This window comes from Monodon monoceros, unplaced genomic scaffold, assembly GCF_005190385.1.
Source record: "Monodon monoceros isolate NGI ecotype Baffin Bay Population unplaced genomic scaffold, NGI_Narwhal_1 Super_Scaffold_19, whole genome shotgun sequence".
NCBI classification, from domain to species: domain Eukaryota; kingdom Metazoa; phylum Chordata; class Mammalia; order Artiodactyla; family Monodontidae; genus Monodon; species Monodon monoceros.
The window spans coordinates 79,094,148-79,166,236 of record NW_021703775.1 but is presented as its reverse complement, the minus strand read 5'-3'; the positions used below and the strand labels follow the sequence as shown (position 1 = coordinate 79,166,236).

At 45.1% G+C, this 72,089-nt stretch overlaps 1 protein-coding gene across 1 annotated transcript; it reads left to right on the top strand.

Moving 5' to 3' along the window:
* The first annotated feature begins 28,736 nt into the window (after nucleotides 1-28,736).
* TRIB2 (tribbles pseudokinase 2) lies at nucleotides 28,737-53,499 on the top strand. Its single transcript, XM_029232549.1, has 3 exons — nucleotides 28,737-30,387; nucleotides 35,261-35,553; nucleotides 52,394-53,499. Exons 1-3 carry the CDS (start codon nucleotides 30,118-30,120, stop codon nucleotides 52,860-52,862), a joined length of 1,032 nt encoding a protein of 343 aa, XP_029088382.1. The 5' UTR covers nucleotides 28,737-30,117; the 3' UTR covers nucleotides 52,863-53,499.
* The last annotated feature ends 18,590 nt before the right edge of the window (nucleotides 53,500-72,089 follow it).

Here is a 72,089-nt window from a genome sequence, read left to right as displayed (position 1 = left end):
ATCTTGGACTTCCCGCCTCTAGAACCATGAGGTGATGAATTTCCATTGTTCAAGCAGCCAGTCTGTGGTAGTTTACCTGTGCCAAAACTGAGAACAGAGAGGTTAGACCACTGCCTGGAACGATAGCACAGCGGGGGAGGCAGAGCCAGGACGATGTTGCAGTCCTGTGCAGTGTCTTTCTGGAATGAAAGGGCTCGTTTCTGTCCCCGGGAAAGGTGTTGGTTGCCACAGTCTCTATCCACACCCCTCACATGCACCTCCTCCAGCCCACCCTCCCGAGGCCTCTCCTCTGCACGCTCAGGACACGTCACCTCCTTTTCCTAGTAACCTTTGGCACATTCTCATCTCCTACCTTGCGCTTCAGTTAGGACTACATCCTTCCCAGGAGAGATTCTCATTTAAATGATCTAGGGTGGGGCTCACAAAATTACATTTTTTAAAAAGCTCCCCAGATGATGCTCATATGCGGCAGGGTGAAGATGCTGCATTAGACCACAGGCCCTCGGAGCGGGTCCACGGCGGCCTCACCTGGTATCCACTGCGTGCCATCCAGTGGGTGCTCCACTGGGTGGGAGACGAGTGAATTGAGTCCTAGGTAACAGATAAATACACAACCGCAATGCTCCAGAGCCCATGGTACCCATTCATCTGTCGTGTGCACTTGAACCATCAGGGAAGCGGCCTCACTGCTCACTGCCGGTCTCCTGTCCCTCTCACCCATATTTGGTGCCGCTCCAGGGGACTCCTTGTTCAGATCAGAAATCACTTAGCTCCACACACTGGGGTCAGACCCACCACAGCTCCAGTGGTACCCAGCCGAGTGCATTTAAAACAATTCCACAGTTCATTCTCATACCTCTCCAGAATGAGAACCCTCTGGTGTGGACCGAGTATCTTTTCTGAAATAACAAAAACAGTGCTACTAAAGCAATCGAGTCAAACAAACAAACAAAACCTCTCCCTGTTGAAAACAATTGAGTATCTTTCCATCACCTATTTTTAAAAGCTCAGACTCGTTCTGTGCCCCATCACGGCCTTTGCCATCCTCACCAGCAAACAAGCTAACCCTTTTCCTTCTTCCTGTTCTGCATGTGCTGACAAAGCGGGAGAGCTCTTTCTCCTACAGCAGGCTTTCTCCTGCCTCAGGGCTTTTGCTCCTGTTTGTTCCTTCTTCCTGGACTGTGTCCTGCCCCGTGGTCCAACTTGGACCACTTTTTCAACACTTAGTTCACGAATCTCCTTCCCTGAACCCTCCCCGCCTTAAAACTCTCCATCCCCACCTGACACCCGCAGGGGCCGGGGGCCTCAGGGCTCCCGTTAGCACTCCTGGTTTGCTTTGACAGACCCTGCTTGTGACAATGTCTTTACATTCTCACCCACCCTCCACAGCTCTCTGTGGCCCTGAGGACACTGCCTGTCTTATTCACGTCTGCAGGGCCAGCACTTAGCCCAGCATCTGGTACACATTAGATGCCCCGCAAATATTTGCTGAATGAATGAGTAAATTGCATTCATTGATACTTATGAGTGCTTTACAGTTTACAAAGTGTTTCAAATGGCAAATGGTATGAATAAAAGCGCGAGAAAGTGCATGCGGATCTAGTGGCCTTTCCAGCGAGGGTTCCTGCCAACCCTGACTCAGTGCTCAACTCTTCTCCAAAGTCTGCAATGGAAATATGGTTGTTAGTGGAGGGTGTTGGGTTTTGAACTTGGGCAACGGAGGGTAAGTTCACACACGCTGGGGCAGAGAGGGCCAGGCTTTATCCCGCTTCAGTGTGATTGACAACATGACCCCCCGCTACTCCCTATTCCAAGCAAAAATCCTGAATTCTGCCATTTACAAAGAAAGATGAGCATGATTAGCAGATGTGCCTCTGGCCATGCAGAGGACAGGTGTTTCCATCTGTGAGCACAGGCTCCTCTCCCAGATCAGTCACATCCTGAACACAAAAGGCTGTTTCTTTCCAGTTTGTTCAACCCCAGAGCACTCAGGGAGTTTCAGTGTCCATCTTGAGTGTCAAGCCCCTCGCCAAGACCTCTAGTGAAGCCACATGGAAGAGGTGAGGGACAGGGAATTAGGGTCACATAGAAGAAGAACTGGCTTTGAGGCAGCTCCTGGGCAGGGCCTCCTTGCCCGGGGCCCCAGAGATACTCTTGGACTGATAGACAGTGGGCCCAGCCCCAGACCTGTCCATTGCCCACCTACTCCAGCTCCTGAAATATACCCCGTATGGCCCCCTCCCTTCAAGCCCATGTGGTGACGGCATTAAGACACTCCTGTCACCCACATTCTTCCTCTGGAATTGTTCCAGGACATCCCCAGTCTGCTTCACTCTTGCTCGGATCCTGCTTTCTTTCCGGGTCTCACAACCCCCTTCTGGGTCCAGTCCTTCATCACCTTGCATGGATCAACAGCTCGATTCCAGATGAGCCTTCTCGGCTTTAGCAGCCGCCACCCCACCCTCTGCCCTCTCCAGCCTTGCCTCCCTCCTGTCCCTCCAACAGACCCAAGGGCACCCGTGTCCACCAGACTCTGCCTTGTGGCTTCATGTGCTGAAACCATGGTAAGGGGCCGCCCAAGCTCCACTGAACCCTGGTCTTGTCTTTTCTAGTTTATCACAGCCCAATGAGGCCTCAGTCCAGCTGGGAGATGGGTCTGTCTCTGAAGTTGTCATCAGCCCAAGAGGTGGCATCCAGTCCAGGCCCACTGCCTAGCTCCAGTCAAAGCTGAGTTGCAACCTTGTCTATGAAATTGGGTGGCTCCCACTGAGTCCTTCTTTTGTCTCTTAGAAAAACTGATCACTAAGAAGCTCACAGCCAGAGATGGAATCCACCCCCTTCACAAAGGAGGTAAGCCTTCGTGTGTCTGGATTACTTACTGATTTTACCCTGGTCTCATTTTACTTGGTTTGCCTTACTCTGTTCTTTTTTGCTTCTCTCTAATTTTGAAATTCTCAAATCCTTAGGAAGGAGGGTTAAAAAATGAGCAAATCAATTAAACGAAATGATTAAACTCAATAAAATAGAGATTAGCCATAACATGCTCATTCTCTATGTTCTCTAGGAGGCCTCTGAGATGAGAATTAGTTGGGGGACCTTGAAATGAATCAGATAACCAGACACTTAAATGTATCCTGGAATCACAGATAGGCAGCAGTGGAAGGGAATTCAGAGGTTTCCTAATCTAATATTTGCATTTTAAAGATGGGAATATAAAAACTAAAGATGGCAAAAAACTCACCCAAAAGTCAGGAATGACTGTGTGTCAAAGCTAACATCCTTTATTCAATAATCCATTTGTTTATTGAGCACCTACTAATAACCAAAGGACGGTGCAGCAAAGTGGTTGAGAGAATGGCTTTTGGATTTAGACAGCCCTGACCTAAGACATAGTTTCCTCTCCCTGAAATGTAGACTGTTGTACTTATTTCAGAGGGTTGTCCTGATGACAAAATAAGACCTTACCTGTGAAGCCTTCAATGGCATCTAGCTAAGATGAAGAAGTGTCAGTTACACTTTCCCAGTTTCCAGGCTCTCAGTATGATGTTCTTTCCCCACGTGGTGGAGCAGTAGAATGTGACGTAACGGCCATCAAGATATTGGGATTACAAGATCCAAACTGTTGCCCTCACTCCATCAGCTTCAAATCACAAAGGGAGGTCTTGAGTGAATCACTGATTGGAAAACTCTTTCCGTTCCATATAATAGTGATTAACAAAGGACAAAGTTATTTCAAAAAAACAACAGAAAGCTGGGACACACAACTCAACTCCGTGCTAGAGAATCAGTGATTCCATTACAGAGAAAAGCCACACAGCAGACTGGGCCCAGTAGGATCCCACTGGTGCCAGCGTAATGGATCAACATAGATGGCTAAATGTCCTGTTTGCCACAGTGATAGCTACATACATTCCAGACAGAGTCACCAGACTGTTAAAATGTTGTACAGGTAGCCTAGAATTTGATTCAATTTTTTCTCACTATCTTCAGATAACCCCCCGTGTTAACTTAACCTACCAAAGAAGCAAATGGTGCAAATGTAAGGAAAAGAGACAGTTTTTTCAGTCATTGTCAGCAAGAACCTTGGGTTCCGCCAGACTGTCTTCATCACCATGCCATGGGGATTTCACAAGCTCTGAGCCAGAGAAGCTCCACCTCTTCCCCGCCATGCCAGTTTAGGCCAGTCTTTAAACGTCAGCGTCCTCACGTTGACGCGGGGAAAATAATAGCCACATTGCTGGGATGCTTGCGAGGTAAGCGAGACAAAACCTACAGTTTCCAGTACACAGTAGAAGCTTAATAGTGGCTCATCTGTGTCTTTGCCTGTACAGTTCGCTCTTCTAGAACGCGTTCATGCCTATTCTCTATCTAAATCCCATCTATCTTTCAAGACCAGATTAAGGCAAAAACTCCTCCAGGAAACTTCCCTACCCTTCTCAGTCCACACAGACCTGGCACTTCTAATTCATTGCACGTTTTATTAGAACCCCCCATTTATAAGATTAGAGACAGATGGTAGTATCTGATATCCAAAGGCAGCAGGCTGATACCTAATGTGTTGTCCCCACCTCCCACCATTCTACAGTGGTGCTAAACCAGCCCACAGCCATATTACTTATACTACTTATAAATACAATGATTAGTGTAAAATACATTTTTCTGAGAGGCAGGACCATGTCTTATTCTTTGTAGCCCTAGAGTCTAGCACTGTTCCAGAATCATGGCAGAATTCCAAACTGAAGGGCTCAAAACAACAGAAGTTTATTCTTTCACGGTTCTAGGGGCTAGAAGTTCAAGTAAGGCAGGCCATGCTCTTTCCAAAGCCTCTCAAGGAGGACCTTTCTTTGTTTCTTCCAGCTTCTAGTAGTCCTAGGAATTCCTTGGCATATAGCAGCATCACTGCCATCTCTGCCTCTGTTACCATATGGCATTCTCTATGTACGTACCTCTGAGTCCTCAGCAGAATCACCTTTAACATCCTTATTTCTACAAATAGTTTCTAAGGCAACCCAGGATTTTTCTAGCATGAATCTCAAAAGTCTTCTAGCTTCAACCCATTATCTATTCCAAAGCTACTTCCACATTTTTAGGTATTTGTTACAGAGCACCCCACTCTTGATACCAAACTCTGTATCAGTCAGGATTCTTGAGAGAAAGAGAACAAATAGGATGTATGTGTGTTTGTGTCTATAGATAGATAGATAAACAGATATATAGATAGACAAGGATTTATTTTAAGGAATTGGTTCATGCAATTGTGGGGTTAGCAAGTCTGAAGTTTGTAGCACAGGCCAGCAGGCTGCAAACTCAGGCAGGTTTTCTATGCTGCGGTCTTGAGGCAGAATTTCTACTCCTCCAAGAAACCTCAGTGTTTGCTCCTAAGTTCTCCACCTGATTAGATGAGGCCCACCCACATTATCAAGGGGGGCTTTCTTACTTAAAGTCCACTGATTGCAGATGTTAATCACATCTTCAAAATACCTTCATAGCAACATCTAGACTAGTTCTTGATCAAACAACTGGCACCAAGATCTAATCAAGTAGTCACATGAAATTAACCATTACATAGGGCTAGGAGTTGTGGTTAAGTTTTGCCTTTGCTGTTAACTTACTTGGACTCATTGCTAATTCACACTGCCTTTCATTTCCTCAACCATAAAAAGGAAAAGTTTGGAGTGACTCCAAAGTATCGCAGCAAGCTCCAAAATCTGTAGTTTATAATATGCAGATTCTAGGTTGTCCTGAATTGTCCTCCTCTTCCTTCAGGGCCACCTCTGTCCATCAGCCATCGATTTCACTACCACTCCTGTCCAAATTTCCTTCCCTGAGCCCACTTCTTAGCTAACCCCATTGATCTCAGAGGCATGAGGTGGGGAGACTTGACGCAGATTATAATAAACAAGCTACTGTCAATGGAAAGAAAATTTATCTTGGGAAGGTATTTATTCAGTTGGCTGAGAGGAGAAATGCTGTCTCCTTGAATGATACAAAATAAAAGAATAAACCACTTTGTTAAGCCTAAGCTGGAAGCAAACAGAACACCATCGGCACAACACAGTTCCAACCCCATGAGCTGTCTGAGTTACCTGGTGAACAAATTGAGCAGATAGAGAGTGACAGGCTGTAATGAGCACACACAGATGCCACTTGAATCCTGTACATATGGCACCTTTTTTGCAGACATCTTATTTTCTTTAGCCCCAAAGTCTTCCTAATATTTCAGATTCATGCTGTGATTTTTAGCGGGATGAAATGACAGCAGCTCAAAATTATATCAATAATAATATTCTGCTCAGATGAGAATGATTCCAAGAGAATGTGTTCCAAGCTGCTAGTGGGACCTCTAGCAACCATCAGGAAAAGAATTTCTTTGTGCCAAGTAATTAGGTAGAGCATTTTAGCAAAGAAGTTAAGAAAGAAGGTTGTGAGGTCACTCAGACCTGAGGAATTTTGTCCCTGTCATCCATGAGCTAAAGGTTAAGTCCCTGAAATTTCAGCTTTCTTATTTTTAAATTAGAAATAATAATATATCCACCTTATATAATTTTGATGATTGAATGAGAAATATATCATGTATATTGTAAAGAATATCACAAAAACGATGGTGCATAAGAAATACTCACAAAATGAAAACACTTAATTTAGGTTCCCAGGAGAGTCTCTAGGTGGGAGATTAGGTTACTATTCAAACATATTACCTTTTTTTTCCTTCTTTCAAGAACACACCACCTCTCCATCCCTTGACCTGACATTGGCCATGTGGCTTGCTTTGGCCAATGAGATATTAATTGACGTGACTAAAGGCTTGAGAAGCAGTTGGTCTTCCTTCCCTCTGACTTGAGCAAAACTCACTCAGGCTGGCTGGCCTGTCCCAGGTGAGGGCAGGAGAAATAAAGATCAGAGAAGCCACAGTGAGCTGATTCCAGTTGACACTTAGAAGTGTGTGGACGCCCAGAAGAAATCACACCCTCAGCGGACCCACAGAGCCATGAGAACAAAGGTTGTTGTCGTAGGCTACTGAGTTTGAGGTTGGTTTGTTAGACAGTAATTTTGTGACATTAACTAACTTATTGTCTCTCTTCATAGGATGATCTTATATCTTAGTTTACCCAGAAGTGGCTTGGTTTACACCTGTTTTTCAGTGTCTCATCTGTTTACCATTTTCTAGATTTTTCTTTTTCTTCCTTCTTTCCTTTCTTCCTTTCTCCTTCTTTTCCTTCCTTCCTTCCTTCCTTCTCTCTTTCTTCACTCTTTCCTCCTTTTAAACACAGCATTATATTTATTCATTGAACTGAAATGAGCTCAGATGGGTTTGGCAGACCTTCACTTTGCACTTGAAGCCTCAGCCATGATCCATCTACTGGCATTGAATGTACTCAAAAGAGACCCGCGGTAACATGATTAAATCTGAAGGATGGCAGAGAAAAAACACCACGCCTCTCTTCTCTTGACCCTTTCCAGACAGAATGTAACCAACCTCTCTTTCAACGACAACATGAAGAGGACTTGCAAATAAGACAAAGTGCGCTCAGACACTAGGAGCTGAGGACAGCTAACTCCTTCCATCCTTGAGTGGCAGTGAGAGAAAGACCTGAAGCTGCCGCCCATCACCTGGTGGACCACACAGCTGCACCAGGGCCACGGTGAAGCCTGCAAGCTTCACCGTGCTCCTAGGCCAACTCAGAGGGCTATAGAGGAAACCAGTAAAATATAGGTTAGATATATATGAAGTATGTGCAGGAAATAGTCTGAGAATCCTGCTTTACAGAGTTTAAAGAGAAGAGGGTATCATTTATTATTTAATTTAAACTTACAACTATTTTAATGATTTTACTTGATAGTAATATTGGCATCAGAGAACCCAAAATAGTGCACGTGCACGGTTAATGAAATATAAAGTAGAAATCTCTGTTTCTGAAGAAAGTTAATTACGACGTGTCACAAAATGCTAGTAAACATTTATCTTCCACCATAGAGGTTGTTGTGATATCACTAACCACACAAAAACGAAAAGACCAATTGTACTGAAGAAGCATCAGTACCAATTTCAAAATTATTTTAAGAAGACAGTGGCCTGACAACCTTGATTTAACACACAAAGTGGCAGAAGGTGTGTTTGTAATTATTTTACGGAGCATGACTTTGAATTTAGATCAAATCACAGTTCAAATTAAGCTGGCTCTTGTTGGATTCTGAGTTTTCTCGCTCACACACCAAATGTGAAACTATGATTTTTAACACGTTAGCTCTATTGAATGAAGTTCACAAAGAGTTAAATGATTCCTATTTTACATAGAAAAGATACTTCACATGGAAAGTCAGATTATTTCAATAATGAATCTTCTTTAAATTCATGAAATCAAAGTAGAGCTATTTAAATGTTACTGCAAATTCAGCTTAAAAGTTCCACATTAAATGGTACAGATGAACCGGTTTGCAGGGCAGAAATAGAGACAGAGATGCAGAGAAAAAACGTATGGACACCAAGGGGGGAAAGCAGCGGGGGCGGGGGGTAGGGGTGGTGGTGGGATGAATTGGGAGATTGGGATTGACATATATACACCGATGTGTATAAAACGGATAACTAATAAGAACCTGCTGTATAAACAATAATAAAAAAAGTTCCACATTAAAGATTAAAAAAATTTGTTTTCACAATGCCATACAAAAATAAAATTTAAAAACCTGTGGAACAGAACTGGAATTGGTTGTGAGGCAAGCATAATTAACAATGCCATTTACCCCTGAAACGAATATAACATTGTATGGCAATTATACCTCGATAATTTAAAAACAAAAGCCATTCAGGCGAGCTGCAGTAATCTACCAATCAAAATAAAAGCTGTAGTCGTCAAAAGATAAACATAAATACACACATGCAAATAAACATCCCAAGTAACTAAACTACAAAACCGTTAACAAATGTTAAATACTAAAAGAAAAAAATCAGCATACGAGTGTCGACAGTCTCTATTCTCTTTCTTTAATCAGATTTTACAAATGTTTGTTTGATTTTTGCAGAACTACTGAGCCTAAATACTCTGCAATGCCATTACACTTTTTGTAAACAGGCCTCTAAGTTTTGGTTATATTCTGTTCAAAACCAAATGGGACACACACACACCCAAAATAAACAACGAAATAACTCCTGCAGCTTTTGAAGCTTTAAACAAATTCCAATTAATAAAACAAAGCTTAGGCTCTGTTAGTTTAAAGAGCTGTGATGGTGACAGCAGTCATGTCTGATAATGTCACTACAGGCCCCGGAGGACGTAGGTGCCATTTATTGTCCCTGCTTGATGAAAGGAAAACACGTACAGAGGCGAGAAGTGCCCACGGATCCAGGAGTAAGGCAGGAGAGGTCACGGCCTCGGTTTACACATGTGTAAAATGGGGGTGATGTCAGTACTGCCGCCCTCACAGAGCTGCTTTGAGGATTGAACAAGGTCATTGATGGGAATTGCCAGGCTCAATAAATCTAAGTGACTGTTGTCAAAAAACAAAAACAAATAGAAAAACAAAGCTTACAAATAAGAAGACATTAAACTTTTCTCCAAGAAAAGCAAGAGTAGAAATGAACAAGGATGAAGGTGTAAATGATGTACAGGCTTGAGTTCTGAACTTCCTTAATACGTTTGACAGAATATTCTAAATAATTGTGAAGAGAAATAACTTATTGGAAGAGTCTTGTCTAACTACACATTGGAGGAAGAAAGGTACTCGAATGAGGCAAGAATAGGACCTGGGACAATATTTGGAGTGAAATACTTATACTCTTGAGTATGAAGGAAATGTTTAAGGATATCCTTCAAATACAGAATTTGTCTGGTCCTACCAAATACTTCAGCATCCATAGAGCGTGTTTTCACAATTAAAAACAGGGTCTAGATAAATGAGTCAGTTCAAAGTGTCAAATTTCAAATTTTTTGGATTTTAAAATGAAACTTTGAGGTGGATTGGAGACAATTCATTAAAATTAAAAGCACTAAGACTATTGACAAAATTCAGGAAAATATTGACATAATTTTGGAGACATAAATAGCTTAAAAACTGTTTAAATGTAGGAATATACTCTAAAGCTTTTTATTCAGCTTAGACTATTTTTTGTTTCAGATAATCCATATTAAGATGTTTTGACATTTGCTTTAACGTACACGGACAAATATTGGTTTTCAGGGGTGTGTTATTTTTAGTTTAAAAAGAATTTTATTTTTGAAAATAGTTTTGAATAGAACTACATTATAGACCATCAATGTTAAAAATTAATTTGTCAGCCAATAAATAAATTTTTAAAGAATATCAAATTTCAATGATTTGGGCCTCAAAATACACCCTGGGTTGAACAGTAAACTTGAAAGTAACTCCTATTTTAAGTTCCTTTCCAGTGCAATGTTGTTTTTCATTCTAAGCAATAGCAATTGATGAGTGCTTCAAAATTCCCATTTGAATTGCACAGAAATACATAGAACAGAGTTTGGGTGTCCAGTCATCCTGGGTCCAGTAACGCCAAATGACAGATGCTCCTGGACAAGGAAGCAGAGGTCTGCTCCTAGCAGCTTCTAATTTCTCTCTCTCTCTTTCTTTTTTATTTTTGGACTTTTTGTCTCACCCCAGCTCCCCCATACTGAAATTTGCCCTTAATCTGCAACTCTTCAAAGTCCAGGATTTGGGTTAAGAAAGTTCTGTGTAAATCTTTTTAATGGCGGTTTGTGATGGTGCAGGGTTTTGATGTTCTCATGAGGTACTACTTGCATTCTTTTAAACGTCTTTAAACATCGCGATTCACATTTACTTAAAAGAATCTCTACTAAGTAGTGAGAAATGTCAACAATGTGAGTTAAAAACAAGATACTCTTTTGTGGTCACAAGCCAAAAAATGTTTTTAAAAAACTTACTTTAAGGCCATATCATTACCTATGTGCTAGCTACCAGCTAAGTGGAAAGCGTTAAAATCCTGGCTCAAGTGACAACTCATGTGTCATGCCTGTTCTTAATTACATGACATTGGTCTAGAGGAAACGTGGTTTCAGGGTCTTTGCTGCATTACAGAATGCAGCCGTAGAAAGTCAGAGTGACGTGGTCACCAAGAGTTTTAGAGAAAGTTATGATTAGCTTCTGGCACAAAGACCAAGGTTTTTTCATCGTTCAAAGTGAATCTGATGGCTCACAGCAAACAAACCTGTTACAAAGTGTTTTCTATAAACCATGAATCATGTGTGGTGCAAGAGTGCGCTTCTCTGCTGCATCCTTCTATTAGTCATTTCTATCTTTATTGGAGGTTTAACCCTTAATGCTTCAGGGTTAATACCTTTTGAAAATAACTCAGACGAGAATGCTGAGGTCAATTTAACGTGACAATGCATGAGTTGCCACGTATGGGTCTTTGCATGCTAGGATCTATTTCTTAGTATAAAACACACATGTTCCAAAGGTCATAGATACTCCCAAGGACTTGAAGCTAAAATGAAGGCAATTTGAAGACCCAATATCCAATAGCAATCATTCATGCAATTCTCAGGACATGACTTTCCAGATACAACTTTGACACATGTGAGCAGTGCAATCACCATTCTCACATGGCTGTGATCCTTTTCATTTTAGATGACACTTCTCTATATGTCATTTCATTGGATTTACAAAGTCACCTGTGAGGAGGATAGACCAATGTTACAATTCTCCCTAGATTTATATATCAAATAGAAAACCTGAAAAAGAGCCAATTCTCCTTTTTCAAGTTTTACATGGCTTCATTTGATCCCGAATACAATCTAATAGGAAAAACAGCGTAACCATTAGATTCCTTCTCTGCCCAAGGCTGTTGAAGTTGAAAGGAACATGAAATTGTGCAAACTTGGTCAAGTAAAAAGAAAATTTACTGTAAGGATCACCTGTCCAACCTAGATGTACAAGTAACACCATCCTGCCAGACTTCATAGGAACTGAGATGGAAACTAAGGCTGTCTTCTCTCCCCACCAAGGTCACCTTGAATTTCTTATTTCTGCTTTTCTTCATCTCCTGTTTGGCTCAATTGATTTCCTCCAGGACCTGCCACTGCAGGCAGCCCCTAGCTTCCCAGACACAACTGCATAGCTACAGCTCCACCATCATTGGGTAAGTAGTTTCAGGGCCTCATAAAAACACAGAAAATCTGGATGACTCAACCCTTCCCATGAGCTGGTTCCCTTGGGGTAGAGTGTCAGCTGTGGATAGGGGTACGCGAAGTTCTAGAACAATGCTGGGAAACGAAACACCTAATTAACCTCTGTTAATACTCTCTATGTGCCAGATAAGTATAGATAGTATTATTATGCTCATTTTACCAATGAAGAAACTGATGCACTGACTTGTCAAAGGCTGCAGGTCAGAGACTTGTGAAGCCATTCTTCTCGTTCTGGGCAATTTATTCCAAAACTGCTTTTATCCACTCTGCCATATTGCATCTCACAGTCTCTAAATTTAATACTCTCTCAGCCTTAAGGAATCATTTTGAGATGTTTATGGAGCTTAACGTTTGAAGCCAAAGTTTATCTGGTTCCTTAAATATCTAAGAATTATTGAAGAACATTGGAAATAAAAGGAAGACAAAAGTGGGACACTCACATCACACAAAACAGTGAGACAAAAACAGGGAGACACTGTTGTAAGGTGCAAGGTAATAAAATAAAGATGACAGGAAACAACCGATTTCATCTATGGGTACTCAGCGTGTGATGAAGCTAATCATTCAAATCATCAGAGAAAGCCTAAACTATGCCCCAGATGAGACAGAGACATTGGCCACGAGGACAGTGTCATATTTCACAACAGGCAACATTTTAGATTTTAAATTCTGGACTCATTAAAGGTATACGTTATTTATTGAATACATATTTATGAAACATCACTATTACCTAATGCTACACAAGGCAGCATTGACGCATATCCAAAATGATTCTTTTGTCAGTTTTGTCATTTCAATGAAATTGATCCTCTTTGAGTCTAATTCTTTCACTCACCAAACACTGACTGAGCACATTCTCTGGGTCATGCACTAGGATTGCAGTCAATTAGCACAATCTCTGCCCTTAATTACCAAGTATGTTATGCTTCTGTATTTCCCAAGGTACCCAGTTTAATTCTTGTCTATAAAGAGTTTTGAAATATTCATTGATGGCCAAGAACTTTACTGTGCTATACCTTGAGCATATAGAAGAGGAACAAAAGAGGAAAGGGAGAAAGAGGAGATGGAAGGGAAGCAGGAGGAGAAAAGGAAAAAAGAAAGAAAAAAAGGAAGGAAGGAAGAAAGGGAGGGAGAGAGAGGAAGGAAGGAAAGACGGAAAGAAGGAAGGAAGGAAGGAAGACTATTGACCAGTCCCTGCATTTATGAGAAAACGTATATTCTAGTTGGACAGATATACAAACAAATTATTTCAATATAATATGATAGATGCCAAAAAGGATATAATGACTGACTGCTAGAATGCACAAAGGAAGAGCACTTACCTGAATGTAGGGATCCCAGGAAGATTTTCTCAAGGTCATGATGCTGGAGCAAGGTTCTAAAGGCCAACAGAAGTCAACCACTGGAATAAAGAATAGGTACAGATTGAATAAGTACATACTGAATTGATTGAATAAATAATGAATGATTGATTGAATGGATCAATAAGGAAGGGGATGGAAGAATCAAAAATGTGTAACGTGATTCTGACCTCTAGGCTTTTAATTAGCCACTGGAGAAAAGAGATAGGAACACAGGGACTCAGTTATTTTCCCAGAACAAATCTAAAGAGAGCTACTCTGGTAGAATGCTTTCGGCTGCATGTAAGAGAATACATGACAAAACAAGGCATAAACAGTGTTTTGTACAAATGCTTGTACATGAATCTCTAAGGATGCAAATGCTTAAGACAGGAATTTGGTTATTTCACAGCTCAATTTCACAGGCCTCTGGGCAATGTCTCTCCAGTTCTCTTGTATAAAAACAACATTCCAGGTGTATGTTTCCTTCACTCTCACACTACTCCACTACAACGCTACTCACTTCCAGTGTGTGGTTTGGAAAACCCACACAGCAAACAATTCTGCGACACCTGGATGTCATATTATTTAACTTAATTCTGACACTTTCTACCTGGAGATACTGGAGATAGTGTCAGACCCTACAGGTTAAGGGCTCCATCCCACAAGACTACACCCCTCACACACACACACACACACACACACACACACACACACACACACACACTTCAGATGCCAATTGCAAGTCCAGGTGGTTACCTGTGCTTCTGACCAATAGTCTATAAACTAGAGGCTCCCACAACCCCCTCTTAGGGTTTGATTAATTTGTTAGTGACTCACAGAACTCAGGAAACCAGTCTACTTACTAGATTACCATTTTATTACAAATGATATTAAAGGATACTAAAAAACAAATAAACAGCCAGGTGAAGAGATATGTAGGGCGGGGTCCAAAAGGGTCCTGAGCACATGAGCTTCTGTCCTCGTAAAGTTCAGGGTACTTCAATTTCCAGGTACATGGGTGCCTCCTGGTTCAACCTGGAAGCTCTCTGAAACCGTTCTTTTGGGTTTTTATGGTGGCTTCATTACATAGACATGACTGATGCAATCATTGGCCATTGGTGATTGAAATCAATCTCCAGCCCCTCTCCCCTCCCTGGAGGTTAGGGGGTGAGGCTGGAATTTCCAATCCTCTAATCAAGGTTGGTTCCCTTGGCAACCAGCCCCCATCCTTAGGGACTTTCCAAAAGTCACCTCATTATCATGAACTCAGGTGTAATTGAAAGAGGCTGGTTACACCAGACAAAAGACATCCATTTCACATTTATTACTCAGTTTCAGGAACTGAGGACCAAAAGAAATATTCTAACAAAAAATGCCCTTTGTTCCATTAGTCATGATTTTATCACATGACCCTGCTTAGATTCAAAGAAGGCTTAAGAAAAAAAGCATCTTCCATTTCAGCCTCTTTAGAAGGAATTGGATTTGACCATCATAGAAGGAATTGGATTTGACCATCATAGAAGGAATTGGATTTGACCATCATAGAAGGAATTGGATTTGACCATCATAGAAGTGCGGGAGAGCAGTATCAACACATGAGCTAGGTGAATACTAAAGAGAAGACCTGCCAACACGTACCTGTGATGACCCTCTATATCCTAAGATGACACATGTGAATGTCAGTTCCTAAATACGAACAGTAAGGGATAGTCATTTAGATGTGTTCTGTAACTTGTCGTATGTCTTATGCTTCTCTTATGCATAGGATTGTCCCCATAATAAAAGAAGTGACTTTCTGTTAAAGATGATTTAGATAGCAACGCAGAAAACATCTCTTCTCATTGCTGGTCTTACACCTTATGTCAACTCTAAGGAAATCAATGCCTCCACTAGAAAGATGGAGCTGAGAGCAAGGGAACATCGATTCCATGCCCGGCTTTCTACCAGGAACTTGACACCCATCCTCTCATTCAGTTTTTACACTGATCCTAAGAGGCAGCGTTAAACCGGAGCTGAGGTTCGCTGGGTCAAGTTTTTGTCTCAAGTCAGAGAGCTGAGTAATGGTAGAGCTGGGTGTCCATCCATGGCTCGTTAAAGAGCATCCCTCTGTTAGAACATGTACATGTCAGGAGGTGATGCCACGTGTATTGAAATACGATAAACATTCTACTTTTGTAGATTCTCCTGCTGGGAATCTCAGCACTGAGGAAAGCAGGAGATGTCTCTTTTAAGCCCCTCTTGCTTATTCATTTAATATATCATTGGGTCTCACAATGTAGGGTCCATTTTCCTAGTCCAGGACATTTACACAGCTTGTGCAATGATAACCATCAATCACATTCGAAACAGCTACGGGAATGCCAGTGGTTTGGACTCTTTGCTTTCACTTCTGAGGGCCAGAGTTCAATCCCTGGTCGGGGAATTAAGATCGCACAAGCCACACAGCATGGCCGGAAAAAAAAAAGAAAAGAAACAACTACAAGAACAAAAATACCAAGGGTTTGCCTGAGCTTTGCAGAACCTATTATCCTAAAGATTATGTAATTTGTTTTGAACCTACACATTCATTATTCACTCAACAGATATTAACAGACCATCATGCCTTGGACACCTGTAGATGTTTATAAATGTGGATTTGTGATCAGCCTTTAATTCACCAAATATTTCCTGATTATCTCCTAGGTGCCAGGCATTGTGATAGATTCTGATGGGTTAAAGAAATCAGCAAAACCTGGTCCCTGCCCTCAGGAACTCTGTTCCTTGAGAATTATTCTTCAATCTCTCCAGAAAAAAAAAAAAGATGTGTTCTGCCCTTTTCCCTAATGTAGGAGCATAATCACATGTATAAAGTCGTAGATTATGTGCTGGCTTTTGTGTTCTCGCCCACTCTAGATGCATTCTCTAGCCTTCTCCACACTGTTCCAGTCCCTGTGGGCTGCTTCACCTGGCTTCCCTTGCCTCATGGCATCCAGTTGGGTTTGCCAATGAGAGGCACCAGTGGGAAACTGGAGGGGGGAGGGGATAAGATGCAGTTTAAGTTATTTCTTTTCTGCTCCCTCTTTGTGTCATCATGGTGTGTGTGGGAGGGACTATGTCCCCCCGGGGACTATGGCTCCCACTGGGTGCCCTCCTCCAGAGTCCTGGGTGGGTTTCTCCAGAGTTCCAACTCTCACTGGGCTCCAATAACACTGTTTTCCTTTCATTCTTTTGGCCGTGGGAGTGACAATGGCTTGTTGCCTTTACTGGTCTCTGGGTGCCTTACTCTCTCTTATTTGTTCTCTTAACCTGGCACAGACATCTATAAAAAGTCCCTGTGTTAAAATCTCCTCATTTGAACCATCTGGGGCAAATGCTGTTTCTTAACTGGGACCCTAGCTAATCAGAATATCGAAGTTGACAACATTGGAAAAAATCATCAGATCTCTCCTTTTCATTTTACAGGGACAGAAATCAGGTCCAGAGAGCACGGCACTTGAATGAGGTTGCTTCATCCACGGGAAGAAGTAATACCAGCTCACCTGCCTCTCCAGCCCCTGCTCCTGTGACACGCACCCCAGACCACCTCCCAGCCTGAGACGTGTTTCCTTTGTGGGGTCTGTTCTTCCAAGCTTTGGACAATGTCCGCTTCTGCCAGCGTTTAAGCCTGCAAGCTAAGGACATGAATGAACTGAGTCATCCCCACAGAGCTTCATTAATTTCAAGGCAATTTAAGATTTCTGAGTCATAGGTTTCAGCCACTTAGACTTTCCCAGCTGGTACTGCACTTGCCCACACACATTTTTCTTTCAAGATTGCATCTGGGTCTAGCTGCGTGGCTTGCCCACACTTCATCAGTTTGGGAAGAGATATCGACCTCCTCGAGTGATCTGTGCCGGGCTATGCCTTCTCCATTTGCTGTGTGCATTACAGTCTTTGCATGAGGACTTAATGGAATTAGCTGTCTGCAGCTCGATCCAGACTCAAACCACAGGAGACATGCACATTTCCACATTCTATATCCAACACGATATTTCACCCAGCCTCCCAAGGAAACTCAGTTATACCATATGGTGACTCCACTCTCTGAATAATATTTAGCAACTTGATGAACAAAGACTGAATCATATCTTAACTATCTTGGCCAAATATTGTTTTATATAGCCACCGTATTAGTAATATATATGTTTTATTTTTTACACTAGTACTTCCTGCGACGCCCACTGGAAATGAAGAGCTAGACCTCACTGGAAGGAGCCTGCACGGTCAAGGCATTCTTGCTTATTAGCGATCTTCTATTCAATATTGCATTGTATGTATGATACATTCAGAACCTCTGCTTTTTCTTTTCCTCCAGAACAGCTGCTGGATTGAGCAACAGTCTCCCTGAGTAACACAGCAGGGAATCCTGGGGCATTTCCCAGACACAGAAAACAAAAGATGTGTATCCATGGGGAGGATAGGGCTGGAGCTGTCGCCCTCCCACCAGGGAGAAGTCCTATAGTCTCAGGATATGGGGAGGAATCTTAGCAAGCCTCTGTGATGGGTCCCTGTGGTTAGGTGATCTTAAGAAAGTCACTTTCCTTTCTTAGCCACAATTATACAAGGATAATAATGAACACCTTTGATAAACTGGTGGACAGTAGGCAAGGCCTACGTCAGTCATTTATAATGTGCAGGCACTGTTGAAGCCTTCTATGTGCTAAAATAGATAACCAACAGGGACCTACTGTATAGCACAGAGAACTATATTCAATATTTTGTAATAACCTATAAGGGAAAAGAATAAGAAAAAGAATATATATATATGTATATATATATGTGTGTGTGTGTGTATATATATATATATATATATATATAACTGAATCACTTTGCTGTACACCTGAAACTAACACAACATTGTAAATCAACTATACTTCAATAAAAAAATGTAATCAGAAAGAGCAGCAAACAAAATGTCTTATATGTACAACCATAGGTAAGATGCAATCTATACTTTCAATGAACTAACCAGTTGAAAATAGGAATATGCAGGGATCATTTCGGTGAAATATGGCTTGGCTAAGATAGAGCTCTGCACAGTGGAGACTCTTAGCTCAACCTGAGAATTCCTGAAAAAGCTGGTGCTCAACGTGGATCTTGTCAAAATTTATGGAAGTGAGAAAGGTTTTCCAGACAGTCAAGAGTTTGAATCTCAATTACTGGAGAATAGGATGCATTGCACAGAGTAGCGGGAATAAGGCCACATTTATAGTTATTAAGAAATATTTTTTATAATTATTAGAGCATTGGTGGTTTTTGAAAATCAAGAAAGGGATTTCTGGGGGAGTCCTCAAGGTATGATAATACTCTCCCCATATCCATGGCAACTCTTGGGCCCGTCTTCATGGGAAATTGTTTGCTGTAAAGTGCTGACCTTCTGAGAATTAGGAGACAGCAAGCAGCCTAATCCATTGTTTTCTGAATGGAATTGCATTTTCTCAGCGTGCATATGTACCCAGCACTGTGACAAGTACAGAACAGAGGAGAAGGGAGAAGATGTGGCCCTTTCCCTCAGGGAGCTCCTGATCTATTGAGACAGCCACGTTCACGTCATATAATTACCGCAGATTAATCAGAATTCAGTATATAGTCACTGCCCAATGACGCCATGCCCATCAGGAAAGAGGATATTCTCTAAGCCAGACACATCAGAAGAAGGAGGGCTTGGGAGTCATCCAACCTGTGTTTATGAAGTATCATCTTACAATAGGAATTCTTTTTATTCCTCTGGGTAAGACTTCATAGAGGAACTGCCTAGCAGACCCAGAAGGGTGACTATACTACCTTGTTCCAGTTTTCTATTACTGAGTGGAAAACTGACCTGATACTTAATGGTGGAAAACAACCACCATGGTATTATACAGCGATTTTGGGCAGCAGGTATTTGGGCAGTGGTGTTCTGTTGGGGGCTGGTCTGGTCTGGGAGGACCGAGATGGCTTTCATTCTCCTGCCTGGAGCTTTGTCAAGGTTTGGCCAGAAGGCTTGGCTCCCCTGGGCCCCTCTCCCTCTCCACGTCATCTTTTGGGCCTTTCTGTGAGGTTTCTCCAGGAGGGTAGTTGATTGGATTTATTTGGAGCCTCAGGCCTCCAAGAGACTAAGGAAGAAGCTTCCAGTCTTCTCGAAGGCAAGACCTAGAACTGGCCATGCATCATATCCACCATTTTTTATTGGTCCAAACAATCTCACACGAGTTTATATTCAAGGTCAGGGCATGGGACCCCGCCTCTTAATGGGAGGAGTGTCAAAACTCTGTGGCCATCTTTAACCTGGCACATTTATCCCTCGACTTTGGTCACTTCATGTGTGTAAGACAATCTTGGTGATTTATGGCTCAAGAAAAAATGTGATAGGAAAAGGAAAAAAAAAGAAAAAAATCTCAGATGAGGAAATAGGGTAGTGCACAAGAGGCGTCTTTCATGATACTGTGAGTTCCTATACGGTCCACTGTGCTTTGCCCAGAACCTAGTTTGGTGCTTGACACACAGAAAGTGATCCATCAACAGAACTGAGCTAACTGACAGGCATTTATTACTATATTTCTAGTTGTGTGAGTGAATTTCTCACACTAAATCTCCCAGGAAATGTGCCAGGGGAATCTTATTGCAAAACTAGCAGTTTATTGGGTTGACAAAGAGAACATTCAATTAAGGAGATTTTCAGAACACAATGGAATCATTTCAGTTGTGAAATGTGGACTTAAAAAGTAATCATTTAGAAACATCCAAGAAGCATTTGAAGACTGGATGAAAAGATGCAGCCCCTTTTCATTCAAGCACAGACTGAGGGTCCTGGGCGGGCACGGAAGGGCAGAGGCCCAGGCAGATGTGGGTCAATCCCAGGTCTCTCTGCTGCACTCCCACATCCAGGCTCATTCTACAACACCAGGCTTCTAAGAAACTGATTTACCCGGAAAACAGTGATAACAACCACCACGCATCCATCACTGTCCTAGCACTGTGGGTATAGAGGGAAATTAAAACATGGTGCTAGGTCTCCAGGGCCTCCAAGTCTCTAGATTGGGGCACTCTCTGCCCATTCCTAGATTCCAGGGAAATGCTTGGGCATCTCAAGGTAGATCAAGATGGCAGGAGGTTGGGCTTCCCTGGTGGCGCAGCGGTTGAGAGTCCGCCTGCCGATGCAGGGGACGCGGGTTCGTGCCCCGGTCCGGGAGGATCCCACATGCCGTGGAGCGGCTGGGCCCGTGAGCCATGGCCGCTGAGCCTGCGCGTCCGAAGCCTGTGCTCCGCAACGGAAGAGGCCACAGCAGTGAGAGGCCCGTGTACCGCAAAAAAAAAAAAAAGATGGCAGGCGGTAGAGAGGCTGAGATAGCCCATTGCCCAGCCACAGAGCCACCATGCCAGAGGGAAGAATTCTTGAAGAATATCAGAAGTGTACAAATTCCCTCAGTGTAGGCCAGCAGCTCTTAGCTTCCACTGCTTCCTGTTAAACGTAATCATATTCACCCCAAGATTCTGACATGCCACCCGAGAGAATGCCGAGGCAGGCAACTTCTGAAAAGGCTCCTCATGGCCCCTGGTATTCGCACCTTGTGTAATCCTCTCCTGCTGTGTTTGCGACGGCCTTGGTGGCTTGCTTCTGACAAGCAGACTATGGCAAAATGATGTAGGATGTCACTTCTGGGATTAGGCTATAAAAGACTTTGACTTCTCTCTGGCTCTTCTGGGGTATTTGCTCTAATCAAGCAAGATGCCATGCTGTCAGCTGCCATTTGGAGAGGCTCATGTGACTCAGAACTGAGGGTGGTTTCCAGTCAACAGCCAGGGAGGAAATGAGACCCTCAGTCCAACAATGTTCAAGGCCTTGAAACCTGCCAATACCTAAATGAGTGACCTTGGAAGCTGAAGCTTTGGGGGGCAACTTGTAATGCAGTAACAGATAACTAATACAAGCATATAAAAGAAGAAGAAAATTTAACTAACTCAGCTCTTGGTCTAGTGCCTCTTTCTACTACACCATGTGATTTCTGGCTAATAAGGATCTTTCATCCGGAGGACAGGGAACATCTGGTCAGTGGCATGAAGTCCTAGTATTTTAACTCAGCAGTCATATTCCCCCATGGTCTGACAGTGACCTTGTCTCCCAGTTGTCCTCAGTACCCATAGGGGATTGGTTCCAGGACCCCTCCCCCACTCCCCCTCAGAAACCAAAATCCACAGATGCTCATGTCCCTTATATAAATTTTTAAAATTTGCATATAACCTATGCACATCTTCCTGTATACTCTAAATAGTCTCTTGATTACTTATAATACCTAACACAACGTAAATGCTATGGAAATAGTTGCTGATACAGGCAAATTCAAGTTTTGCTTATTGGAACTTTCTGGAATTATTTTTCTCAAATATTTTTGATCTGCAGTTGATTGAATCCATGGATGTGGAACCTGCAGTTAAGAAGGGCTGACTGTACTTTGTACAGGAGCCCTGTAGTCAGGGCTAACCCACACTACTTCCAGGCCCTAAACAGAGCTTCACCCACCTGTCCACAGTCCTCATGACACCCTGCAAGGTCTGTGCTATGATGGTGCCATTTTAAAGAAGCAGAAACTAAGGTTTAGGGATATTCTATAATTGACATAAGGTCAGAGAGCTACTGAACTTCAGAATAAGTGCTCAGTAACAGCTTCCTGATCTCTTGAATGACAATTGGTTGACTTTTGTATCTAACTCTTTTCTAGATGCGTTGCAGGGTCTGTCAGGGGTCAAGCGCTGTGGTCACTGAGCAACTGTGTGATTTAGAAAGAGGATTACTTCCCTGTAGCAAAATACCCTAAAAGTCAGAGTTGTTAGCAAGCTCTCTTATTATGCAAATGAAGACAATGAAGCCTGAGGCTTGATGCACACCCCATATTTAGAACAAAGGACATTATTTCTTCAACCTTCCTCCAGTTTACACCCCCAGGATCCTACACCATCCCCCAGGTCCACATATACAGGACACATTTTCTAAAGTGCTGGCTTCATTGCTAGGAGCTATCCATCCAGTGAAGGACAAGCCTCAACCTTTCTGAGTTCTGGGACACAAATTGAATAATATAAAATTTCATGTTGTCCCAAGGGATAGCAATTATACCTAGATATATTTTTTAATTGCCTAAGCGGGGAACAATACTATGAAATTAGTTGTTTGCTTACAGTTTTGTATTTTATTAACCCCCAAAGTACTCACGCATATTTGGATGTGAATTGCACAGATATGCGTGAGACGCACCATTCATTGGTCTACTGAGTAGATTGCCCCGTATAGCGCTGAGTCTCCACGCTGCACACTCTCTACTCTGAGCCCACCTGGGGATCCAGGGCTCACAAGGTGGAAACCACTATTCTATAGATATTGCCTTTTTGATTAGATATGCTTTCCTGGTTTGCAACTATCCAATGAAACCATCAAATGAAATTCTATGCAAGGAGCCCCAATGTGGGACCTCAAAATTGTTTTAAATTTAAAACAAAATTTTGACACAGAAGGAAAGAGAAGAGAGAGAGGAGAAAGAGGGAGGCAAGGACAAGGCAGAGGGAGAAGGCAGTGGCAGGAAGGAGAGCTGTGCCATAAAATGAACGCAGGATTTGCTCTCAGAAGTGCTGGGTTTGTGCTCACAAGCTAGTGACTTAAATTCCTTGAGACACAGTTTCTTCTACCAAGGCCAGTAATGAACCTCCTTTACGGAGCTATCGTGAAGATTAAATGGCACAAAATTCATAAGAGTGCTTTGTGAACTGTCAAGGCTGTGGCACGTATTAATTCTTAATAGACCTTAATCTGAGCAATCAGGGCCGTCCAAGGCCATGTTGCTAATTGGCCAAGTTGGGGCCCAGATCAACTCAATGTGTCCTTGTTCAGACACTGGTCTACTGGTGACCAGCTTGTTTTTCCCGAACTGAAGGTTGGCTTTTAAAAGCTGAAGAGGGACGTAAATGATCATTTGATTCAGCCTATTCCCTTGGTAAGGAAATTATCGTTACCGCCACTCCACGATGGGCAGGGGACTGAAGTGCCACTCAGAGCCCTAAAGCTCATGAAACAAAGGTGGGCGCTCATCTCCCTCGAGGTCTGTCTGTGTGCCAGGTATGGAAACACATAACTAGATTTTCCAGAACACCCTTCAGACTGAATCTCTTTTTACAGTAACCTAACCCTCTAGATAAATGTAAATTTGCAGCACTTCCTGGACTAGCTGGATCATTTTACCTGTTTTCACTTTTGTTTATTAGCTGCTCAGCAATACATGACAGGATGGTAGACAATTTGCGATATCCAGAAAATTCCCATATGCTGGGTTTCCCAGCATCCTCTAATTTAAAAGCAACAACAACAACAAAAATTTCTCCTAGGGCCTGGGGAAAAAAATGGTTCCAAAATGGCAATTGCTTCTGTATTTATACACTGGACTTTTCCTAGTGGACCATTTATCCAAAGAGAAAAACAGACCCCTTACCTAGCCATGGTAAAACAAACCATCACAAAGTCACCTTTTAATAGGTACTGCTAGGATTCACCTTGGACATAAGCAGCTATTTTTCAAACACAAGCCGTTTGGAAAAAATTGAGAAAAGAAATCCCTATTATGGAAGGATTATAAGTGGGCCATTTAAGCCAAAGGTTTAGACATCTAAAAAAGCATGACGACAGGCAATGTGATGTAGTAAACCTTATTCATTCCCCTGCCCCCTTCTTCCCCAGCACACACACACACACACACACACACACACACACACACACACACACGTGACCAGCATAGCCACTGAGTAATGGGCAACCATGGAAAAAGTTAAAGAGTTTCTCTGGGTCCTGGTTTCTTCATCTGTAAAGTGGGGGTAATAATATCTATTTTGATGGGTTGTATAAGAACCAGAGAGAAAGTGGCTAGTCTAGCACTCAAAAGGCATAATTAAAGTATAATTATTATTAAAGTTAGTAATAGAGAAGACTCTCACAGTAATGGGGCAATTTATGTCATGAAGCTTGGAAGCATGCCACAGGCCTCATCACCACTGGAAATTATCTCTCCATCATGACTGTATCCAAACCCCAGGGTCATAGTGAACTTGGCCAAATGCATCTCTGACAGCTGCAGCAGGGAAGCTGTGCACCCTCTTCCCTGGATCTCTCCCTTCCTACTTACACAAAGAACTGACAGAAACTCTTCCTAGAGTTAACATGGAGGAATAATTAGGGGCACTTATCTTCTTGACGACTTTTACTGATTCTGATATTAAGAGATCTGTAGATTCTATCATCAGGAATATCTAGATTGCAACTCATGCATTAACACCACCAACCTCCTCGTTATTGACCAAGCACACCCATGCCTCCCTGATCTTGAACATAACATTTAAAACCTGAGGCAGCCATAAAGCCAAATAAGAGAACTAGGGAACATGACTAGAGCAACGTAGAGGGAACACCTTGGAAAGGAGTAATTCCAGGGAAACATAGAGGCACCAACCATCAAGTAGGGTATGACTCAAGTCATAGGCATAGAGGTGGGAAACTGGAGTCCACAAAATGGTGTGAGTGGCCAGTGGGCATGTAGCCAAGAGGAGTGGGAGATGAAGTTGTTGGGAAGTTCTTGAGCTTCAGCCCCGTGTCTATACCCAAGTTTCCAGGTATGGTCAAGAAGATTGTGTTTTGCACAACCCCAGGGGTGCCATTCACAAAGACTTCAATGGGGAATGGAATGTTCTGGACTTCCAGTGTAACGAATGCAATGTTCAGTCCACAGCCTGCACGTCAGCACATGGTAGCATTCTCTACAGTTCGTCGTGGAAGTTTGTCACAGATTTTTCAGCCTAGGTATGGCCTGCTGTGAGAGTTGTTTAAGAAACATGAATGTCATCACCCGTGGTATACGTCAGCCTTCAAGTGACGTAGTAGTCTTAGGAGTTGTTCTCAGAAACCATTTATTTGATCAATGAACACAGTACTTGGGGCTTCATACTTAGCAGGAAACTACTGTACGTTTGCTAAATAAATGAACTAATGAGTGATGAAGTGAATTAAGGAGCGGTTAAGTACATTTCAAGACAGAGAATGTCTGGAAAGCATGCAGAACAGATGAGTGACCTACGGCAACTGGATCTGACTGTTCTACAGAGTGGACTGCTTAATATTTCCCTGTAATTACATAATCCTTATTTTAATTGGCACATCACCTTTTATCATAGCTACATAATTGTATTTAACCATACCTACAACTGTATATTTAACAACTCCTATACATTTTATTGCTATTTTAAGCATTTTGTCTATTATTATTATTTATTAAAAGTTGGATTGCTTTCTGTGGACATATTTCAATAATAATAATAATATTTATTTATGTTACATGCAAGACCTTGTGCTAGTTGCCTTATATACATCTTCCATAATTTTCACGTTAGGTAAAATTCAGATTATAGTTCTATTTTATAATTAAGGTATTCTAAATTCATCTAAGGTCATATAGCTAAAAAGTGAATGAATGAAGAGTCCCACACAGATCTTCCTACTACATGTTTTTTTTTTTTTTTTTCAATCTGAGAAGAATTACTATCAATCCAGGTAAAAAGGTTGAAGGCACTTGGTATAAATTATGTAATTTATCCTGCACTACAGTCGTTTCCAAAGGTCATGAATCTGGCCTTCAAGAACGGGCAGGACTGTGGCCACTGTGTAATTTCATCAGAAGTAATGAACGTATCAATACTAACAATCGTTTACAGCATCAGTTATTTTCTCAGTCTCTCCAGGTGACAGCGCTTTCTCTTCCCTTGCAAGCGCACTGATGTTTACTCCATGTGACCTCCAGCGTGATCCTTCTAGAACCCCAATCAACCATGCTACTTGCCGCATTTAATGGTAGCCTTGACTCTACATCTCTTCTATTCTGGCTGGTCTATCAGCCCCTCCCCATTCTAATCCCAACTCACTTTGCCTGCCACATGCCTGGCCACTGCCACCAAGCTGCCAATACCAGAGCCATGGGGAGTTACTAGAAATTTCAGAACATCCCACTCCTTTGCTTCTGCACATTCTTTCTCTCTGCCTGAAATGCCAATGACAGTCTCTTATTTATGTTATCGCATGACTCATAGAACCTTTTCAAGATCCATGAGCACAGGAGAGTACATTTTTTAAATCATTGTATCTCTTTTCTCAGTGTCTGGTGCACAGTAGGTTTCAATAAATACTTGCTCTGGATTAATTCAAGGTGAAAAAAATCACATTTTCTGGAAAATTCCCTGAAGCCCGGGAAAAGTGGTTCCTTCCTCTACACTTCTTGGATGCCTTGATATCTAATTGCCACACTGTTACACAATGAAATGATGTATTTCCATATGTTTGTCTGAAGCCGGACTAGGAGCTCCTGGGCGTCAGAGACCAAATCTTACTCATACTTGGATCCTTAACACCCAGTGCAGGCCCAGCTTATGGTAAACCTTCATAGATTTCCTGGAACTGAAAAATATAATTCTAAAGCAATCACATGAGCTGAGCAGGGTGGGTGTTAGGCTTCTCATTTTACAGTTGAAAAAAGGGGACCCAGGGAGGAAAAAAAAAATGTCTTGACTCAATTTTCATTCAAAAATCAGAGGCCCAGACAGGGCTGGAACAGGGTCTCCTAAACCCCTAGTTATAAAGCGCTGTTGGTGGCCACTGAACAGAGGAGGCTGGCGCCTTTCTTTCTGACCCCTCAGCAGAGAAACAGAGGTCTGTTCCTGAGACAGGGACCAGCACAGGTGTCTTCATGGGACCAGACTGGGTGAAAGGATACTACTCACCACTCATGGTGATGGCCTGGGGGAACAGATGTGTCCCCCTAGGGTCAGGGACTGGGTCCTGGTTTGTGAGGAGTAGGTTGGGGAGACCTGCCAGGAGGCATGGGACCACTCCTTGACCTTTTCAAACCCTGCGGCCCTGCGGTGGCCTGTCGTACAGTCTATGTCCTCTCTGGCCAGCCTCCCAGGAACTGCTTATCACCAGAGTAACTTGTTTGTGCATAATTATAAATTATAAATATGCTCCAGGGGGCATAATTATACAGAGCTCTCTTTTTTGCTCAAAAGTGTCCTACTGTGGGCAATACATGATATAGTCCCCTTTTCCTCCCCCACTAGAAAATATGCATACATGCATGTAAAAGCTCAGAGGGCTCCAAGAGTCTTGTAAACGCCCCTTGGCTTTTATTTATTTATATATATTTTAAAGTTTGTTCCCCCAACCAGATTGCTTGATTTACCAGGATACATTAGGTTAAGGCCTGGAGGTCCCAGTCTCTGCCTGAGTTCAAGCCCCTTTCCTGACGTGTGTCTGCCTAAGCCAGAGGACTGGCACCTCCTGCAGAAGTTGAGAATAACTGGAGTGAAAAGGCAGCCCTCACCTGATTCTCAGTGTTGAATGCCTTTTTGGTCCACGTGTGCGTCGGGGCAGGGGGCGCCACTCTGGCTAGCGGCCTGGAGCCTCGCAGGAGGTGTGCGTAGGGCATTGAGGGCATTGTTTCACTGGGCCAAGGCCCTCTGGGCACTGTCTTGGGAGAGGAAGAATTAGTGATTACCTTTGGTATGAGTTAAAAGGTGCCTTCAAGCTGGTCTTCTGCAGAAAATACTCAAAGCCTTGGTGGGGGGCGGGGTTTGGAGGGTGACACCAACTAAAAGTAAGCAATCGATTTCTTTTTAAATGGGGAGAAGAGTGTTAGTAAAAGATAACGAAACTAATTTTTGAAACTCCGTGCGGCACCACTGATGCAAGCACATTCTCCACGGAGAAAAGCTACATCTGAGCAGCGGTGTCCTGATGCTCAGAGGATGCCTGGCTTTCTGGGGAAGACGAACGGGTTAGAAAGTCCACTAGCCACTGCTGGAGCTGCTTGGGTACTTGTGACCGGGCGACTCCTGCCCAGCCGCGCGCGCAGTCAGCCTGTGGAGGCGCCGGGATCCTCCCTCCCCGGTCCGGTGCTCTACCTCCCCAGCCCCGGGCCGCGGTTGGATAATGCACTTTGTTTACCTCGCCCGGGCCGAGTCATCCAACCGGGAGGCAAGCGCCCGCGCCCGGGGCCGGGAGCTGCAATGGCAGTGGCAGCCGGCCGCGGGCGCGGGAAGCCGCCCCGGGACTGGCAGAGGCGAGGCTGATTGATGGGCACCCGGCTCAATGAGGGCGGCCCGGGCGGGGGAGGGGCGGGGCCTGCTCTGGGCTGAGCCAGTCGCCGGTGCCGCTGGGGGGGGCGGAGGCGCCGTAGAAATGTGTCGGTGACATTGAATGGGGAGACTGAGCGCGAGCTAGGCGCGCGCGCGCACACACGCGCACACACGGCCCCGCTCGCTCCGAGATCCCCGGCCACGTAAGTAACTATTAATACCGCCTCGCAGAGAGATGCGGGCGTGCTGAGCTCGGGGATTGGCCTCGGGCACCGTCGGCCGTCCCCTTCAATTTTAAGTACACATTCCTCTTACCTCCGGTTGGGGGAAGAACAAAATAAAAGAAGAAGAAAAGCCGTCAATTTTCTCCAAAACAAACCCCGCCAGGCAATTTGGGTTGAGGGTAAGGGGAGACGGAGTGGTTGCAAATTATTCCAAGGCGAGATCCAGTTACCGAACGAGAAAGGAACAGCGCGGGTTGACTGGGCTGGGGGTGCATCCCCTTCCAGGGCCGGGAGGACCCCCGGAAGCTCGGAGACCATTGATCTACCCTTGTCCCTGCCCGCACTTCTCGCTTTATTCGGAGGACGATCTGGAGCGCGAGGGAGCGGCGACAGCATGAGCCGGTGCTGACCTCCGCCCGGCGGGCCAAGCCCTGGGCTTTGCCGTGGTACCTGTGCCCGGACCACAACTCTGTGCCCAGCTTTTGCAATCTTTTGTTGGCAGCGCTGACCGCTCTAAGTTAAATGCTCCCTTGCTATTTTTTTTGTCTGTTTGTTTAAATTTTGGAGAGCTCTTGCGGTCTTGGAAAAGCCTCAGACGCCATCTACAGTTAAAACGTAGGTAACTACCCTCTCCGGCACCCCCCCCTTCCACGCCCCCCACCCTTTCCACCAAAAAAGGGGGTGCAGCGCGGATTCTGTCTGCGGTGCGGCGCGAGCCGGTACCCGTGCTTATTTCCTTTTTCTTTTTGTTTGGTTTCTAACGCGCTGAGACCAAGCAGCGGCCGTGCGCTCCCCGAAGATTGCACAAACTACAGCCGGGCTCCTCCGCCCCGTCTGCGGTTCGGAAGCCTGCGTGGGGATCGCTTCGGGAGACCCGGCGCTGCAGCTCCCCACCTTAGCAACCTGGTTACTCGTCTAGATCCACGCTGGAAGAAGAGAAAGAGAGAGAGAAACTAAAAGTGCGAAGATTCTGCAAATCGCTGGCGGCTTTGGGGTGACAAAAGGACCCGAGTTGCTGCCGACCGAGGACCCCCGGGAGCCGGGCTCGGAGCAGACAAGGTGCCCGGCGGCGCCCATTTGGGGGCTTCTAACTCTTTCTCCACGTAGCCCCCTTCCCGCCCCCTCCCCTCTCGTTCCCTTTTAAAATCCGTGGCACCGAGGCGCCTGCAGACGCACTCGCCAGCGACTCGTCTCTCCAGCGGGTTTTTTTGTTTGTCGAGTGCGATCCCCACACTCATGAACATACACAGGTCTACCCCCATCACAATAGCAAGATATGGGAGATCGCGGAACAAAACCCAGGATTTCGAAGAGTTGTCGTCTATAAGGTCCGCCGAACCCAGCCAGAGTTTCAGCCCGAACCTTGGCTCCCCGAGCCCGCCTGAGACTCCGAACTTGTCGCATTGCGTTTCTTGCATCGGGAAATACTTATTGTTGGAACCTCTGGAGGGAGACCACGTTTTTCGTGCCGTGCATCTGCACAGTGGAGAGGAGCTGGTGTGCAAGGTAAAAAGCCCGGGGTTTGCTTTTGCTTTTTTTTTTTGTCTTTTAAGAAGATCCCCCCGGCCTTTTGGAGGGGGCCGGAGGGGGCGGAAGGTTGCCGAGCCCTGCAGTCCGGGGGGGAGGGAGATTCGCGGGATAATTATCCGTGGTCTCGTTAAATGGGGTTATGTATTTATTTGTTCCTGTTCGACTAGTTGCGAAGTTTTTAGAGCGTTGCGGGCAATGCGGCGGACTGCGGCGGGGGCGTTTTGGGGAGAGCCCGCGGCGGGGAGGGCGGCGGGACTGCGCGGGGGCCACGGCCACGCGTGCTCCCAAGGGCTCGTGGAGCTCCTCCGCGCGACGCCGGGTCCCGCTGCCCGGGGATTGCTCCCTGGGTCCAGCCCCCTCCCCTTTCCAACACCCAGGAGGGAATCCCCCGCTAATTTTAAGGCGCTGATGACTTGGTTCCTTTCGCAGCCATTGTTCTCAGCAGCGTGCAGGTGTTGAACCTTTGTTCCGTAGGTGCCCCTTCAAAGAGACACACAAAGGTGTCCCCTCTGGCTGAGCCCAGGGGCCCAGCGCGGGGAAGGAATTCACAAAGAGCTTGCTTCTGCCAGGAGCCTTGAAAGGAGGGTTGGGGGTGGAAATCAAAGCCGCCAGCGCACCTTTGGGTGCAGGAAATTGTGAATCCTTTGGGTCTTTTCCTCTTGTCTCCGTTCCTTCTCGTCTCCAGCTCTCCGAGCCGGAGCCCCCTCGACCCTGCTACTCCACCCCTCAGCACACACCGTTGCCTGTATGGTTTAGAGGCCAGCATTTGGAGCCTCGGGGATTCACAGTGCTAATGCAGAGATGGGCACTTTCCTTTCCTTTTCGTCTTTGACCCTGAACTGGTTGGCGTCTGTGTTCAGTGTGTCTGTGTGTCTTTGTGTGCGCCCACAGGGCTCCAGACAAGGGGATGAGCCGGAGACTAGTTGCAAAAAAAACAAACAAAAAATGAAGACGGTAGAGCAGGCTACCCAGGAATTGGACATAGATCAAGAATTCACTGTTGCTTAATTTTAGATTGGCTCACTGTTGTTTTTTGGGGGGAGGGAGGTAAGGAGGCAGTAAGGAGTGGAGACCCCTGAGGTCTTTGAAATGGGCACTCGGCACAGCTGTGCTGCAAATAATGTATCACACTTTTACCATCAACCACAGGCTGCTTTGTGAACTTGCTTTCTTTCATAGGGGACTGGAGTATTTCATTGTGAAACATGGCTTTTGTGAAGGGTCTCCAGTCTGTTTTGCAATTGCTCAGTTCAGACCGCTGGGGAAAATCAGAGACTCTTTAAATATTTCTCTCTGCTTGTACTGAGCATTTGGTATTTTGCACCTTCTCCAAGCTATTGAGACTCAGAGCAGCTATTCCCAGTTAACCAAAATTCAGTAGGCTATTCAGAGCTGGATTGAATTCTCAGAAGACCTACAACGTTGTACAATGGGGTAGTCATCCTTTGAAATGAATGAATTCCACAGAGCTGCCACTCTCGTATGAAATATGCACAATCACCCAGCAGTGAGTGTTTTCACTCCTTTTGCTAAACTTCGGTAGAGCATTTTAATATTTTTCAAAGGCTGGAGACGCGTTTAAGTCAAGGGACTCTGCCGCCAAATTCTGCAGAAGCATCTTGCCCGCTATTTCTTTGTTTAAAGGCAGAGGTGACTCTGGCTCCTGCTGTTTCTTTCTCCCTTCAGATTTTTCAAGACATATTTCACTTTGGGCTGACCTTATAGTGTCATTCGTAGACTTGCTCTCTGGCCTGAAACTGTACTTAATCGGCTGGTTCAGTTCTTGCAAAGACTGAATCAGCCCCTCACCAATTACTGTGCGGCTGCAAGTGGATTTAAGTGCAGTATCATTGTTCTGCTTGACAGAGGTCATCCCTTTAAGACACAGCAGCTTCTGTTTGCCTGCCTTTTTACCAGAGGTGATGTGGGTGACTTCTTATGCAAGCATAGTTGTATATAACCTAGGAAGCTCCAAGTGGTTTTATAAGGCTTCTATGAACTACTCTCACGTATGCACCTTGGACTCTTGGCTTACTGCAAGGCTCACTGAAATCTACACACTGAATTCCAGTTCCTTTTGACATCTTAGAATATAGAGTTCGTTTCTCCTAGCTCTGTGTTGACCCAAGAAAAAAAGTCTTTGCAAAAACAGATCCAATGTGAAATGCCACTTACAGAGAAGTCTATAGAATTCTGTAGGACATAATTTGGGAGAGAGAGACTGGAGGGTCATTTAACCAAAATAATCATGCCTGTTTATTGTCTCCCTGTGCCTACTTTAAGCTAGGCAGACGAAGGAATGGGACTTTAGGGGGTTCTTAGCTTACTGTTTTCATGGAAATGCTTGTAGCTACTGTGCAGATTGACATAATTACTATCTTGACAAAATGGGCACTTTTTTTTTTTGCAAAAACTGTGAATGATGGCCTAATCTCTGCCTTATCTGAACTGTCACATTATATAACTAAGGCTCCAAATTAAACATTTAAAAGAAGCTGGCAACCAGGCTTATGGCTTGATTTTACACTTGAAGGTGATGGTTTAAATACCAATCCAAGCCCATAAATGCCTGTTATAGCTACTAATAAAAGTTTGGTTCCTACCCATTTGGGAAAACATAAGTACTTGCTTTATTTTTCATACTCTGTCCACCATCTTGGAATTTAATTTAGTCTCTTCTACAAAGGGTATGGCTGCATTTTGAAGCTGCCATGAATTGTTTGATTTTTTTTTTTTAATTTTAATGTCCATCCAGTTTTTCAGCAGCAGGACAGGATAATAGACTAAAGGTACTGAGCAAAAAACAAAAACAAAAACAAAAAAAAACTCCTTTTATTTTTTAAAACTGCAGCTCGAAGCAGGAAGTATGTTATAAATAATCATAACTCCATGAGTACTGGTGACACAGCCTGAAGCCTGGCTCTTCAGATCCCAGCATCCTCCTTATATAACACAGTGTTTACATTAGCCACTGCAAAGCCTTTATTGCTCTCCGGGAAATTTTTGAGGCTTTCCTGGGTTTCTGCTGCCTGCAGTCTGGGTGTTAAAGTTGACTCAAGCATTTCAGATTCCTAATTGAACGGACCTCTGAGGTCACCGCTCGCAGGTCATCATTTGACAGTATCAGGGTGTGATTTGTGGTCTCTGGAGACACTGAAGTATCCATTCTTAAATTCTAGGTTATAGTGGCAGCAGCTGTGCCACTTTCCTGAGATGCCTTATTATGGTTCATTCACAACGTTACTTTGCTTCCTCGCCGGGGTTCGCACCAGCCCTCCCGAGGTTCTTAGGAGGCCGGTTTGACTCACAGATTTTTGGGTTTTGTTTTTTGCAGCTAAGAGAGACTTAACTCATGGATTCTTAAGTAGCAGCCTGTGTCCCTGGCTGGGTTTTGGAAAGCCCGTGAATCCCCTTAAGACACATCCAGTATTATACATGCTTTTGAGTGGTCATTGTCAGCTAAGAGGGGACAGAGCTCTTATCAGATTCTCAGGTGGGATCTGGACCCAAAAAAGGTCAACCATGTTCTAAATCAATGTCTTCGGTTTCTGAAGAGGAGGGAGGCCCAGTGATTCTGAGTGCTTTATCCACCTCGTGCAGGTTATTGGTGGCCAAGCCAGGATTAGATTCTCAAATTTGATTATTTCTAGGCCAGCGTTTCCCACACACACTGCAAAATGATGATCAAGGAGAGTATGTTCTAACTAATGAAAAAGAAATTTAAGAAGCTAAGCGATGGTGAACCGATAACATTCAGTGCATTGTAAGAGCAATCCTGGCCTCCCATGCTTCCCAGCAAGGAACCGTCGAGCCTGCACCTCACTTCTGCTGCACCAGATAGACTCATCATACTCACATTCCCAGGCGGGTAGGAAAGCCACATTCCAAACCCAGAGATTTGTATCCCCGATTTAGTGGAGCTCTTGAAGTGAATGAAGGCGTTTTCTTGTAACCTCAGAAAAATCTCTGTAGTGTTAATTCCTCTTAGATCTGTCTCCAAAAGGTACTGAGGATGGATTTTCTTTCTAAATAACCCCACAATGAGGTGGCATTTCACAGGCTTATTCTGATTCATAGAAAATCATTGCATAACTGATTCATTGAGCTAGATATCTGTGGAGGGAAGAGAGAAAGGAGCGTGTCTGCTTTCTTAATAAGAAGGATTGCGTCCTTTCCTGGCTCTGCCACTGGGGGCTTGATTTGACTTGTTATCTGAGCCTCAATTTCCACATCTGCGAAATGAAGGTATTGAATTAGGTAACCTTCAGTCTACGCATTTAACCTAGTAATTGCTGTTATGTTGTATACTGCTATACAACCCAATTATGCAGCACAAAAGACGTTGTATACAGTTGCTGTAGCTGTGTAGTGTCGGTGTACTTTTTTTTGAAGGTAAATAAGGTGTTATCTGTGCAGCTTGGGATGGGTCACTTTCAAATTTTGCCTTAATTTTTCTATAAACACAGGGGATTGGGATAGAGAGAAAAAAATCATAAACTTATTTGTGATTTGTTTTGCGTCATTGTGTATACCGTTTGTGTAATACAATACACAACTTGTGATACACAACTTGTGTATTGTATTACATCTGGCTGAGCATTCTGACCTTCGTTTTCTCATATAATCCTCCCGACACGGTGAGTCAATCACTTGCCCTTTTGCACATGAGGACTCGGAGGCTCAGAGAGGTCAAGCGAGTTATTCAATGCCACACAGCTGGTAGGCAAGGCCAGTGTGGTCTGGGTCCAAGTTTGGCCCACGTCTATGGGAGGCATCCACATTCTGTGGCTCGGTGGTACAGGATTTGGTTGTACTCTGACTCTTGGTCTTTTTGTTCATCCTGCCGTAGGTGTTTGATATCAGCAGCTACCAGGAGTCCCTGGCCCCCTGCTTTTGCCTGTCTGCCCACAGCAACATCAACCAAATCACCGAAATCATCCTGGGGGAGACGAAAGCTTATGTGTTCTTTGAGCGCAGCTATGGGGACATGCATTCCTTCGTTCGCACCTGCAAGAAGCTGAAGGAGGAGGAAGCGGCCAGGCTGTTCTACCAGATCGCCTCAGCGGTGGCCCACTGCCACGACGGGGGGCTGGTGCTGCGCGACCTCAAGCTGCGGAAATTTATCTTTAAGGACGAAGAAAGGTGAGTCTCGTTCCTGTCCAGGCCCGTGTACTATAGCAGGCTGCTCAGAGAGGTTGGAGTGGACGTTGTGTTTTGCTGCCTGCCGTCCAGGAGAGGAGGAGGGGGCGTGGAAAGACAAAGGGAGGCGGGTATCGCAGTGTTTGAAGTGCCCTTAGAAAGCAAATTGCCGCTCCTCTAAGAGATGTTATCAGATGTTCACAAGTGCCAGATTATTCTGTGACCCAGTAGTTATTTTTGTCTTGGTGTCTTGAACTCTGAAGGTGGCTGCCAGCCTGTGTGGCATTTTCAGTGTGAATAAGGCAAGATTTTGAAAAGCTTGCCTTCGGAAAGCTCCACGTCTGGGATCAGTTGTTTTGTCATTCATTCGTCACTCATTCAACAGGTATTTCCTAAGTCTGTTCCTCAGTATGAATTACAAGTCTCAGTACTGTGACTATCAAGTTGCATTAGCTAGTCAATGACCTATAAAGGAAATGTTACAGACCCTACATACACTTATGTACTGGGTCAGATGGGAACGGAGGGCTGGGATGTCAGTTCTAACTAGGAATTGGAGAGTCAAGAAAGTTTTTATAGGAGAGGTGATTTTGAAAGATGAATATATTGTAGGCAATGTGGGAAGGACCAATGTTGCAGGTGAGGAACCTGCCTGTGCACATGCCTGGCAATGTGAAGGTCTCGGTTATTTTAGGAGACGGCCGGACAGGATGCTAGGCATCTGGGCTTCATTCATGGTTCTTCCATTAACTCATTACATTCTATTTAGCAGGTCCCACTGGGGCCCTGCTTTCTCCTCCAGCTGACTTTGATTGTAAAAACTCAAGTTACTTTTTTTCTTTTTAATAATGTGCTTTTTTAGAGGAGTGGAAGCAGCTAATTTATGTGCATTGCTGACTATTCCAAGGATTGTTCCAGGGACTCTGCATACGTGATGTCATGGAATTCTCCGGACTGCCTTGGGTATCCTCAGCTCCCGTTAGCAAAGTGTTTAGTGAAGCGAAGTTTCCATTGTCACGAAGCTGTTAAGGACCATCTGAATACAAGGCTAGTGCACATCACTCATTCATTCACTCAGCGAACATTTCGGGGCTACCTTTTATCCGTCTGGAATAGATTTACTATCAGACCTTTCCATCTTCCATTTAGCTGGCCATCGATCCCAGTGGCCTGTGGTGTATTTAGATGATTGCTTGTAGAAGTCTCATGGCATCCAAATGAGAGAGACCACGTGGTGTGTGCTTTGGTTTTTCCATCTTCATGGTTTGAGCTAATCGGGCAGTAAATGTCTGGGAAGCATTTGGGGATTAGCACAGGTCAAAGGGCCTGTGGTTACTTAACCCAAATGGAATAATTTCATGAACTTTTATAATCCAGCTGAGTATACAAAGTGCAGAGGGCCCCTGGATTTCCTGGACCCACAGAAGTTGATTATTGTTCCATATTTTTACCCATAAAGGAGTATCATAGGAATCCGTGGTGGCCAATATCCCGGTCTCTGACAGTGGATGGCATTTACCTTTATTAACAAACTAAAGAAGGTCGGGGGCACTATTTGAAAACCTAGAGTGTGGGGCGATGGTTACTTTTCTTTCAGCTCAGGTGTGTCTGCCCTTGGAGCCTGCAGACCCAGGTTCTTATCCTGTTTTTGCCTTTACTCCACTCTGTGACCTTATATTGGTCCCTTCCCCTTGGCCTCAAGTTCCTCATCCTTTTATTGTCCTGGCTCAGTTCTACTGGCTCTAAGGTCTTCCCGAGTTCCAACACTCAGGCATATGCTGCTTTGAATATTCTCACATGGAAAGATAAATATACATCTGACCCCAGCAGAATACTGACAGAGAGGTATCCTCTTTGCCCTTCAGTGTTCCACCATCCTTGAAGATCTAATAACTCTAACTACAAAAATAAGAGGTAATATTTGGTGATCTCTATAAGCTCCTACCATAAGGTTATCATTTAACACACTTAATTCTCTCTGCAAATTGGAGAGGTGAGTATTAACATGTCCATTGGGTAGATGAGGGCTCCGAAGTGTAGCATGGTAAAGTCTCAAAGTTACAGACATGAAAGAGCAGAAATAAGGACATATTATCTCTGTTAAGTCAGCTCTCAAGAAATTCATTTGGCCGCCACCAGGAGTCAGGACAATCAATGCTCTCTCTCGTGGGGATCTGCATTTTTAAACATCATCTTTGATTCTGTCTCTTTAGAGAGGAATTTCAGGCATCAGCAAGGACATGGGGTGGGTGACGCATCCAGGCTTAGCACAGCCGTGGTAGACACAGATTTGTGAAGTGAGCCAGAGTAGGCTGGATGTTCCCAGGTCACAGGACATGGGAGCAGAAGCAGACGCTAGAGGTTCCATGCTTCAGCCCTTTTGTTTTGCCACCAAGAAGCAGCTCTCCCAGAGGTGAGGGTGCTCACCCCAGAGCCCACAGCCGTCTGGAAGCAGATAAGGGCTGAGTCCGACCTCACATTTGCTGGTGCAGGGACTCTCCCCCAGGCCTGCTTGTCCTTTATGGGAAGACGTGTAAGACTGCCGATCAGTGCCTTGTGGCAAAGCCAGGGTCTTTGATGTCGCAGGGGCTGGAGAAGAAATACCCATGCGTAAGACGCTTCCAACACGAGAACTGTGGGGCTCTGATGCTCAGTCTGGAGTTATGTTTGACTTATGCAGAAGAGCAGACCCTTTCTAGAAAGAACTAGAAAGAGGCATCTCATGTGAATGTGAAACCAGGACACCACTGGAGCAGGCGTGTCAAAGCTCAATCCTTTTTAACTCCAAAGAGCATTTTCCTTCTGAAAAAGACAACCTAAGTGACAGGCAGGAAGCTGGTCTTCATCTGTTTGCAGCATGCCTGAGCACCTGAGCCCGAGCAGCCCGGCCTCCCGAAGGACCATCGGGGGGGAAGGAGAACTCCCCATGCCACAGGCGAGGCACCTGGGCCGCACAGGAGCTAGGTGACCTTGCTCAAGGTCTCACAACCAGTCCGATGATGGAGCTAGCCTAGAAATCCTATCTTTTCCTTCCAGAGCTCTTTTTCTGCCCCGAACCATGCTGAGGTACCAACGAACCTGCGGTGCTGAACACGACATGTATCTCTGTCTGGGCAGCTCTGAGAAGGTTGCTGCTTTCCTTTTCAAGGACATTCTAAATGTTTTCATCAGTAGCTGACAGGACCTTTTTAATTTTCACCCAACCATCAACTTTTTGTAAAAGATGAATAATGCTTAGTGGCCTTCTTTCATCTTCTTTGGTTTTTAACCTCTCGACTTGGGACTGTGAGACGGGTTTTGTCACTCAGCATATTCTAGTTCCCAGGGGCCACCGAGTTTCATGGTAGAGTCTCTTTGTTGGTCTGCACGGTGGCTGTGTGGCAACCTCGCCTGTATTTCCTGAGAAGAACAGGACTCAGGGGCCCTGGGATCTCTTGGGGGCCATGCTGCTGGCAGCCTTCACTTTTGGTCCTAATCAATAGGACCTAATCCATAGGTATTTCAATAGGACTAAAGCTTCTTCCTCTCTTGACAGCATCGAAGAGTTAGAAACAATGGGTTGAATTTGAAAGACTTTTGAAAAGTTAGGCGACGGCGTCTGTGTCTGTTCTCTGATCCTTAATGCATTGGTCCTATGATGGGGGGCGGGGCATAGAAGAGACATTAGGAAGCACTGCTTTATTAAACTTCAAATCACCAGACACTTCTTTTGCACTCTATTTTTTTTTTAATTAATTAATTTATTTATTTATTTTTGGCTGCGTTGGGTCTTCGTTGCTGCGTGCAGGCTTTCTCTAGTTGCGGTGAGCGGGGGCTACTCTTCGTTGCGGTGCGCGGGCTTCTCATTGCTGTGGCTTCTCTTGGTGCAGAGCACAGGCTCTAGGCGCACAGGCTTCAGCAGTGTGGCACGCGGGCTCAGTAGCTGTGGCTTGCAGGCTCAGTAGTTGTGGCTCGAGGGCTCTAGAGCTCAGGCTCAGTAGCTGTGGCGCACAGGCTTAGTTGCTCCACGGCATGTGGGATCTTCCTGGACCAGGGCTCGAACCCATGTCCCCTGCATTGGCAGGCGGATTCTTAACCACTGTGCCACCAGGGAAGCCCCTCTTTTGCTTCTGTCTTCTCTCTCTCAAGGATGTGCTTCTTGTTCCTTGATGATCTTGAAAGTGATAGAAGGTGAAAGCATTACGTAGTGATATTGACTGTGCCCCACGTGGTTCAGAAAGAGACCTGCCTCTGGGCTGACTTCTTATGCACAGATTTTCCATTCTGAACCATCTGTAACTCTTGAGTCCATGGCCATCCATGGGAACATTCTTAATGGCACTGTCATCACCGCAAGTCCAGTTTCCCACAAGTGGCTTTGCAGACATCATATACAAATGACACCCAATGTTCTATTAACCCTGACGCTAGGGTGCCTTCTGCTTCTGTGTTGAATCAGCAGCACCTCAGATTCTTCTGCTCCTGTTTTATTTGTTTATTTTTATTTTATTTATTGTTTTATTTGAGCTAGATTCAAATTCTGGCTCTACCACTTATTAGCTACCTGATTAAGTCATTTCATGCTTCTGAGCTGTGCTTTCTTTCCTCAAAGCAGAAATAATAATTGCATCTCTGTAGGGTGGTTGTGAGAGTTCAGTGAGATGATTCTGTGACTCACAGGGCAGGGCAGGCACTTACTAATCAACAACTGCTCCTAGAGTCATTGATAAAATGGTACCGTTATGGGGGAGCAGTTCCCAGAGAATGGAGAATGCAGTAACCATTTCCATGAAGGTGGAGCCCTTGTGACGGAAGGGTTCAGATTTAAGCCACTTCCTCCTCTTTCTTTTCTTTAATTATAATCACTGGATCCGTATTATGAGGGCGCCTGACAGGTCAAGTACACGTGGTGTGGAACCTGATGCTCAGAAGGGCTAGAAGGTTGACGAGATGTACCAAAGGCAAGGTGGACAGAAACACAGGCAGGGAGCGAGGGATCCTGCCCCAACACGCCTGGACCGGCCACTGTGCTTCTGCCCCTGTGCTGCTGCCTCTCCTCCCTGCCGAGATGCTTCTGCAGGGCAGAGCCTCAGTCATTTTGTTTGTGTTTTGAGGAAGTTAAACCCCTATCTTGGTTGAACTCGCCCTGGACACACCCTTTGCATCCCCAGTTCCTGTCGTAAAATCTGAGATGGTCTGTGTGCGTAGGAGGGGCCCCCTGTTGGTTGGGGCCCTGAACCTGAGGAAGAGCAGTGCTCAAATTCCCAGAGGGTGTGCCGGCGTCCTCCCGCCCCTCTCGCCCTGCTCTGGGATTAGAGGGATCTGCTTGGTCAGTCTGCTCCTTGAGGCCCATGGTTCAATCCCAGCCTCTAAGGGACAAGGCCAGTTATGCCCGTGGAAAGTGAGTTGCTGTCTGGATTCCAATCTCTCCTCTTGCACTTACTCATCACCTTAACTTTGACAAGTTACTTCACCTCTTCTGCCCCATTGCCTCGTCATAACGAGAGGACTTTGCTCCTGAAATTAAGTGAATTAACAGCAGTGAACCTGATGCTGGGTGCACAGCTGGCCGTCAGCACGAGATCCCTCTGCTGTCCTTGGCCTCTTCTGCACGTGCTGTCTGGCCCTCTGGGTGACACGGGGCCAGTCTGCTGACTCAGGACGTAAAGAGCCCTTTAAGCTGGTGCATCCTGGGGCTGCAGCGGGGCCACCTGAAGAAAGCTCCAGGGGCAGGGCTTGTGCCTACAGCAGTCCCCGTTTGCCAGCTGGATTTCTCCTTCCCTTGCCACCCCTCACCCCAGCTCCCTGCCCCCAACCACAGTTCAGTGTTGACATTTCTTTGCCCAGAAATACCCCATGTGAAGGAGAAGACGGCTTCTGTACATGTTTCTTCTTTGGTTTGGAGATCATTATCTCTTGACGTCACGGGTCTCATTTCCTCTGCTTTGTGGAAGCCGATCGGTGCTGTGTCTGCCACAGGGGACTCTTCGGAGGAACCCAGCGGCCTGGGGTTTTCGGTAGAACAAAAGCCCTCTGCCCAGGCGCCAGAGGACCTGCACCTCCCTGCAGGGTGAAGGCCTCTTCCCTCCCACACCAACCCAGGTCAGTGCTCTCTTTCCCAGGTGTTAGTATCTATATGGGTCCTCCCTTTAGATCTTCCAGGTTTTTCTCACCTCTCTTGGGGCTCAGTATCTAACAAAGTACAGAGGGCAGGCACTGGATCCCTGGAGACCAGACTCTGCTTTCTTTCATTAATAGTGATTTATGTTAAGTTGTAGGCTCACTGGATTTTAGGGAAACACCTTGCCTTTTTGCTTTGAAGGAGCCAGAACTCCTGGAATTCTCTTCTTCATGTTGACCACTTTGATGTACATCAGGCCCATCCTTAGGGAAAGCTCCTCTCCCCAGATCCTTTTTCTCAGGATGTGTCGGTGACACCCTCCGGTAGCGCCCACACTTGCCTCCGTCATAGCGTGTCTCCCGCTCTGTTGTTATTGTCTGTGTGCATCTCCAGACTGTCCTCATCTCCTGCTGGCCTGGGAGCTCCTCGGGGTCAGAGGCTGTCTCATGCGCACTGTTCCGGAACGTGGTGGGCACTGAATGACTGAAAATGCCTTTTACTGAGTAGGAGCCTCTCAGGTTGGATTCTAATGACAGAGTGAGGGGGGCAGGGAATGTACTGATCTAATGGTCGTCTCGGTCATGGCCCAGCTGGGAGCCCAGAATGACTAAAACTTAGGATCTCCCACGTAGACACCGTTTTTCAAGAGAACTGTTTACAGAGCTCCACATCAAGTAACAAATCATTCCCATTTTGATTTAATGATTTATGCAAAAGCGACATTTATCTAAGATACCATTATCCATGTCTGCAGTGGGTGTCATTTTATTTACGAAGGGCTTCAGGTCACAGTTAGAGGGGAGGGCTTCCTCAAGGTTCTGTGCTTAGAAATACGCTAAATAGTGGAAAGCCCAGCAGGATTTCTGGCTGGGCTCTTTACTATTGGGGCTTAATAAATTAGCTCATGGGCTCGACTGGGACCCCTCAGGCAAATGGAGCAGAGGGCACAGCAGTGAGATTTTTGATTCCTGCACTTGACCATTTGACCTTGGCCTGCCTTCTCTGACATGGGTTGGAGATAATAAACTTAGGGTATCCAGCACAGAGCCTGGTGCACTGCAGGGACTTAAAAAGATACCTGTCAAGAATTCAATCCCAAATCTGTCACACTGAAGTTTAAGCTAATACTTGAGATTAATAAAAACAGCACTAAATTAAAAAAAAAAAAAAAGATACCTGTCATGACTGCTGTCCGTCGTCCTCTGTGGCTGTGAGCCTCATACCCCAGCAACCTGTAGATTCATTTATTTGTTCAACAGATATTTATGGAGCACGTGGTATGTGCCTGGCACTATTCTAGGTGCTGGAGATACTGCAGTGCCGAATGAGACAGAAGCCCCGCTCTCACGGGACTTACATGTTAGTGAAATAATATCTAGGGTCCACCATGTACCAGGCCCTGTTCTAACTACAACACTGAAATGAATTTCATCTGAATTAATTACTATGTTTAAGTTAAGCCATTTAAACCCAATAAGTGAGTTCTGCTATGGTTATCACCATTTCACAGATGAGGAAATTGAGGCTCAGGGTCGTACAGCCAGTCAGCACAGACCTGGGGTTGTACCCAGGAGACCTGGCTCCCAAGGTTAGGCCCTCAAATGCCACGTTAGCTGCAGAAATAGATACCACGTAAAATACACCCTTGTGCTCAACCCGTAGAAGGAATTTTCGTACTCAGTTAGGCGACAAGTGAACAGCACGAGGACCTGGCCGGCTGGAGTCTAAGTAAAGCTCAGGACTTGGTTTTCTCTGAGCAGTCTTGGCAGACATAGACTCGGCCACCAGTTAACTAACCCCACGGGCAGTCCTAATACGTCCTGTTGTTCCACTTTGCAGAGTGGGTTTGGTTTCCTCTGCAGAGCTATAAGCTGTGGTCCATTTATTATTTGGACCCTCATGCCTAGCACAGGACTTAGCATTATAAGTGCTGGTGAATGTATGACATTTGACTCAATGGGGGGATGAATAGCCCCATATACCCTGGAGGCCTAAATATTATAAGAAAAAATCCCCTAAACATACTGCTGGAAGAAGACAGTGGATGGAAACACATTTTAAACGTCCTTTATCCAGCCCTCGTGGGAGTTTCTCTAAACCATGCACAGAATCCAGTCTATTTGAAATTTCTTTGGATTCTAGACATTGCAGTTCTTGAGCAGTCACGCCAAGATGCCCTGAGCTCTAGACAGCAGGTTAGAGCTGGGGGCATCTCACAGACACAAGAATCACACTATCTTGCAAACGTTCATTGAGCACCTGTTATGCACTACTTGCTGTGCTAGGTATTGGGGATACAAGACTCAATACCAGAGTCCTCCCCTAATGGAAGACACAGTGCAATGGTTATTTTTAACACCATGTCAGAGAGGAAGGGTGTGCGTTAGAGAGCTGTCTGCGAGCAGGAAGAGGATATTCCAACAATGGAGTGGGGTGTAGAGAAGGATTATGTCAGGGAGGAGATGGGCTCCTTCACAGGGCTGTTCCGAGTGATGGAGGAGGGAAGGGGAGGGGTCCCGAAAGTGCCAGGAGTAGGTGGGGAGGGACTGCTGGGGAAGGGTACTCTGGGGCGGGGTGGGGGCAGAGATGAGGCTGAAGAGGTCTAGGGCCTTGGCTTCATGCCTGGGACCTTGAACTTGATCTGAAATTCAGGAGGAGCCACTGAAGTTGTTTTCTAGTCAGGGCTGGGCGGGGTCACGTTGTGATTCCAGAAGTGTGTGTGGAGGATGGACTGTGGATGGGCATCCCCTTCAGGATGCTGAACCAGGACTCAGGCAGTGGGGGGGGGGAGGGGGAGGGGGATTTAAATCCAGCCCTTTTATCTTTGCAGCTAAAGAAATCAGGAGGGGAAGGTCCTTCCCCAAAGTCCTATAACGTGTTAGTGACACGACCAAGAGCAGAACCCGGTTTTCTGACTCCCTGAACTTGTTCCGTCTCTGCTCAGGCCACCTGGGGAAGCCGCAGTTTAGGACCCTGCCAAGGGAAGCATCCCCGTCCGGCCCAGTGTGTGGACCAGCCGCTCACAGCACTGCTGGGGGTGGCGGGGCTGGAGGGACTGGCCTGAGCCCTGCCCTCACCCCACCAGTGGGGCATGGATAGGAATGTTATGGGCCCCAAATCAACCGAAACAGCACCTCAGGATGTGCCTGCCTCTTCCTGGAAGAAACTGGCCTGGTGGCCCCTTGGGGCAGCGCTGTCCAGCGTGGAGCAGGGATGATTGCCTGGGAAGCTTTCCTGAGAGGCTCAGTCGACTGATCTGGGGTCGGGGGAACCTCGGGGACCCAGGTCTCAATGCAGGGGAGCGAGCGGCGGATGGAGTATCATGAGTCCGAGCTGCGTCTCCTCCCTTGGATGTCCTGGCCGTTCCTATGACGACGGCAGGCAGGCTGCATGGGGAGGGGGTCGGGGTATGGCTTCCCCAATCCCACCACGGCCCTAATGAGTCGGACGCGAACATGCGTCTGCATGCCAGCTACACAGGCTTTTACATCCTGGCTGGGCGGCCGGTGCCGTGGAAACACCTGGGTGCTTGAGTCCGCTTGGGTTTCTCCTCCCAACTGTGCTGTTTCCCAGCAAGTGACTTCATCTTTCCAAGCTGCAGATTTCTCTGAATCAAAGCGGTGCAGGAACCACCACGTCCCAGACTGTGGGGTGGTGTTGTAGGGCAGTCAGAGGATATACTGCCTTCTAGAACTTACCAGCCCTCCCTAGGTCCCCTCCCCTTAGACTTCTCCCCCTCCCCACCTCCACCCCCGAGTGGTTCCCTCACTGGCTTACCTGCTGCTCTCTTGCTAATTTGTGAGCAGCTTGATCTAAGTGCTAGGTCTGTTCAGTGAATCTCCGGGAGCTGGCGCATCGGTGGCTCTCAGAGGTGACTGCTGGAAAGATCTATACACACAAGAAACAGAGGCTCAAGGGAGTAGTGATTTATTGGGCAGTTCAGCGACCTGGGGAGTCCCAGCGGTGGCTGCCAGGCTAGCAAAATGCAGCCCATGGTGCTCAGAGGTCTTCCTTGAGCCCCCCAGCAGTAGCCCCAGCTGGGACCCTTGCTTGACAACTGGACCGGCAGCCAAGGGTGGCTTTGCAGTAGCGGCTGTGGCGGACTGCGGCTGACCTTTCTCCCTCGACCCTTTGCCTGCTTGGACCCACCCTACGGAACGGCCTTCAGTGACTTCCAGACTTCCTGCCCAGGCCAAGCCCACTTGGTCTGGCTGAACTCCCAGCCTGGCCCCTCCCTGGCTGACCCTGTCCTGATCTCTTCCTGCTGAGAGCCCAGGGTGGGTTTTGAGGTTTAAAAGCAAAGGATGATTTGCTTGTGTGTATACCTTTTTTCTATTTTGGATAGAAGCACTGAACATGGAAATCCAGGCTCTGTCACTCACTTTCCAGGTGGCCTTGGACAAGTCACATCTGCTTTCTGTACCCCAGTTTCTTCATCTAGTGAACGGGCAGGTCCAGCTACCGCCATCCACCTCATAAATTATAGCACTTAGATCATGTATGTGATGGTTTTGTAGGTGCTCTGGTGCTGAATAAACCCGGGGCCATATTTGTCTCCATAAACCCAGGGTCTCCCTTAAGAAGTTTCTCTGTCTTGGACACCAAGTAAATCTGTGATGTTGGTGCCAGCGTGTCTTTTGGAGAGGACACTGGCATTAGAATCCTCCTGACGTGGATTAGAGCTCAGTTCTTTCAGTTACTCTATGTATGACCTAAAACATTTCATTCTCTGTGCCTCACTTTCCTTATTTTTTAGGAAGTGGCACATATAATATTTGCCTTTCAGTTTTGTCATGAGAAATAAGATAATGTAGACTGAAAAAAATCCCAGCATTTTATAGATGTTTAATTCGTGGTTTCCTGTTGTTGTTACTACAATTATTATATCAATATCAGGATGTTATAGAGGAAGGGTTGCAGTCCCTATAGCTTAAGAGTTAAAGGAAAGGTAAAATCGGGAAATCTGAAGCTAGAAGAGCTCTTTTCAAGCCATGTACCATTGGTTCTCATTTTACAGAAGGGAAACTGAGGCTGAGGTCGATTTCGTGACCCACAGGGAGCCACTCAAGCCTCTGCTGAGAGTGGGCAGGACATCAGGTCGGGGCTTTCAAGGCGGGTGCGGATGCTCTGTGCAGGTGGGGAGTGGAACTGCATCCTGCTGGTTCTGGCTTCCTCACCTGGCTCAGGATCCGAGAACAGGAGGCCTGGCACTGGGCTGGGCCTGCGCCTGGGACACAGGTGGCCCCCGTGTAAGCCTTGTTCATTCAGAGGTTGAAAGCAAAGCAGGCTGTTCCCCGCCTGTGCCAGGGACAGGTTGCAGAATGCACGCAGGGATGCAGCTTGCAGGCCAAATCAACCCTGCCTGGGGCTCATGGCTCAGGGCTGTCTCCTCCAAGAAGCTGCAGGAGATAACCACTGTCATTTACAGCTCTTTGGCCACACAAATCTCCACCATCCTCCCTTGTCACTTTCAGGAGTCTCTGTTCTTCACGTACCCATCTCTGGTCTCATCACCTCCATGAAGCCCATCCTGATTACCTTAGTCAGTACTGAATAATGTGAGCAGGAGTGAGCTGGGCACATATTTGGGGGAAGAACATTCTAAGCAAGGGGAAAAAAAAAAAAAAAAAAAACAAGTGCAAAGGGCCCAGGAAGGTACCGGGGCACAGAATTCATGTCCATTTCAATCTTCCTGAGGCTCGTACATCTGTCTTCCCCTCTAGGCTTTGGGGCTGAAGGTAGGTTCCTTATCGTAATAAGAAGGTTAGTTAGTTTCCACCACTTTTTGCCGACTTACTATGCTACGCTCCTTGATAGATGCTGTACTTGCATTGTTTCATTTAATCTTCACAAAAACCGAGATGATATCATGGGTGTGACTTGTCCTGTCTGTGTCTCCCGTGACTAGTTTATTTGAATGACTAGGGCCATCTGATGCTCCCGTTGATTTTTATGAAAATCGATTTCTCTGCCTGGAAATTCCTAATTCCCAGACTGATCAGGAGCCCTCAGAAGCTGGAAGACTGTTCATTCATTTCCTCCCACTCCGGCGGGCGCAGGCGCTCCGCCGGGCACTCCCTGCAACACTCCTGAGAGGAGAGGGCGAGCCCCCCCCCCCCCCCCCCCCCGGGGGTAAGCTGAGCCCCAGAGACCTTCTGAAGGGCCCTGCAGTTGTGTGGCACGTCTGTGGGGACCGGAACTGGAACTCCAGCCGGGCTCGGGCCCGCGACCTATGGGCACCCCGGAAGGTCCTTATTTAAAGACGTAATCCAGGCTTCTTGCCTCGACCCCTGCCTGGGAGTGATGTAAACAAGTTCAGGATGTTCCCAGAGAGGCAAGGTCAGAAGAATGCCTGGGGCGCCGCATTTCCTCCCCGTCCTTTTCTAGGCTTCTCTCAGCCCACCCCGGGGGGGACGCCTGCACGCCTGCGCAGAAGAAGCCGGCTCCCTGACCCTGGGGCGCATGCGTGCTGCACCTCGTGAGGGGGCGGCTTCTCATCCCCGCCAGCCTGGGTTGCGTTCCTCCGCCCGGAGCTGCGGCGGCGCGGGTCTGGCATCAGCTCCCCGCCCGGAGAAAGGCGAGCGCTCAGCCGCTAACTAGTCTTCCCCACAAATGAGCTGACCTATCCTCTCTATTAGACTCGGTGTCCCCGTAAAGGAATAATAATTCTTGCCTTGAAAGTTGATTTTATACATCTTAAAAAAGAAAATATATGTAGATACCTACTCATGCTTAAATGCAGAGACGGTGTTTGATATCTGGCACTTACTAATTGTCAGAGGCAGCATTTGAGCCCGGGCCTCTGACCTCAAGACTTGGAACTGGCCTGGCTTCTGTGTGGCTGTGTCGCTACCGGCCGCACCGAACGCCCTGTGACCACAGATCCGGATGCTCCCAGCCGGAGGCTCGGCCTCTGAAGGGAGGAGGAGGCAGGGGCCGACGAATCAGCTTAGGGGCAGCGGAGGTCAGCGGCGCATGGAGTGCTTTTTGATTAATTTTTTTACTGCCCTCAGATTCCTTAGGTATTTGCATAGCTCCTGAGTACTCGTCTTGAGTTTGGGGAGGAAGAGAGGTGAACTCGGGGAGGGGGTTAATTGACAAGAGGGAGACCTTAACCGTTTTCGAAGGCCCTTGTCCATGATCTGGAGGGGGATTCCGGAAGATTGGTGAGGATGAAAGTGGGGTCCCTGCTGCCCATGGGAGGGAGGGGGTGGGGTTAACGGGGTGAAGGAGAAAGTCGGAATCTAGGGGTGTGACCCGGAAGGAGATAAGAATGTAGAAAGGGCTTTAGAATCGGCTTATAGCGAAGAGCTTGAGGTGGGGAAGCCCGTCCCCTGAAAGGTCCTGGACGCCACATCTCCCTCCTGCCCTCACCCTGCCAGGCACCTGAGGTGTTATAATTTACAAAGCCCGCCCCCCGTAGAGCCTTCACCTGGCCTCCACTTAGTCCTGGGAAGGTGTAACTCCTTTACCCGGAGCAGGGGCCGTTGTTCCTTTCAAGGTGAGCGCCCGGGCGCTCCCGGGGCTCAGCAGCGTGACTGTCCCTTTTACTCTTTGATCGAGGGATTGAGTGTCTACTGTGTGCCGGCTACTAGTCTAGGGGCCGGAGATACCGCAGGGAACACAGGTGGTTTTCTCCACGTTCAAAGTGACCTTAGCCACCTGCCCGGGAGCCCCTGGAGGTGGGGAATGAGGTGAGGACCCTGAAGCGACCACTGGCATCATAATACAGAGTATCAATGCAGAACCGTGGACGTGTAAGTGCGTAGTATTCCCGGCGGTGATGAGGGGATGCGGGATTCTGGGATGGGGCGCTACTTTGTATAGAAGGGTCAGGCAAGGTCTCTTTAATCAAGTGCATTTATTTGACCAGAGACCTGAAAACACTGAGCGGTGCATGTATCTGGAAGAAGAGCATTCCGGGCAGGGGCCTGGGTGGGGTGGGGAGGACCGTGTGCAGAGGCCCCAGGAAGGACTGGGCTTGGTCGGCGTATGTGAGGACCGGTGCAGGGTCTGGAAGGGGGGGGTGGGGGGCGTGTGGGTGAAGATGGTCGTCCCCGCTTGGACGAGCTGAGACAGCGGCGGAGGGTTTCGGCGGACACACCTGGCTCCAAACACGAATCTTTTGGTTCCAAGTCTCATTCCACCGGACGATAGCCCCTCGTCACACAGATGCGACGGCTTATTATTGTTATTTGCCCTGCAATAATTCTTCCCATAGCTGCTCTGCTGCCAACACGGTGAACCTGGAGGTGAGGGAGCCTGGCTGGTCCCAAAGCTGGGCAGGAGCTGCTGCTGCTGAGGGGGGGACGGGGAAGCTGCAGAGAGAACCCACTGCGGCCTGTGGTTTGCGGCCCTTCCCCTCTGCCCTGTGGGTTTCACTGACTCACCTCCAATTTCTGAACATCTGGTGAGGCTGGTGTGAGTCAGCTCCACCTGCCACCTTAGATTAGAAAAAGGAAAAGGAAGAAGAGATTTGTTTCTAATCCGCTCAATTCCAGATTAGCACATCTAGACCCTTCCTATTTTTACAGATCATCACTAAAGGGGGAGGAGAAGGGCATGTGCACTCCAGATTATAATAGAATATGGGTGAGCAGATAAAGAAGTTGTGTTGCTATATATGACAGAAGCCCAGAATGTTAAAACTGGCAGAGACTTTAAGACTGTCTTGTCCAGATGGATGCACGACTGTGTGCATGTACTTAATGCCACTGAACTGTACACTTAAAAATGGTTAAAATGGTAAATTGTATCTTATGTATATTGTACCACAATAAAAAAATAAAATTAAAAAAAAAAAAGAAGACTGCCTTGTTCAGTACTCTGCTTTAAGGCTGAGAACAGAGAGGTTTAATGACTCACCCACAGCCACACAGCAGATAAGAGACGTAGTATGGCCTGGAATCTGCTCTCCTACCTCCTAGCCCAGCACCTTTTCCAGTGACCACAACTGTTTCTTGCTCATTGATGGAAATTAGGACCAGGAAGTAGTCACCCTTTGGTCTTGGAAACTCCTGTAATCCAAACATAGGATCTTAGAATCAGCCCAGGGTTTCATCAGACCTTTTGCTCTAGAGAGCTCCGAGCAGTTCTCCTTGGAATAACTTGAGCCTCGCCTCCCTTCAGTGGCTCTTAGGGGAGCTGTGGTGACTGCCTGGAAAGGCTAAGACCTGCAGTTGGAGAAAGAAAGAGAAGTAACAGTGGATGGACCTGAGTCACGGGCTCTGATTTAGGAATAAGGCCTTATTGTGGTTTCTCCGAGCAGTTTCCTACTCTCGGCTCATCTGAGCCTCCTGACACCTCAGGGCAGCAGGGTAGATGCTTTGATGGGCCCTTTTGAGATGAAGGAACCAACTGATAGGAATGATACTGACCTTGCAGGACCTCGTTGGCACTATCCATGCGGTCCCAACCCCCTAACTCTAGCCCCTCTTCCCCGTCCCATGTCCCCTTCGTGGCAGACCATCATCAGTGTGAGGGAATGGGATTAATTGAGTTTACAGGGACTTGGCAGTGGAGGTGTTCTGGCCAGGAGAGTGAGAGGAGGGTGTCAGTTTTAAGCACTGAAAGGTTAATAATGCCTAACTTTCCACTCAGAGAACAGCAGGGCAGGGACACAGGAATTCTTGGGAGGCCCCTGGGCTAAGGAAGGGATGCTAGGCTAGGAGCTTGGGGGCACTGAACACATACTTATTTTGTACTTGGTGATGATATCAAGTCCTTCTGCATAAAGGTGAGAGGTCGGTTCCAGGGACTCAGAGTTTAATGCAGGATTTCTCCACCTCCGTTCTTCCCCATCGTACCCAGGAGAGTCCTGCATCCATCAGCGAGCTCAGTGGTCCTTAACTGGTGGGGGAAAGATTCACACACACACCCATGTACCCATGTGACACAGAATCACATATGTGCTGGCGCAAGTGGACTATCTAACCTGAGTCACATATGTACCAGGTCAAGGACCAGACCCTAGGAGTGTGATGGGCAGGACAGGAGGCAACTTCAACAGGAAATCTTGGAAAGAAGATGAGGATGCTGGCTTTGGAAGGACTAGGTAATGGGATGCACTCCTGACTGAATGTTCCCTGGCTCTGCCTGTGTCCTAAGAGAGGCAGCTCGGTGCAGTGGAAGGAGCATTCAGGTTGACTTAGGAATATGTGAGGTCAAGTTTTCTCTATTTCCCAACTAGAAGGTTCTGGGCAAGTTACTCAAACTCTCTGAGCTTCCATGTTCTTTTCTGTAAAATGGGGTAATAAAATCCTTTACGTCCGAGTAAAGGGCTGTTGCGAAGCCAAAATGCCGTTGAGTGAAAAGTCCTGCTCCTGTGTTGCATCGTGTTCGCCACAAGTTTGCCAGAAGCTGTGGACAGAGCTTCTGTGAGCTTCCCAGCTGGTTGGATCTGAGTTCAAATCTTGTGTCTCCCCATCATGACCCAGGTGTGATTTTGAGAGTATGACCTAATCTTTTTCTTCCTCGTCACTAAGGTGGGGTGATAATAGTGCTGTTCGTGGTTTGTTTACTTGCTGAAGGTTGCAGTCCCCCAGTAGATCATAAGTTTCACGCAGAGTCTTTGCCTCCTGGGTCCCCAGCCCTGGAGTAGGGTCTGGCACGTAGAAGGTGCTCAGTAGGTAACGTTTGGCTGGGCCAATGAATGAATGGTCGTCGGAAACATGAGCTGTAATGATGGGATTCGTGGGTCTCAGAGCACCCTTATGAGCTCACGTTTTCCCTCCTCTCTTGCAGGACTCGGGTCAAGCTGGAAAGCCTGGAAGATGCCTACATTCTGCGGGGAGATGATGACTCCCTCTCCGACAAGCACGGCTGCCCAGCGTACGTCAGCCCAGAGATCTTGAACACCAGTGGCAGCTACTCGGGCAGGGCAGCTGATGTTTGGAGCCTGGGAGTGATGCTCTACACCATGTTGGTTGGGCGGTACCCTTTCCATGACATTGAGCCCAGCTCCCTCTTCAGCAAGATCCGGCGTGGCCAGTTCAACATTCCAGAGACTCTGTCGCCCAAGGCCAAGTGCCTCATCCGAAGCATCCTGCGGCGGGAGCCCTCAGAGCGGCTGACCTCGCAGGAAATTCTGGACCATCCTTGGTTTTCTACAGATTTTAGCGTCTCGAATTCAGGATATGGTGCTAAGGAAGTGTCTGATCAGCTGGTGCCGGATGTCAACATGGAAGAGAACTTGGACCCTTTCTTTAACTGAGCTCACGCCCCACAGTGACTTAGCAGGTACCAGGAGCAAGAGAGGGCAGTGGAGAGGACTTCTTCCAGGGAACACGTATCACCTGGTTTGGTAGCAAGAAAGACGCTGACACTCACAGGCTTCTTGGTTCAAAGAAGGAAAACCGTCAAGGAGCTGACTGAACATGTAGCATGGGGACCAGAGATGCGGGATGGGGGCGGCCTCTGGGGTCCTGTCGGATGGGCGGGAGCCCCCGGGGGCTTCTCTTGCCTAATGGAGCCCCCCCGGAGACTACCCCTGTCAGTTAGGCTGCTTCCGCCTACCCCACTTTCCATTTTGTTCCAAAATAATTGCAGATCCTGATAGAATCAGAACTCTCTGCCTCAAACATACATCTTGGCATCGCACTGTTAGCATTTAACGTCTTGTCATGATTCAGGGAAGGTACCATTGGCCAAGGGTTTTTTTTTTTTTTTTTCATTTTTAAACAAGCCAACCACCTATCTGATAATTCACGGGGTTCGTTTAAAAAAAATTCGGTGCACACAGACTGACATGAAACCTGGGTGCTAAAACTAAAAGAAAATAAAAATCCATTTTGTGTCTTTTAATTGCGTTCTTCAACTCATTTCTTCTAAATAAACATTGAATATCCTGATCAGGAAACGACATGTTAATACTTTGCTCCCTGAAGTGGGAAAAAAAAATCTCTCCTTTAACCCACTATTCTGTTTTGTGTCAATTGGTTTATGGCAGGAAGCTATTAGAAGTCAAACTTCCATCCAGATGCATTACGGCTATCATAGTTTAAAGAAAGAAAAAAGGAAGACGAAAGGAAAAGAGAAGTTCAACTCCTTTTTTTTTTTTTTTTTTGCTGAATGATGAGGGCTGCGTTACAGGCATGCCTCTTTCCTGAGATGATAGTGTTAGTGTGAGATCCTGGATGCTCTCAGAGTCTGAAGCTCTCTTGTAACACTCTGATCTCAACTAAACATTTTGTTTTATCGGCAACTAGTGAAACGAAGCAGGTTGTCCCACGTATAAAATACAGAGCAGCTATCGAGTTTTCTTTACGGAGTATGATCTTTTTTGGCTTGGAAGCCCCTCTGGTTAGGACAAAAAACCTCAGTCGAGACAAGCGGGAAGGAAAATAAGCTGAAAGCTGGGATGATATAAATAAAACAAGCTCTCTATCCCCATACGCACCTTTGTATTTTCAAGAACTCTTCTATTTATTAAGGAAAATGTCACATTGTGATGTATTAAGCCAGTACTTCAATTACGGGTTAACTTGTTACATGCTTACATGTTACATGCTGTAGTTGGGTAACATGTTACATGCTGTAGTTAACATTTATATATTTTTTTTTCTCTGAGTATTTCTGTCCCTGAAATAACCTTTTATTTGGCTTTTCTAGATAGCTTTATTTGATTTCGAGTGGCAAAATTTTTTTTTTATGGCTTTTCTATTGCTGTATGATACAGAACTCTTTGGGCATCAATATTTGTGTTTCCAGTACCTCAGTTATTTGGATTTTACTGCCTGTATACGTTTTGTGAAATGGTCATGTTTTTGGGTAGGTGACACGTGGACTCTAGTATGTAAATGTTACTTGAATCTGTGCTTCATTATAGTATGTGGCATGTATGTTCAGACCTTGGATGCTTTATTCCTACTTAGCAGGATCCCGGCCTCACGTTCCCAGGAGGGCGGCTTATCCGTTCATTGTTGGGAGACAAGGAGGCCATGGATTTGCTCTTGATTCTATTTTGGTAATGGAAGATAAAAAGGAGAGAGGGTTTTTTACATTCTGAAGATGGGGCTGAGTCAAGAAGGACCTATTTTTCTTCCCTCTCCCTTATTTTTTAAGTCCCCTGTAGGAGGAAAGATTGGTGACATGCATGGTGGGAATCTATGGCCTCTGGTGCTTTGTCCTGTATTTGGTTTCATGTTTTTGTCCTAATCTCTTCAATCAATAAACTTGTGCGTATTTAACTAAACCCCTGGGGTCTGGAAAATGATGATTTTCTGCTATTTGGGGTTTGAGACCACCTCACAACAGCCAGGAACTCATCTGTTCTCTTAGGTTGCCACTTTTTTATGAGGGAACCACTATTATTATTTATACAAAGCAAAACTACCTTTCTGTCGTGTTTGGGCATATGCTGGCCAAATTAGATGTAATATCTCACTGAATTCACACTTTCAGAGGTGTGAATTATGTTCCTATTACAGATTAGGAAATCAGCCCAGAAAGTTGTATAACTTGCCTGATGTGAAACCACCTTTAGGTGAGTGAAGAATGAACCCCAGGTCCACTGAATCCCAAGCTGGTTACTCTTTCTAAGATTTTTAAAGCCCAGAGTTTCTCAGGGCGAGTGTAATAATAGCTCTGGAGTAGAAAGGCTTACCTGGGACTCAATGCAGTATCCCACATGATTCCCCAGACTGGAAATCTCCAAGGTGGAGACCACCCAGCTCCCAGAAACAAATGTCCGCCCAGCATCCCTTCTCTCAGTCAGAGATCCAGGGAGTATCAGAGCTAGGTGGGCTCTGTCAGCAATCCCATCTACCGTACACCTCATTTAAGAGACGTACCTCCAGCCCAGAGAGGGTCAATTCAATCCTGAAACGTTCAGTACATGCCTCCTCTGTCATTTCAATGCAGGTTGGGGAAACAGACATGGAAACAGACAAAGACAGTGGTGGGTAAACACAGGTTCATGGCAGCCCATAGATGAGTGCCCCACCTGTCTAAATTGGTCAGGTGGTATCCTGGAAGGGGTGGCCGCTGAATCAGTCCAGAAAGAAAAGGCTTTGGGTAATAAAGGAAGAAAAACAGCAGTCCTCTAAGCTGAGGGAACTGTGAGAGAAAAGAATCTAAGACTTGCCCAAGTAAATGTCCCTCAGTGCCAAGCTGTGGATGGTGCTCATCAAAGTCCTTGCAAAGAAGTGGGTTTGTGGCATTTGGGAGGACATGGCTGAAGCGGAGGATTTCTAATCAACTGCACCCATCTTCTAAATTCACAGAATGCTTATCATCCAGATACATCACCTCTATATCCCCAGCAGCACCTGACCCCATGCCTGGCTCATGGGGGGCATTCAGTAAACAACTGTTCATTGATGTTTAATTTGTGCTGGGGGCTCTATATACTGCTAAATTTCCTTCCAACCCTTCTAAGGGGTGCATCATTAGAAAACAGGCTTTGCAAGGACGGAAGCCCTCCAGTAGTGACTTTTGCTAGGGCACAGATAGGTTGATCCAATTTCTTTGCTCTTTCACTGCCTGTGATTAAGCAGAAGTGGGCCTGCTGCCTAATGAGTGCCTGTTTGAATTGTGTTCTGTCAAACCTTCCCACGTGTGGTTACTGCGGGGAGGGAGTTGCTGACACACATTTCCAGCTTCTATATGAAAGCTTGCACCTTGGTGGGGACCCAGAATCAGCAAGCTCCCTTTTTCTTAATGTCTCAAGGCTTAGCCAGAAGAAATCTTTGATTCGATCATGCCTCTGGGGATAGGTACTTCACCTCATTGCTCCTTAATCCGGTCCTGGGGCAGGGCCAGGGGCCTGGGCCACTGGGAGTGAAGGCGGGGGCTGGGAAGGTAGAGGACTCGTGCTCTGAATCCTCACACTCATATTAGCCGTGACCAGGCAAATCATCACATTTTTATTAGGACCAAGGGTGTTGTGAGGATTAACTGAGATGAGGTAGGGCATGTCAAAGGCTTAGTCCTGAGCCAGGCTGACATGGTGAGTGTTGGTAATAGCAGCTGAGGGCATAATAGGGCAGAGCTCTTACAACTGGGGAATGGCCCTGGAGTTGAGAATTTATCAAGTGCCGTCAAGGAGAGTGCCACCAAGACCTGTCCCCTGCCACAGCCAAAGCAGCTCCACTTTTACACGTGTGTAGTTCAAATGTAGACATATAAGAAGGAAGATGAAGGTTCGGCCGCTAGGTATGCTTGAAAATGATTGATCAAGTCTAACTCCTGATTAAGAGTTGACAAAGCAGCTTTGATAAAGCAACCAAGGTCCAGAGAAGTCAAGGGCATTACCAGAGGCCACCCCAAGACTAAGTAATGGGCCCTGACCTGGAGGACGAAGGTGTGCACGGGCTCTGTCGGTGGGTTGTGCCTTACAAACCTCAGGGGATTTGTTATTCACCCATCTCCTCTCACTTTGATCTTAGGTCCTTCCCAGTGGCCTTTTTCCCTGACTCAGTCCGTTCTCCTCTGTGACTAACCCAGTGAACAATATTTAATGGGTATCAGATGATCATCAGAAATAATTATGGATTATATATATATCAACATAGCAAATGTCTAAGCCAAAGTTTTTGTATTCAATATCTATGCCTTTAGATGATCCCATTTATACAAGTCAGATAATTGTCCAGTGTTGTAACAACAGATAAAGGCCAGGTAACTCAACTTTGGAGATGGAGCCCCTTGCTGAGCCCATGGACAATCCCTGTTGTGTCTGTGTTATTTCCGTGCATTTGAGTCCCTGGGTGTGTGTATACTACAGGAAACCAAACTCTGAAATGACAGACGAGGGGAAGGAGGAAATAGGAACCCACACCTCCTATTCAGTCTATTGATAAGCCTTTCAAGGTAGGCAAGAAGTTTTACAAATGAGTAAAGTGAGCCTCTAAGATATTAATTGAAGGATGTCATCCAGCTAATGTCGAATCTTCTGTTTGAACCATGGTTTCACAATCTCCAAAGCCACTCAATGCTGTCAGAGGAAACCCTGATGCCTTTCAGCTCAGAGACCTGAATATTAAAATTTGGGAGCTGTGACCAATGCCCTCTCTCCCCTGTTCCACCCATTCGAGAATGTTTTCTTGCAGCTCCCAGAGGTAAGGGACTAGAGAGGAGTTGAGAGTACCACTGAGGCTAAATGAAGTTTTCACCTTTTCCTGAACTTAGTCACAATTCAACTGGATGTGGACAGAAGCCTTGGGAAGGAATATCTTCCCTTCCTCAAAGAGAAACTTTGGAGGGGGGTGGGAAGGGATAAAGTAAGAGGTTGGATTAACAGATACACACTACTATGCATAAAATAGATAAACAACAAGGACCTACTGCATAGCAGAGGGAACCGTATTCATATCTTGTAATACCCTGTAATGGAAAAGAATCCGAAAAAGAACATATCTATCTATCTATCTATCTATCTATACATATATATCCAAGATCCTCCAAGACATAATCATAGCCTTTCTTCATTCATCCTGTGATGAACTGTCAACACCTTACCTCTACATAGAGACCTAGCAGACATTGTGCTTTCTTCTCCTAAGTATGGTATGAATGATGCAGCCATTGATATTTTACTTTGAAGATGATGTTCCTGACCATTGGACCTTTGAAAACTTTGGTGATGTGGCAGGGCCCTGAATCTTCATAAGGTTTATCTCCCGCTCTTTACAATTACAGTCATCTTAATAAGGCTAGCCTTCCTGATCAGCACAATGTTATCCAGGTAATGGGTGAATGTGATGCCCTGTGGGGGTGTCCAGATGGCCCAGCTGTCTTCAGGCTATGTTGTGAAAGAGAGCAGTAGCATTAATATGGCTCTGGGCCAACTGTGAATACTTTTTGTTGTCCATTTCATGTCAGTGCCATTATTTGAATAAAAAAGAATGCATTTATCAAAGCAATGGCCACATAGTAGGTACCTGAGGCCATTTGAATCGCTCTCACAGTGATACCACATCTGGTAAAGCATCTTTGACTGAGGCTAATGATTGGTTGAGCTTGTGGTGGTCTATAGACGTTCTCCAGTGTCCCTCTGGTGCTGTAAGAAGTAAACTTCCATATTAAATGGAAATGTGAGAGGAACCATCACTCCTTCATTCTTTTTTTTTTTTTTTTTTTTTTGCGGTACGCGGGCCTCTCACTGTTGTGGCCTCTCCCGTTGTGGAGCACAGGCTCCGGACATGCAGGCTCAGCGGCCATGGCTCACGGGCTCAGCCGCTCTGTGGCATGTGGGATCTTGCCAGACCGGGGCACGAACCCGTGTCCCCTGCATCGGCAGGTGGACTCTCAACCACTGCGCCACCAGGGAAGCCCTCTCCTTCATTCTTTAGACTCTTTTGGGTAGCACTAATTACCACCATCTGCCTGAGGATGTGACGTTTTTGTTATTTACTTTCCAGACTTGCGTGGGGTAGGTGGGTAACCAGTTTCAGAAGACTCATTTGGGGCCTTCCCTGGTAGCATAGTGCTTGAGAGTCCGGCTGCTGATGCAGGGGACACGGGTTCGTGCCCTGGTCCAGGAAGATCCCACATGCCGCAGAGCGGCTGGGCCCGTGTACCATGGCCGCTGATCCTGCGCATCTGGAACCTGTGCTATGCAACAGGAGAGGCCACAGCAGTGAGAGGCCCGCGTACCACAAAAAAAAAAAAAAAAAAAAAAAGAAAAGAAGACTCATTTGGGCTTCCTCACTATGCTGGCTCTTAACCCATAAGTCAAGACCCGATGTGAGAGGGCAGACAGCAGAAGCAAAAAGAACTACAGTTCTGAAGCCTGTGGAACGAAAACATCATTCACAGAAAGATAGACAAAATGAAAAGGCAGAGGGTTATGTACCAGATGAAGGAACAAGATAAAACCCCAGAAAAACAATTAAATAAAGTGGATATAGGCAACCTTCCAGAAAAAGAATTCAGAATAATGAGAGTGAAGATGATCCTGGGCCTCAGAAAAAGAATGGAGGCAAATATCCAGAAGATGCAAGAAATGTTTAACAAAGACCAGAAGAATTAAAGAACAAACACCTAGAAGAATTAAAGAACAAACAAACAGAGATGAACAATACAATAACTGAAATGAAAAATACACTAGAAGGAATCAATAGCAGAATAACTGAGGCAGAAGAATGGATAAGTGAGCTGGAAGACAGAATGGTGGAATTCACTGCTACAGAACAGAATAAAGAAAAAATAATGAAAAGAAATGAAGACAGCCTAAGAGACCTCTGGGACAACATTAAATGCACCAACATTCACATTATAGGGGTCGCAGAAGGAGAAGAGAGAGAGAAAGGACCCAAGAAAATATTTGAACATATTATAGTCAAAAACTTCCCTAATGTGGGGAATGAAATAGCCACCCAAGTGCAGGAGGTGCAGAGAGTCCCAAGCAGGATAAACCCAAGGAGAAACACGCCGAGACACATAGTAATCAAAGTGACAAAAATTAAAGGCAAAGGAAAATTATTAAAAGCAACAAGGGAAAAATGACAAATAACATACAAGGGAACTCCCATAAGGTTAACAGCTGATATCTCAGCAGAAACTCTACAAGCCAGAAGGGAGTGGCATGATATATTTAAAGGATGAAAGGGAAGAACCTACAACCAAGATTACACTACCCAGCAAGGATATCATTCAGATTCGACAGAGAAATCAAAAGCTTTACAGACAAGTACAAGCTAAGAGAATTCAGCACCACCAAACCAGTTCTACAACAAATGTTAAAGGAACTTCTCTAAGTGGGAAACACAAGAGAAGAAAAGGACCTACAAAAACAAACCCCAAACAATTAAGAAAATGGTAATAGGAACATACATATCAATAATTATCATAACTGTGAATGGAATAAACACTCCAACCAAAGGACACAGGCTCACTGAATGGATACATAAAGAAGACCCATATATATGCTGTCTACAAGAGACCCACTTCAGACCTAGGGACACATACCGACTGAAAGTGAGGGGATGGCAAAAGATATTCCAAGCAAATGGAAATCAAAAGAAAGCTGGAGTAGTAATACTCCTATCAGATAAAATAGGCTTTAAAACAAAGAACGTTACAAGAGACAAGGAAGGACACGACACAATGATCAAGGGATCAATCCAAGAAGAAGATATAACAATTTTAAATATCTATGCACCCAACATAGGAACACCTCAATACATAAGGCAAATGCTAACAGCTATAAAAGAAGAAACCGACAGTAATACAGTAATAGTGCGGGACTTTAACACCTCACTTGCACCAATGGACAGATCATCCAGACAGATAATTAATAAGGAAACACAAGCTTTAAATGACACAAATAGACCAAACAGATTTAACTGATGTTTATAGTACATTCCATCTGAAAACAGCAGATTACACTTTCTTCTCAAGGGCACACAGAACGTTCTCAAGGATAGATAACATCTTGGGTCACAAATCAAGCCACAGTAAACTTAAGAAAATTGAAATCACATCAAGCATCTTTTCCGACCACAATGCTATGAGATTAGAAATCAATGACAGGGAAAGAAACATAAAAAACACAAACACATGGAGGCTAAACAATACGTTACTAAACAACCAAGAGATCACTGAAGAAATCAAAGAGGAAATCAAAAAATACCTAGAGACAAATGACAACAGAAACACGATGATCCAAAATCTATGGGATGCAGCAAAAGCAGTTCGAAGATGGAAGTTTATAGCAATACAATCATACCTCAAGAAACAAGAAAAATCTCAGATAAACAATCTAACCTGACACCTAAAGGAACTAGAGAAAGAAGAACAAACAAAACCCAAAGTTAGTAGAAGGAAAGAAATTATAAAGGTCAGAGCAGAAATAAATGAAATAGAAACAAAGAAAACAATAGCAAAGATCAATAAAACTAAAAGCTGGTTCTTTGAGAAGATAAACAAAATTGATAAACCTTTAGGCAGACTCATCAAGAAAAAGAGGGAGAGGACTCAAATCAATAAAATCAGAAATGAAAATGGAGAAGTTACAACAGACACTGCAGAAGTACAAAGCATCCTAAGAGACTACTACAAGCAACTGTATGCCAATAAAATGGACAACCTGGAAGAAATGGACAAATTCTTAGAAAGATATAACCTTCCAAGACTGAACCAGGAAGAAATAGAAAATATGAACAGACCAATCACAAGTAATGAAATTGAAACTGTCATTAAAAATCTTCCAGTAAACTGAAGTCCAGGACCAAAACAGCTTCACAGGTGAATTCTATCAAACATTTAGAGAAGGGCTAACACCCATCCTTCTCAAACTCTGCCAAAAAACTGCAGAGGAAGGAACACTCCCACACTCATTCTACAAGGCCACCATCACCCTGACACCAAAACCAGACAAAGATGCTACACACACAAAAAAATTACAGACCAATATCACTCATGAATATAGATGCAAAAATCCTCAACAAAATACTAGCAAACAGAATTCAACAACACATTAAAAGGATCATACATCATGATCAAGTGGGATTTATCCCAGGAATGCAAGGATTCTTCAATATACGCAAATCAATCAATGTGATATACCATATTAACAAACTGAGGAATAAAAACCATGTGATCATCTCAATAGATGCAGAAAGAGCTTTTGACAAAATTCAACACCGATTTATGATAAAAACTTTCCAGAAAGTGGACATAGAGGGAACCTACCTCAACATAATAAAGGCCATATATGACAAACCCACAGCAAACATCATTCTCAATGGTGAAAAACTGAAAGCATTTCCTCTAAGATCAGGAACAAGACAAGGATGTCCACTTTCACCACTATTATTCAGCACAGTTTTGGAAGTCCTAGCCATGGCAATCACAGAAGAAAAATAAATAAAAGGAATACAAACTGGAAAAGAAGAAGTAAAACTGTTTGCAGATGCCATGATACTATACATAGAGAATCCTAAAGATGCCACCAGAAAACTACTAGAGCTAATCAATGAATCTGGTAAAGTTGCAGGACACAAAATGAATGCACAGAAATCTCTTGCATTCCTATACAATAATGGCGAAAAATGTGAAAGAGAAATTAAGGAAACACTCCCATTTATCTTTGCAACAAAAAGAATAAGATGCCTAGGAATAAACCTAACTAGGGAGACAAAAGATCTGTATGCAAAAACTATAAGACACTGATGAAAGAATTGAAAGATGATACAAACAGATAGAGAGATATACTATATTCTTGGATTGGAAGAATCAATATTGTGAAAATGACTGTACTACCCAAAACAATCTACAGATTCAATACCATCACTATCAAATTACCAATGGTATTTTTTATAGAACTAGAACCAAAAAATCTTAAAATCTGTATGGAGACACAAAAGACCCCAAATAGCCAATGCAGTCTTGAGGGAAAAAAATGGAACTGGAAGAATCAGACTCTCTGACTTCAGACTATACTACAAAGCTATAGTAATCAAGCCAATATGGTACTGGCACAAAAACAGAAATATGGATCAATGGAACAGGATAGAAAGCCCAGAGATAAACCCACACGCCTATGGTCAACTAATCTATGACAAAGGAGGCAAGGCTACACAATGGAGAAAAGGCAGTCTCTTCAATAAGTGCTGGGAAAACTGGACAACCACATGTAAAAGAATGAAATTAGAATACTCCCTAACACCATACACAAAAATAAATTCAAAATGGATTAAAGACCTAACTATAAGACCGGACACTGTAAAACTCTTAGAGGAAAACATAGGAAGAACACTTTTTGACATATTTCACAGCAAGATCTTTTTTGACCCACCTCCTAGAGTACTGGAAATAAAAACAAAAATAAACAATTGAGACCTAATGAAACTTAAAAGCTTTTGCACAGCTAAAGAAACCATTAACAAGACGAAAAGACAACCCTCAGAACGGGAGAAAATATTTGCAAATGAATCAATGGACAAAGGATTAATCTCCAAAATATATAAACAGTGCATGCAGCTCAATATTAAAAAAAACAAAAAGTCCAATCAACAAATGGGCAGAAGACCTATATAGACATTTCTCCAAAGAAGACATACAGATGGCCAAGAAGCACATGAAAAGCTGCTCAACATCACTAACTATTAGAGAAATGCAAATCAAAACTACAATGAGGTATCACCTCACACCAGTTAGAATGGGCATCATCAGAAAATCTACAAACAACAAATGCTGGAGAGGGTGTGGAGAAAAGGGAACCCTCTTGCACTATTGGTGGGAATGCAAAATGATACAACCACTATGGAGAACAGTATGGAGGTTCCTTAAAAAACTAAAAATAGAATTACCATATGACCTAGCAATCCCACTACTGGGCATATACCTAGAGAAAACCATAATTCAAAAAGATACATGCACCCCAATGTTCATTGCAGCACTATTTACAATAGCCAGGACATGGAAGCAACCCAAATGCCCATCGACAGATGAATGGATAAAGAAGAAGTGGTACATATACAAAATGGAATATTATTCAACTGTAAAAAGGAATGAAATTGGGTCATTTGCAGAGACGTGGATGGACCTAGAGACCGTCATACAGAGTGAAGTAAGTCAGAAAGAGAAAAACAAATATTGTATATTAATGCATATGTGTGGAATCTAGAAAAATGATACAGATGAACTGGTTTGCCAGGCAGAAACAGAGACATGGATGTAGAGAACAAGCATATGGACACCAAGGGGGCAAAGTGGTGGGGGTGGGATGAACTGGGAGATTGGGATTGACATGTACACACTAATATGTATAAAATAGATAAGTAATAGGAACCTGCTGTAAAAAAAATAAATTAAATGAAGTTAAAAAAAAAAACCCAGTGTGGGTGTTATTATATGTTCTAAGTATGTCAAACTCTATACATTTGATGGATGGGGAAATGATAATCAGGTATGTCTGCAGACCCCGTGGACTCAATATGAATTGGTCACGGGCTCTAATTATCACCCCCCCATTTCTCCACTCTAATATGGAGCCATCACGACACTTTGGATTTCTGGGTACCAGGGTCAATCCTACCCTGTGTCCACAGATCTTTGAAATGTCTAGATATTGCTATTTCCTCAGCGATAGCCACCCAAGTAAATGACTCTAGTTCCCTTTAGGAAAGGACAGAGGAATCATTTTATGCATTTCTTGGAGATAATATGGGTTCCATTCCAGACCACTGCAGTTAAGCAAATGTCACAAAAAACTGAGTCACACACATTGTTTGGTTTCCCAGTGCATATAAAAAGTACGTTTACACTATACTGTAATCTATTGTGTGCAATCGCATTATGTCAAAGAAACAATGTATACACCTTAATTAAAAAAGACTTCATTCCTAAAATATGCTAAGGGTCATCTGAGCCTTCAGTGAGTTGTAGTAGTAATATCAAAGATCACTGATCACAAGTCAGCATAACACATATAGTAATAATAAAAAAAATTGAAATATTTTGAGAATTACCAAAATGTGACACAGAGATATGAAGCGAGCAAATGCTCTGATAGACTTGCTTGAGCCAGGGCTGCCACAAAAATTCAATTTATAAAAAAACATAGTATCTGCGAAGCATAAGAAAGCAAAGAGGGAAGAAACAAGGTCTGCCTGTATAATATACACTTGTTTCACTGCCGCAGGGCCCTCTCCTGAGAAACCAGCTCCCTTAAATGCCAATAGGTCTGAGTCTGAAAACTTACTTCCAATTTCCTTACTTTGTCTGCAACTGGACAAAGCATATGACACTTTATTAGAGTCATTTTATTGCCATTAGTCTCGTGATCATCATTCTTATTTGCTTTCTAATGCACTGCAGACATCATGGTAATTGTGGCCTTTTGATTTTTGGCAATTAGCTGTCCACACATTATTGCTTTGGGGTATCATCACTCCCATTGCTACCTGCAAGCCATCTCCATGCCAGCTCCTCTTCCTTAGCTGTGACCTCTGGAAAGAGCCACCACTGAACTTAGTGATGACTCTCATCAGCACGTTCCTGATGGCCCTGGTGGCCTTTGAAGCCATCATGAAACATAATCCTCTGGTGGGTCTGCTGGCCTCACATAATACATCTGTTCCAGTGCGTTGTCTTCCCTGTGGCTTTAATACCTTTCTCTGCTGTTTCCCTACTAATTCAGGCGTTTAGCTTGGCTCATTTTCGGCCATTGCTTTCTCCAGTTTTCCGGGAAGCCCCCTAACAGCATGTGTGTGTCGTCCCCAGGATTCTTGCTGGAGTGGTGTCAGAGTTTTCTATTGCTACTGTAACAAATTATCATAAATTTAGAGGCCTAAAATAATACAAATTTATTATCTCATAGTTCTGTGGGTAAGATGTCAAACACAGGTCTCACTAGATTAAAACCAAGGTGCCAGCAGTGCTCCTTTCTTCTCTGGAGTCTGGGGAGAATCCATTTCCTTGCCTTTTCCAGCGTTTAGAGCCCAGCTGCACTCCTCACATGGTAGCTGCCCTCGGCCAGCATCACATGGTTTCTCTGCTTCCATCATCACAGCCCTTTTTCTGACCCCTTCTTGCCTCCCTCTTCTACTTTTAAGGACCTCCGTAATTACACGGAACCCACTTGGATAATCCACGATGATCACCATATTTCAAGGTCGCCTGATTAACCATTCTAATTCCATCTGCAGCCTTAATTCCCTTTTGGCATGTAAACTGACATATTGACAAATTCTAGGGGTCAGGACTTGGACATCTTGGGCTTGGGGGTCACTATTCTGCCAACAACAGATAGTAAACCTTATACCCAAGGAGAGTGTTCCCAGGTCAATATGGTCTCCTGATGTATTTCTAGGTTCTAATCCCCTTGACCAAGAATCTTTAAAATCCAGGACTGCAAATACGCATTCCCACCGATACATGCTGGCTGATTATTGGAGCTACTTTGGAACGTAGCACCATTTCTCCCTTACCAGATGCTATGTGGAGCCATGATGACACTCTGGGTTTCTGGATTTCTCTGTTAATCCTACCATGTGACCAAAGGTCCTTGAAATATCTAGGAAATCATTATAGTACATACTTATATGGGTTGTGTAGCTGGGTCATGCAGCTACTGAACACAAATTACTGACTTGGTATCTGAAAGGGGACTCTTGTCGTGCAGTGTCTCCCACATAGGAGGGGTGCTGGCTTTTAATAGGAGAGCTTGCTCTCAGACTGTGAGACATCAGGATTCTGGCAAGCCAAAATCTTTGGGGGAATCCACCAAGATATAACAGGGATCCAGATTTTCCCAACCAGGGCCTTGACCTTGGTATAACAGAGCTGTCTTGGCTGCATATTCAATTGCCTTTGAAGCTCTACACTAAGGATTACACCCTGAGTTTGAGCATTTTCTGTTCTCCCACTAAACCAAAGAAGACCTTCTTTGTAAGCTACCAAAGAGGCCCTCTGGTCTTCACACTCAGTTTTAAATGGTTTGTTAACTGTCCTCAACTTTCCGTTGTCCCTTTGAACTGCAGTGCAATGCCACTGTCCTTCCTGGGCAAGGATGTTAATCAGTGTCCCAAAGCTGGCCTCATAGAGCAAAGCTCTTCATCTCCCACCTCTGCTTCCCGGGGTACCACGGGAGCAGTAGTGCGGGGGTTGAGAAGATGAGTATCAGCGATACTCATGAGGTGGGTGGATCTCCTCTGGCACCCTTTCCAGGCACCCCCAGCCAGCCCAGGAAATCCTCCCAGGCCACCTTTCTAGATTCCTCTAGAGCCCCAAACCTCTGCCTCCAAAGCCAGGGTGGAAGGGGATCTGGAGCTTCAGAACCTGCCAGGCTCCATAGATCTCCACTTCCTTCCCAGAGGAGGAAACCTGGCCTAAAGAGGCAACCCATTTTTTCTCCTTCCTATGGGTGGGATGTTCCAGGGAGGATGTGTACTTCACTCTGAAGTCAGAATTTATTTCTTCTTAATGATCAGAGAACTGGGAATCCCACTGGCTCTGAAAATGTAATGCCTTAAAGGCATGTTTAAAATATAAGCTCCTTATTAATTGTAAAAATGAACCCTCATCTTAAGTCTTTTACATACCTTCCAGCGTACGGGTTCTATCTTGACATATTGCTACTTGGCTGGCAAAGAAACAAGAATCATCTAGTTTGGTTCCGCATTTCTATGGGTGAGGAAGGACACTGAAGGCCAGGGAGGGATAGAAACATCATAGCTGTTCTCACAACATCATCCTTCAAGACACAGCTCTGGGGTCACCTCTTCCAGAAAGCTGTGTGTGCTTGAGCAACCACCCTGCCCATGGGCCCTGCTCCACATCTGGACTGTGGTCTCCTTGAGGGCAGGGTTCTGTCTAATGTGTCTCTATATTCCCAGTGGCCCACATGGGTCCAAGCACAGAGCCAATATTCATCAAATGTGTGTTGAATGAATGAAGATGGCCCAGAGATGTCCTCAGGGCCAAACCAGAGAGAAGCGTCTCACATGGTGATTCAGAGCACAGGAGTCTGGTGTGAATCTCACAGCCAAGATGATTATATCAAGGCAGGGAGGATAGTAAGGGAGGAGGACAGGAAGAAACAACCGGTGAGCTCGAGAAAGCATCCTTTCTACAAATTACCAACCATTTTCTTTATTGCATAGGAAGCTTTGTAGTTTTTTAATATATTGAATCCAGCTGGCAGCTGGGGTGGTGGGCAAAGTCCTACAGACATTATCTGATTGAATGTTTAAACTCTTTATGCCACTTAAGGGACTGAAATCTAGAATACAGGTCTCCTGAGCAGGTACTGCTTCTTTATTACATATTGTTACATGCTATTAAATATTATACCATATTATTAAACACTTCTTTATTACAGGTGTTCTTGAACCTTCATATAGAATCTGGGAAGTGACTGGCCATCAACAAATATTTGCAGAAAGAATGAATAAGAGGTTTAACAGACTGCTGGATCTTCACAAAGGCGATGCAGCTTGGTATCATTTTGCCAGGGATGGTGTTCTGAAGAGTAATTTAGAAGCCATCTCAATGTGAGTTAAATTCTTTTCTATTATTTTGACAATGTTCACCAGCTTCAGTATGAGATCTATGAAGATGCTTAGAGAAATGGCCTCGGGAAGTTCAATGTTCATATGAGGCTGCTCCTGGTAGATAAACCTTTTAAAGGATGGTCCGTGCTTTTCGGGGTAAGTTTGGCAATTTCTGCACCCCATCCATGGAGCTGGATTTTCCGATATTTTCCCCAAGTGTTTGTCTTCATCTTATCCTCATGACGAGGAAGCTGATTTTGTCAAGCTTTATTTTCTGTTGTGAGTATATTTTTTAGAATGCACATCTCTCATTTTCTAAATATAAATTTGCTATGTTATTAAATGTGCTTTTTTTTTTTAAGCCACACGTATATCATCCAGTCCAAATGTGATTCTGACATTCCCCGGGGGAGACTTCACTGACCAGATCACGAGGGCAGACCACTGGACTCAATGACCCCTACCATTGACTCCCATAAAGTTTTCAGTGGCCCTGGGCAATTAAAAGGCAGTGTGATGAATGATAAAGGAGAAAATCATGGCTCAAATTCCAACGCTGGGGCTCAGGGCATAATGGGGTAGCTGACAAAGACTGGGCCCTTGCAATGCCCCGTGAGCACCTCTGGGATAGAGGTAAACTTGAGGAGTTGTAAGGCGACTTAATCCAGCCTCAGGGGGAGGTAAAGAAGGACTCACTGAGGAAAAATATGGCCAGTCTGAGTCCTGAAGGATGAGTAGGAATATGTGAGGCAAAAAAGGTAGCGTCATAAGAAGGCCCATCAGTATACACCATAATATATGCATATATTGGGACTTCCCTGGTGGCACAGTGGTTAAGAATCCACCTGCCAATGTAGGGGACATGGGTTTGAGCCCTGGTCCGGGAAGATCCCACATGCCATGAGCATCTAAGCTCGTGAGCCACAACTACTGAGCCTGCGCTCTAGAGCCCGTGAGCCACAACTACTGAGCCCGTGTGCCTAGAGCCCATGCTCCACAACAAAAGAAGCCAACACAATGAGAAGCCTGCACACCACAATGAAGAGCAGCCCCTGCTCACCTCAACTAGAGAAAGCCCGCACACAGCAACGAAGACCCAACACAGCCAAAAAAAAATATATATATATATATACGCATATATATATATGCGTATATATATATATACTGTATATAGACATATATAGAAATATACTCTGGTATATTTCTGACTGCTACTGTCCAAAGCTAAGCACAATTGGTTATGAAATGCAACATGTCTGAGTAAATAAAATGTATTAATTAACAAAAACACACTTTTCCTGCCATCAAACTCTGAAAAGCATTTTTTCGCACATGTTAGAGAGAGCATACAGTGACGTAAGCAATGTTTTCTGGATCAATTTTGTCACAGACATAGATACAGATTTTGCCTAGTTATGTTTCCGTTCCCTAAAAGTCCCAAGGAGTGTGTGCTGGACATTGAAATGGTGGCACAACCTATTGATATAATAAAAGGAGAGAGTTCCATGGGGACTGAGGCCATCTAGGAGGACTGGGGAAAGAAGCCTCTAGATGCTAGCTTTGACTGATGTCCTAGGATTAAAATTTCTGCCAAAGGGGGTTATGAATGACTCTTGCCACTAGCTTTGCTGAAAGCCGGGCCTCCGCCTCTAGTTTTGCGATGCTCATGTTGTTGAAGAACCCAGGAGGACAGCCCAGATTAGGCTGAATCAATGCAGGAGTGTTTACAGCAATCCCATCCCAGGCCATCTGCTCAGAGAGTTAAACAGAACTTCAGGCACTTGGGCCTTTTTCCTTCTGGATCCCAGGTCTCACCCAATAAATGACCTGCCTTCACCAATACTCACAGTTTACACTGTCAATACTGTACCAGTTGGAGAAAACAATTTCATCCTGTTTTTAAAAAAGCTTATTTTCGCACATTTACTAAAGGAAAACATAGCTTCGTATGCCTATAGACATTGTAGGGGTTGAAACAGAAATGGAGAAAGAAATTCTGGTTCCACCTCTTTGAAGCAGAGTAATATTAGGCAAGCTTTCTTAACTTTTCTGTGTTTCAGTTTCTTCATCTGTTATTTGGGGATGATATTACCTACTTCATACGTCTACCGTGATAGTCACAGGGATAGTACATGTGCAAGATGCAATAATGCCTTCTTATTATCAGACGGCCACTTTCAGTCTATCTTAGTTTGCTTCCTGTGAAGCCAAGAACCTCGGGGATCAACATTTGCTTAGAGGAGAGAGAAAGGAAATATGATAACCAACTGGCAGTGAACGAGTCCACCCATGGGCTCCCTGGGACACCTTTGGAAGGGAGCCCATGTGTTCCTGCAGCTCAGTGCAAAGGGTGTGCTGGTCTGGGTGGGACAGGGTCAGGGCTGGAGGTGACCTCAGGTGTCCTGAGGCATGGCAGCTAAATCACTCAGTAGCCGTCCTATGGAAACAGCGGTGGGGATGCCAGGAGGTGTTGCGATATTATTTTAGAGGATTCATATGCTTAGTATCAGAGTTCCCCTCATTTAACCCTCAGAGGTTTTGGACTCTGTCTGGTGTGAACATTTTTTTCTGTTTAGAAAGAGTTCCACACATTGCTCATGACTTTAGCAGACTGCACATCGTGAGAGCTTGTTTATTCTGCTAAGTGAGTCATCAATATCCTCTACACTCAGCCGTGGAATGGGAGACTTGGGAGAGAGTTGAGGGCTCAGCTAGCTCAGCCCTCTCATTTGACTGATGGGGAAATGGAGGCCCCAAAGGGAGAAGGGTTTGCAGGAAATCACATCGTAATGGACCTAAACTACGGGGCTCCTGATTCCAAGTCTGGCATGTATTCTACTCAATGCAACAGACTTTTAAAGAGTTTTGGAGGGAATCGGTGGAAGAAGAATCATGTTAAATACTCTACATATTGTGTCCCAATTAAACCTCTCAGCAGCTCTGGAAGAAAGTCATATTTAGGAAGGGGATTATATAAATCTCCCATGTGAAAGGTACCCTCCCTGCATTAAGAAGTAGAGAAACATCCTCATGGCCAGAGGTAGGGAATTCAGGGTCAAGAAGCCTCTATAACAAACTGCTTAGATTCTCAATTGTCATAAATGCATTGTTTCTTTGTCTAAGAGGTATGAAAGCTGCCTGCTTTGGTCGCTTCTTAGGTCTCATATCTATGAGACCTCCATAAATATGAAATTAAAACTTGTTTTTTTCTTCTGTTAAAAAAAGAGAAGAGGATTATAGCAGTTAGTTAAGGAGACACAAATAGAAAAAAAATGACATCATTCATTCTACGTAAAAAATATTCTACATGGAAAATACTTGTGTACTTACTCCCCATTCATTGTGCTAAACGCGGAGATGTGGAAGAGAGTAGTACAGATCCCATCCCCGTCGTCACTGACTTTATAATCTAGTGAGCTCTGGAGTCTGTACTACACAGGTAGTTTTAAAACTGGTTACTTGGAGCACTCAGGTGCCACAGAGATGGCTCAAGGTTTAAT

Excerpts from the sequence above, each read along its gene's own strand:
- TRIB2 (XM_029232549.1), top strand. The coding sequence starts at position 30,118 with ATGAACATACACAGGTCTACCCCCATCACAATAGCAAGATATGGGAGA. Across the intron at positions 30,388-35,260 it reads GAGAGGAGCTGGTGTGCAAG|GTGTTTGATATCAGCAGCTA; the intron begins GTAAAAAGCCCG and ends ATCCTGCCGTAG. Across the intron at positions 35,554-52,393 it reads ATCTTTAAGGACGAAGAAAG|GACTCGGGTCAAGCTGGAAA; the intron begins GTGAGTCTCGTT and ends CCTCTCTTGCAG.